The 72,089-nt window shown below is 40.7% G+C and overlaps 1 protein-coding gene and 1 pseudogene across 1 annotated transcript; one reads left to right on the top strand and one right to left on the bottom strand.

The window, feature by feature from the left end:
- Positions 1-37,256: 37,256 nt before the first annotated feature.
- Positions 37,257-39,440, bottom strand: LOC130097658 (uncharacterized). Its single transcript, XM_056264604.1, has 2 exons — positions 39,252-39,440; positions 37,257-37,746 (listed from the first exon to the last, which is right to left on the bottom strand). The coding sequence occupies exons 1-2, from the start codon at positions 39,423-39,425 to the stop codon at positions 37,285-37,287; spliced, it is 636 nt and encodes a 211-aa protein (XP_056120579.1). The 5' UTR covers positions 39,426-39,440; the 3' UTR covers positions 37,257-37,284.
- Positions 39,441-61,023: 21,583 nt separating this feature from the next.
- LOC130097684 (piggyBac transposable element-derived protein 3-like) lies at positions 61,024-63,342 on the top strand (annotated as a pseudogene).
- Positions 63,343-72,089: the final 8,747 nt, after the last annotated feature.

Raw genomic sequence — 72,089 nt, 5'->3', positions numbered from 1 at the left:
ATGAAATATAATCTATTGATTCGTGTTCGTGAACACAAATTTCCCCTTTTTTTCGTGTCACTCAGCACGACTTTCAATCTAATGTTTTGTTTCTGCACCACGTTTTTCTTTCTGCCACTCGGGAACATTGTTTTTTTCTCATTTTAAATTGTCATTAATTTATTTTTTTTACTTACATTTTTTTTTTTTAAGTATTACCCGTGATCCCAAGCATCCGTTGCTGTGGAGACGGAGCCAGTCCGCTTTGCGATTGGGTGATTTCTTTAAATTTCTCATTGCGCTCAAACCACTGTCCAGGTAAGTTACGAGGTTCATAAGTACTTTTTTTTTCTTAAATGTTATAATTGATGCATTTCTTTGTCATTAGAATCACATGGTTTACATGTTAGGGCAACGAATTAAAGTCCGACCAATGGTTTCCTCATTATAAGTGAAATAAATAAAGTCCTCTTTTGAAATAAGGCTTGCTAAATTGTTAGCTAACTTCAACATAGGCCTAAGCTAACTCTAGTTATCTAGACGATGTCATCTCGAACGTCATTGTAATGTGTCAGTAATAACAATATCACTTGGCCTAACGTTACTGGACATAAATCTGAGATGAGAAACGCCTTTTAACATTCGGAAATAGGAAAAACATGACTTTACATGTGCTTGCAACATTGCTGCTGTTGCTGTTGTATCAGTCAGTGGTTGAATCAGCATAGCAGTCAATAAACGGGACAAATCAATTAGGCCCAATACGGGATGTCCCGGCTAATACGTGACAGTTGGCAACCCTAGTGGCTAGGCTAGCCAGTAGTACTACCTGCCTTTATAGTAACAACATAGTTTTAAAACAATTGTAACGTTATAATTGTGCCTCTTGTTACTGGATCTCTTACATTGCCGGGAGTTTCTATGATTTATATAGTAATATGGTTACAGTTCCCTTGCTAAAATATGCTGTGTTGATTTGGTTTCAGATTGTAACTGCATTTTCTTATAAATGTGTTGTTTTTACAAATTAATTATAAACTTTCTTTGAAAAGATTTGAAGATCATCTGTAATCTCACTATCTCTCTGCCTTTTGCAGTATAATGCAGATAGTTGAGTTCATTAAAGGGACTATATGTAACTTTTTAGGTCATTTTTTTTATCTAAAATCAGTATTTTTATTCATAAATATGTCCCCAATGGTGTACAAATACCTCTGCCAATTATCTGATTTATCCTCATAAACGAAGAATTTATTAAATTTATATACATGGGACGGGTAAGTCCACGGAGGCGTCCATGTAGTTCCGCCATCTTGAAAAACTATAATAGCAGAGAGGGACAAAAAGTACGCCAACGCGTTTCCACAACACGTTTTCGTTCAGAGTAACTGAAAGCAGCAGAAACGGAGGAGCAGAGCAGTGAGAGGCGCTTGTCACTTTTATTTTTAATGGCGGACCATGCCTATGCCGAGCCACTGGATAAGAAATCCTTTTCCCCAAAACAGACCAAAAATTATCATAAAAGGAAACGTGACCGGAGGATACAAAAAACACGAGTGAATGTCGCGATTGCTTTTTCCCGGTGGAAAGAGCTAATGCAGGAGAAAGAATTCAAAAGAGACGCAGAAGTCCTGCTTTCTCCTCGACAGTTAAGTCAATCTTACAGTCTTAATTACAAGCTTTTTTTTCATTGCTTGGTTGTTTACTTTATTATATAGACAGAAGAATATTTACAGTTAAAAGTTAAACAGGCTCTTTGATGAATAGCAGCTGTTGAGTAAAGTAGAGAAGGCGCTAAAAAAGTTTGTAAGTTTACTTTTGTAAGCTAGAAATTCGATAAGAATATATTTTAAAAGAGCATATGATTGTTCTTGCATTGTTTGCACAGCTAAGGCTACTTCAAGGTTTTGTCATGATCCTGGTTCTCTTCTCCTTACTCTGCCTCCCCCTTCTGGACACACACATGTACACTCGCTGATTATCACACCATTCATCACGCACGCACGCATCTCTCATCACTTCCAGCTGTCTCCACTCTCTACTCGTTAGCATGTCATCCTTACCACACCTGTTCTCTCTTTCTCTAATTATCTCTGCTTCTTTTACCCCTGCTTTCCCCTGTCTCGTTGCCAGATTATTTCGTGAGTAATGCGTATGAACTTTCTGTACACTTACCCATCGTTCCTGTCCTGTCTTGTCCTGTCCTGTCCAGTGCTCTGCGGAGTTTGTTCAGCCACACTGTGTTTGCGACTAAGCTGTGCTTGTTACAGAGTTCCTGCCCTGTACCTGTCCTACATTGTCTGGTGATACCTGACCTTCTGTGAGTACCTGGGTTGGCTGGAACCGCTTCAGTGTTGTCCACCACAGAGATCGCTCTGCTGTCAGTACGGAGGACTCGTACTACTTTCTGTCATCCCTGCTCCATTGGAGGACTCTCAGTTACATTTATTGACTTTCTGTTCTATTTCCTCTGGACAGCATTTTCTGTTTATTAAAGACTGTACTGCTGCATATCGCTTTTGGGTCGTCCTTCTCTCGACACCACAGAATAATCTGACCACACTATGGACCCAGCGAGCGGCAATCACTTTCAGTCAGCCGTCGAACTTCAGGGTCCGATGCTGGGCCGGCATGAGGAGGAGCTTACTGCCGCGAGACAAGCCGTCGAGTCCCTATCCGCCCAGGTATCAAGTCTCTCCACTCAACTTCGCCACCTGCATCATGGGGCACCTGTTTCACTAGATCATCGCGAGACACCGGAACCACGGGTCAACAATCCTCCGTGCTTCTCGGGTGAGCCCACTCAATGTCGTGCCTTCTTGACTCAGTGCGAGGTTGTCTTTTCCCTCCAGCCCTCGACCTATGCTTCGGACAGATGTCTTTTCCCTCCAGCCCTCGACCTATGCTTCGGACAGAGCCAGAGTCGCCTTCGTTGTATCTCTCCTTGCTGGACGAGCCCGTGAATGGGGAGCTGCCAACTGGGAGGCTGAGGCGGACTGTGTGTTTAACTTTTCCCAGTTCAAAGCCGAGATGATCCGTGTTTTTGACCGCTCTGCTTATGGGGAAGAGGCTCCTCGTTTACTCTCCTCTCTTCGCCAAGGTAGACGCTCTGCTGCGGATTTCTCTATCGAGTTTCGCACTCTAGCTACCACTAGTGGCTGGAATGAGCCGGCCTTGGTGGCTCGTTTCCAGGAGGGGCTTAATTCCGAGCTTAAGGATGAGATCTTCGCTCGAGGGGTGCCGACTCATCTGGACGCCCTAATCGACCTGGCTATCTGTATTGAGAGGCGCTTCGATCTTCGCCGCCGGGCACGCAGTCTGGAGTATTTTCTGCTCTCTTCTCCACCTGTCGCTTCTTCTTCGCCTCCTACTGGTCCGGAGCCTGAGGCAATGCAGCTCGGAGGATTACGCATCTCCGCAAAGGAACGGGAGCGGAGAGTAACCAACCGTCTTTGCATGTATTGCGCGTCACCCAGTCACTTTGTCAAGACATGCCCGGTAAAAGCCAGGGCTCGCCAGTAAACGGAGGGCTACTGGCGAGCGCTTCATCCAGGGACCTTCCATCGAGGTCATATACCACTCTGCCTATTTCTCTCCACTGGCCGGGCTCCTCTGTCACCAGCTCTGCCCTGGTAGACTCCGGGGCGGAGGGGAATTTCATCGACGAAGCGTGGGCTCAAGAGCAAGGTATTCCCCTCATAGACTTAAGAGACTCCACCCCCCTTTTTGCCCTAGATGGTAGTTCCCTTCCTAGGATTCGGAGGAGGACCGTTCCTCTCTCCCTTACTGTCTCGGGGAACCACAGAGAGACTATTTCTTTTTTTCTTTTTTGTTCGCCCTATTGTCCTGTGGTTTTAGGTCACCCTTGGTTGGTTCAACATAATCCTCAAATCAATTGGGCTAACAATTCTGTTTTGTCTTGGAAATTGTCTTGTCATGTCGAGTGTTTAACCTCTGCCATCCCTCCTGTTTCCTCTGTCTCTGTTTCTCAGGAAGAACCAGGTGATTTGTCGGGAGTGCCGGAGGAGTATCACGACCTGCGCGAGGTGTCCAGTCGCTCCCGAGCCACTTCTCTCCCTCCTCATCGGCCGTATGATTGTAGCATCGACCTCCTCCCGGGTACAGTGCCTCCACGGGGTAGACTTTATTCTTTGTCAGCCCCCGAACGCAAGGCACTCGAAAACTATCTTTCCGAGTCCCTAGATGCGGGTACCATTGTACCGTCTTCGTCATCGGCCGGCGCGGGCTTCTTTTTTGTTAAAAAGAAGGACGGATCTTTGCGTCCTTGCATAGACTATAGAGGGCTGAATGAGATCACTGTCAAGAATCGTTTACCTGGCCACTGATGTCTTCAGCTTTTGAACTACTGCAGGGAGCAAAGTTTTTTACTAATCTCGACCTCCGTAACGCTTACCATCTCGTGCGCATTAAGGAAGGCGACGAATGGAAGACCGCCTTTAACACACCCCTCAGTCACTTTGAATACCGGGTTTTACCGTTCGGACTGGTCAATGCTCCTGCCGTGTTTCAAGCCCTTGTCAATGATGTCCTCCGGGACATGCTAAATATTTTCGTCTTTGTCTATCTTGACGACATTTTGATTTTTTCACCCTCTCTCGAAGTGCACGTCCAGCACGTTCGTCGGGTCCTTCAGCGATTGCTGGAGAATCGACTCTTTGTTAAAGCCGAGAAGTGCTCTTTTCACGCTCCCTCTGTTACGTTTCTCGGTTCGGTCATTTCTGCGGAGGGGATCAGTATGGATCCTACTAAGGTTCAAGCTGTTATCGATTGGCCCGTTCCTGACTCTTGTGTCGCGCTTCAACGATTTCTCGGTTTTGCACATTTTTATCGCCGTTTTATTCGTAACTTTAGTCAGGTGGCCGCTCCTCTCACCGCCTTGACTTCAGTTAAGTCTAAATTTCTGTGGTCAGTTCCTGCTCAGCGCGCTTTCGATTTTCTTAAATCCCTTTTCACGTCCGCTCCTATTCTGCTCACTCCCGACGTCACGAGGCAATTTATCGTCGAAGTCGACGCTTCCGAGGTGGGGGTAGGGGCTGTTCTTTCCCAGCGCTCGTCAGTAGATGAGAAAGTACATCCCTGTGCCTTCTTTTCTCATCGCCTTTCGCCCGCGGAACGCAACTATGACGTCGGGAACCGCGAATTACTCGCAATACGCTTGGCATTGGGAGAATGGCGTCATTGGTTAGAGGGGGCCCCGGTTTCTTTTATGGTTTGGACGGACCACAGGAACCTCGAGTATATTCGTTCCGCCAAGAGGTTAAATCATCCTGATTTGCTTAACTGTTATATACTTGATAATAATCTTAGAAACCCTACAGGTTGTAGTAGTAGAGCTGTATCTCTTTATGATTGATACTATTATTTTGTTGTGACTTTGTTATTGCTTTACATATGACTTTATATTCTTCCAAAACAAAAAAGGTTAGGTAAAGTGGACTGTGGTCTTTCTGTGTTCCTATCTGTGTAGTCAACCCGCCTCCTTTTTTTTCCCTTTTGCCCCACCACCCCAGCCGGATGCTGATTACATAATGAGTACCCTAGTCCCTGAGCTGAGTGAGAAGGGAAGTCTAAGGCAAGCAAGAGAAAATACCATCATCAACTTCCTCCAGGACTTTCTACAAGACCTGGAAATCACAGGTTTGACTTAAACTGTCTTTATCACATGTTGAAGTACTATACAAATTTGTTCTCAGTCTTTGATTAGGGAGCTGAATATTAGCACTCCACCAAAAAGGACCATCAATATATTTCCTTTTAGAAACATTAATGTTGTGGTTAGTGGTGGGTGGGCAATGCTTATGGCAAAATGGTCCAGGTTTTGAACTTAACTAGAGACTTTCTGGACTTTGCCCTCCACAGCCCAAAGACATAAGTCATAGATCAAAATACATGTTTCTTAAGAAAAAGACATTTCCACCATAAAATACCAGAATACAGGAATATTGTTTAAGCTTAATGTGTCCCCTCCAATGTTGAATGGAAACATATGCCTGTAGTGACAACATAGTATACTACAAATGTAGTCAAAAGATTTCATACTGTATATCTGGTATTCTTTTGGATAACATTATTCTAGGACTATTCCTATCATTGTTTTTTTTTTTTATCTTTCAGTGTTCAGTGTATATTAAATAGAAATGAATGCAGCAAGGTTAGTTGAAATAGGCCTTTGGGATAAATCATGTAGATAGGTAAATAGGATTGGCTTCTTGCAGTGTTGGATTTTTACACCATTGTACTCAACTACTCTGATTTGTTTTATCATGCAGGTCAGAATGAAGACAATGTGTGAGCCTCTGACCCAAGAGGAGCTGCTAAGTCAAGAAGGGCACTGGAATCAACATACACACGTGAGCCTGTCTGTCCCGACAGTAATGCAGAGGTTAACTGGACAGAGGCACAAGCCCCTTCTTCCATCAGAGAGGGCAGATTTTAAAATAAGTCTAAGATTTGAACACCACTGTACTGAAAAAATGCCAGGTCACCAAATTTGTTTCCCACTTGTAAGTGCCTGCACAAATACAATAACTATTCCTGTTGAACATATGAAAACATACAAGGAGTTCAGAGATACAATGACAGTAGCAATCAGAATGGACAGAGACTTCGGGCGAGTTTAGAGGTCATGTTTTTTGACCACTGATGTCCATTTCCCCAAATCGGGCAGTATTGTGAATTTTTGGCATTTTTGTTAAATCTGTTCAGTGAGCTATTCTGTGAGTCTTAACAAAAAAAGACAGCTAGCACAAGTCAAACCATAAAAATAGCTCAACATTAGTGTTTGGTTCTCCCATTGCATTGTTTTTTTTTAAGTTGGGACCACTGCTAACCATTTATTTCAAAAAGGTAATTTTAAGAACTCTGTATTTGCATTTTGTTTAGAGAGCACTGACAAATGTAATATAAACCTTGAAATGTGATGCTGTTGCTCAATTCAGTGTTACTTGTACTATTGAAAAGTTGCAATTGTTCAGTTTTCCACATACACATAAATTTCAACACGTGTATGGCAAATTCATGTCATTCAAGTGGAATCAACTTTGTGGTGGTTTACATTTACTAAATCGTCAGCAAAAATTAACTTGGTTGATGTCAAAACAATAAATGGACATAATGCTTATGGCCTTTATCATTTTTAACTGAAGTGTTTTACTTGAGTCAAGCTTTACTTGAGTCAATATACTGTAAATGGGGACTGATGTGTTTTCCACTTTAAATGTATTTCACTGAAGATCAAAGTGTACAAATCCAGTTATATTTTAAATTCTTCATTACCAAGACATCAAACATGGCATGTTGAGTTTGAACTGTCTAATGATATTTAAGACGGCAGTTTAGAAATATCTGCATACACTAGATTTAAGTTTAGCCAATAAAAACGGTTGAAAGTTGTGGGTTGTTTATTGGTCATTTGGTTGTTTAAAACAAGTAACGGCAGAATAAAACTGGATATTTTCACCATGGCAGACTGAGTTGTTTATATACTGCATAGTAAAACATATCCTAAACCATCCCCACAATAGGTCTGCACAAATTCCTATTCATGCAAGCAATTACAACTTCATTTGTAAGAATTAGATAAAACATTTTTCAAAAAACATTGAACATGTATATTGCAGACTGCATGTTATCCTGCCAAGTTTGAGTGATGTGTTACATAGTCAAGTGCAGCCCTGTAAATGTCTTTTCCATTGTCCTGGGAGGGACTGATAGGATTGATGGCTGTCCTCAGTCCAGCCATAGCCTGTGGCCCCAGAGGGCACCGGACGGGTGGCAGAACTACAGCAGCATCTTCTCTGTCAGGGTTGAAATCCAAGAAATGATCTTGCAAATCCTATAAATGGCAAGTAATTTTGTTAACACTTTGCAATTACCTTGTGTACTTCACAAATTTGATCTTCAAATACTTCATTCTAATTTGTTGAGAGTACGAAAATATTGAATATACATTGCTGTTGAAATCTATTTAGACTTCTGATTTGATCTATTTTTGCATTATTTGTCACAATTGTTTCAGATCTTAAAATATAGCCCCTTTCACACAGAGATTCCGGAAAATACACGGATAATGTGACCCGGCATTTGTCCCGGGATTGTTTGATTTTGGTTAATTCACACTGCCAGTGATTTTCCGGGACCTGTGAGTGCGTTCACACACATCCCGTAATGATCCCGTAAAGACACATGATGTCGGGATGAGACGTGTCGAAAACATGTACATGCGCCACAAAGCTGGCGAACGATCTCAGCTTCAGCGCGGATAGTAAGGAGCTCATGGTCTCTGCTTCGTTACAGTTTGCAGACATTTTTTCGTTCTTTCTTCTAAGAGCAACAGAGTCGCGCGATGGCACGTGCGTCTTCACTATGACACACCCCTTACGGCATTGGTCCTGGCTTTTGTTCACACAGGGCGCGTTCCGGGACTGATCCCGGCAATGTTACTAGGTCCTCAACCCGGCATTTGGATTCAACATTTTTGAGGTCTACCTCTAGATTCTCTGGAGCAGCCACAGGATACTGGAGCAATCCAATGGTCCAAAGTTGATTGGGAGTCAGGTTTTGTTCCGTTCGGCTGTAAAAGTGTCGAGGTCCATTTGGAGGCGTGGTACAAATATGTACTGGGCACAGAGTAGCTGAAGGCTGTAGGAGGGATCAAGCAGGCACTCATCTTCAAGACCATGAAGTAGCTCATAATATACCCTTGTTACTGCCATCCACACATCACGCCATAAGCGCTCCATCCTTTGAGATCAAAAATACAAAAAGTGCACCGTATTAATATTAGAATCACAGCCAGAGGTTCACTGCCATCCATTTCCTAGGTAACCAAAGGTTTAAATAATTTATATTTTGTTTCATTACAGATAGACTCTCTGTAGAAAGTTTTGAATGTATTGTAACGTAATAGGATGTTTCTCTGCAAAATGTTGAATGGGTTGCCAAATATACCCAGGCTACCTGGGTGGCCCGCCCAAGTAAAGTCCATGTGTGGGAAACATTTACTCAGGTTACCTTAGGTAAGCACTCATTTTCAGTCAATGTTCTTGATTTGAACAAATATACAAGACTCTCCCCACATGTATAGAGTCGTGAACAATAACCTACTTTGGACACAGTGCATCTCTGTAGACCTAGGAAGGATTAATGCTTCCTGTCAGGATGTATCCTTAAGATTTGGTACTACACAGTGTTCACTGTATTGCTGTTGCCAGTCTCCCTGGCTGGGCATCAATAAGAATGAGAGACAAATAATTTTTACTTAGATCCTTTTTAATGAAATAATTTCTGGTGAAGACTGATTACGGATTATCCAAATTTACTAGGACAGATGTTGGTGTTACGGTCTTCACAATGCAATTCTTTAATGCTTTGAGCATCAAAAAATAAATCACATTCACCATTGTATGGTGCAATATTTTGTGAGAACAAAAGTGTTAGTGACAGACGGAAATTTCAATAAATAAAAACACTGATGGGTGGAAAAATGCTTTTTTTTCTGATTTGGGTTAGGGTTACCTAAAAGAAACATAACTTTGATATTTACCTTTGATTATGCACACTTTTTCCCGACATGTAGCTTGCTCTGCCACAGCCACGAACAGTGAACATTCATTGAGCAATGCTGACATTTTCGACCCCTTGGTCTCCTCTAACTCTAGATAGTCACATAAGAAACAGAGACAAAGTCAAATGTTTTCAGTCAATGAATTTTGATAAAAAGACAACCATGTTCTTGCTGTTTTCTTACCTTAATGGAAAGCCAAACTTTTCAACTGAGCTCATGAAGAAGCCAAGTGCTGTTGATGCCTTGTTATTATTTGCAGAACCCAGGTACATTATCTGGAGCATAGTAACAAAATACTTATGTGAATGTGCCATACTAAATAGAATATAGTAATACTAGGCTCAGCCACATTGTTTTGAAAAAGTGTCAAATGTTTACCTTTCGTGAATACCCATCAATCCCAGCGAAGACAACAATACCATATCTGAAAGGAAAAATACATTTTCAGAAAGTGTATCACCTCTGAAAATTATAATAGCTCTACAATGTGTACACAAATTATTAAGGTGGTCAATTCAGATTTTATTTACCATGAACCCATGTAACCTTTAGAATCTTTTCACTACAGAATTGCATGTTTCTTTTCTTACTACTTACGGTTATACTTAAAAAAAAAAAGAAGTTATTTTCATGATTCTGCTTTAACCAAATTACAATAAAAAAATAGGGTATTCAAAAAGTTTAATCAGCAAAGATGGGAAGCATCCTCAGGTATACATCACTGGAGAAAACACTGCAAAGACCTTAAAGAAAAACTGTCAGTATTCAAGATGATGTTCTTGAGATAGTCTCAAAGAGTGAAGTCCAATTATTTGTAAAAGCTGCACTTTAGATGGGACATCCTCCTATAATATGAGAAATTAAGCTAGCCTCAGTATGTAAATTATTGTTTCTTTCCTCTTCTTTATTTCATGTAACAGTTAAACCAATGTTGTACACATAGCCATTATGTGTAGCAACAGCAGACTTTTTCCTGACTGTATGTCATCCTCATCCTGTTTTTACTGCCTTTTTAAATGCCATTTACTGCCTAACGCTAAAGAACCATGCTAAAATAAATCAAGCCTTCTTGAGGAATGTTTTTAATTTACAGCATGCACGATTGCACGCTGATCCACAGTGTGGAATGGATTAAGAGTCACAAAGCACCAATCATTAAATAGCTACCCATTCACATGTTGAAATTTTATAGAATGGCGGCACAAACTAACTCTATGTACAGCTTCATTAACCCTTTAATCACTGTTAATAAAGGATAACACTTAATATCTTTGGGGTCAAAATGACCCCAAACATTTAAAGAGCGATTGGATAAGGAAATATAAATTTTTTATATGGAAAACTATATATCATTTTTTTTATTTACTTCTCAACTATACATTTATGCTGTGTTTTTGTGGAAATTGTGAAGTTTTTTACCTATTTACTGCACAAATACATAACTAGGCCATAAATTGGCACATGAAAAATGATTTTTTAAAGAAAAAATCCTTTAAATGATGATCTTAATTCAATCTAAATAGTTTTTGGACATTGCTCTGTGTTAGGGATAGAATACTGCCATCTGGAGGTTAGTCGAAAAACTGTTTTTCTCAGAGTTAAGGAATTAAAGTGCAATGACCACATGTATCCAATAGAGGTCCATAGAGACTCATTCATTTTCATTTGATGTTTCAACTTCTCCGTACAACTTTGATATATATTTTGTGAATATATATATTTAAACATTTTGAAATACATAAAAAATCTGTATTTTCAGACGAATTTTAAAAAGTAAATAAACCAATATAATACAAAACAACAGCACCAATAAACTGCAATGACCAGGATAGCACAGGCTCTTAGTCTTCCAGTAGGCTCAAGGCTGAGGAAGACGTTGGTTGAGCAACTTCGTAACAGGGGAAATTTTATGCATAACTGTAACGTAATGAAACAAGGCAGCGGTTCACTTAAAGTAAAGCGAAAGGGCAAAAGTTGCGATAAAAACTATGAATACTGCATCCACTGTAAAGGAATGTTCTTGAGAACAGAGCTATGTAGACATATAAGAAGGTGCTCCTCAAAGCCAGCAGACGATGAACACCAAGGCAGAAAAAGAGTGCTTGGCTTAGCCTCAGTAGTCAAGTCAGCATGTTCAGGCTTGATTGGTGATGGGTTGCTAAAGCTGTTAAGTCGCATACATGATGATGGAATTGCAAGTGTAGTTCGCAATGACTTTTCTCTTTTAATATATGCTGAATCCCTTTACAGCAAACATGGAAATGACCCTGGAAACCATGACTATATCCGCCAGAAGGTTCGTCAGCTCGGAAGATTCCTTTTGGCCCTTCGCAAAATCTCTCCAATCCAAACCTTAGAGGATGCCATAAAACCTCAACATTTCATGCATGTTATAAGGGCAGTAAAAGAGACAGCTGGATTTGATATGAATCAGAATGCCTACAAAACACCAAGCCTTGCATTAAAAATTGGACATTCCCTGTTAAAAGTTAGTGACATCATTCATTGCCATGCTCTCATGGCTGGAGACGAGGAACTTGTCAAAACCTCTAAGGCATTCCAGACTCTTTACCAGGCAAAGTGGTCAGAGTTCATATCGCACAGTGCTTTAAGCAACATCAGTGAACTAAAATACAACAAACCAACCAAATTACCACTCACAGAGGACATCACAAAACTCCACAAGCATCTTGATCAAAATGCAAAGTCAGTAACCACATCATTGAAAGAACAGGCAACAGCACAGAACTATTCCCATCTTGCAAGAATAACACTAACTAAAATAGTCTTATTCAACAGAAGACGTTTTGGGGAAGTCTCGAAGATGAAATTGCAAAATTTTGTAGAACGAGATCGCTCCAAACCCCATGAAGAAATTGGGCTTTCAGAATATGAGCAGAAGCTGTGCCGGTATTTTGAACGGGTTGAACTGAAGGGGAAAAGTGGGAGAAAAGTTGCCGTGTTGCTAACTCCTGAAATGGCGAATGCGCTCAATCTGATTGTTGAGAAGAGAACGGAATGTGGTGTGCCAGACGGAAATGAGTACTTGTTTGCAGTGCCAAAATGTCTGTCGTATTACAGAGGACATCAAAATCTCAAAAGATTTGCAGATGAATGTGGGGCAAAGAAGCCGGATTATTTACGATCTACTCAGTTGCGCAAGGAAATGGCTACCACTTCACAAATCCTTAACTTAAGGAACAATGAACTCGATCAACTCGCCGATTTCTTAGGTCATGACATTTCAGTGCATAGACAATTCTACCGGCTGTCTGAGCCCACCATTCAAAGTGCAAAGATTTCAAAGTTGCTTCTTGCACTAGAAAGGGGAAAGTTGCATGAGCTACAAGGGAAATCTCTTGATGAAATTGGAGGTATTCATATTCTAATGTTTATTTTTAAATATTGCATGTTACAGTTGTGTGACATCATTTGTCCATATATCACAGATGATGAAGACGACGAGGAGGACGACAAGGAGTAGTTAGTGTTACAGTTATGTCTGTCTTGTGTCTGTATTCCTGTGTTTTCCCCGTCATTGTGATTTGGTTTAGTCCTGTGTTAGTTTTCCCGCTCCTCGTTTGTGTTCAGTTCCTTCACCTGTGTCTAGTTAATTTGCCCCAGCTGTGTCTTGTTCCCATGATCCGGTCTCTGTGTATGTAAACCCTGTGTTCTCCCTCACTCCTTGTCCGTTCTCGTTGATGTGTAACGTGTGTTTGTGGTCCCAAAGACTTGTATCTGTTTTAGTTTGGTTTTCTTAGTAAAGATTATTGAATTTGATCTGCTGACTGCTGCCTCTCCTTCAACCTGCACCACACCCGTAACAGTTAGAAAGTGAAAAGGAAGAACACCCAGCTGCAGGCAGAGCACTGGGTAATGATGCTTCTAATGAAGGTAATTCTATTTAGTTGGAATGTGAAAAAAAAAAAATACAGCACCTATAACCAAACACAAAAGTGGGATTGCATGCATCATATTAATTGACAGAAAGGCACAGTAGCTGACATGAAGACAAACACAGACAGTCTGATCTTCATATTTTTCAGATGACAATATGGACACATGTGAGAGACCATCTTCTGACAGACGTCTCTCTAGACTCAATGGTATGGTCAAGTTGAGTTTCCTTCAGTATATTTTCCAGGTTTTAAATGTAGCAACTTTTTGCCTTTGTTACTTCATTTTCCTTGGCGCCAGTAGTGCAGTGCTAGCCTGGATGCCAGCCCGAACCCCGCCCACAACATTTTTTGGTCGGGAAGTTCAGTCTGGACTCGCTCCATTGAGGAGTAATTATGATCAGTCAAAATATGTTCGGGCCAATCAAATTTCCTTTATACGATGCTTTATACGATGATGGACAGATGATCTGCAGGGACGTAATCATCACGTTATCAAAGAGTGCTTAACTGGTTTCCCTCAGAGATGACTGCCGCTGGAGAACTGAGATGTACAGATTCCACTATCGCGTTTGTTGTAAAAGAAATCGACAGCACATTCATTTTAATAGACGAACAGAGAACTGCAATCAAGGCATTTGTCGATCGGAAAGATGTGTTTGCCGTCCTTACTACTGGATTCGGCAAAAATCAGCTGGCTCCGATGGTCACTAAGAAGATGGGACGCAATGAAAACCCTGTGGTCGTTGTGGTTTCTCCTTTGGTCGCACTCATAGAGGACCAAGTAAAAGAAGCAACACTCGTTATTTTACTTCTTCCAGCGTGCGTGCATTTGAGTTCTGTAGTTGACAACTGTGCTATGCAAAGTAGTTGACTTACTGCGTTGCTCTCATTGGTTGTAGGTCTATCCAATTGAGTGCAGAGTTTTTTTTTTTCCTGGTTCGGTTAAGACACGCCTCATAATCAAAGCCGTATGGAGCAGTATCAGACTCACATTCTGACTAGAATATGAGTATGACGAAGTCAGGCTAGTGCAGTGCCCCTGCCTTTAAAAATTGTGCATGCCTTACTAATAGGGGTGAGACGAGACGCTTATCTCACGAGACGAGACACGAGAACGAGACGAGACGAGATTTTTGCACAATTTTTCAGAAATCCTCAATGACAAAATTCATGACTGGAAAAATAGTATGCAGGTGCATTTTGCAATGTTTAACTACTAATCTTCTAATGCATGTCATTTCAGGTCTACTTTATGAGTATGATTATCAAATGCATTGAAAGAAAACAATATACAAGCACTGTAAAAGGTTTTTATTGACTGGCTTTTCTCCTGTATGATTTCACATTAGTCTCTTCAGACCTTACTGTACATTTAAGAGCTTTCAGAACTTCTGATTGAGGCTGTGTGTGACCTCCTAACTGAACTCCTTGAAGTCTTATTAAGTGCAAACAATAAGTGCAAGTGCAACCATCATCAAAGTTAGCACACAGACTCTTTATAATTGTTTTCAAATTGCGGTTTTATTTTGCACCGGCAGTTATAGGGTTAATGCGGTGAGTTCGGAAAAGGCTGGGTAAGTTAGAGAGAAACGAGGCTGGTGTGTTTGTCTCTACAGTTGTTCTTGCGTTCCGATTATAAGTTCAGAAACGGAGCCTCCCTTGTCTGTGGTCCTTAAGACATTACAGTACTCTGTACTCAGATCGCATGGGGACGCTGACACCTCGGTGCCCTGAACGGCAAACCGGCAGGGAACAACCGAACTGGCAGCGCTGCAACCCTCCTCAGAGAGTTGCACCCCAGAGGGCGCAGAGGAAAAACGATTTCTCAAAACCGTCCCTTGGTTGAACAGTCACTACGGTGCCCTGAAGCGGCGAACCGGCAGGGAACAACCGAACTGACCGTTCTACGATCCTCCTCGGAGGATCGCTTGGGGACGCTGACACCTCTGTGCCCTGAACGGCAAACCGGCAGGGAACAACCGAACTGGCAGCGCTGCGACCCTCCTCAGAGAGTCGCATCCCAGAGGTCGCCGAGGAGAAACGATTTCTCAAAACCATCCCTGCCCCGGAGGAGCCCTCAGAAGCCTGATAGTCTAGTTTTTTGCGACAGGACTTCTTGTCTAAGCTTTATTAGAGATGATGACAGTCCTCAGATCTTGCCTACCTCGAAAAAGCAGGCACTTCGGCGCCCTGAAACGGCGAACCGGCAGGGAAACCGAACTGACTGCTCTTCTTTTTTCTAATTTGAAGGCTCGTTTGGGGACACTGACACCTTGGTGCCCTGAAACGGCGAACCGGCAGGGAAACCGAACTAGCAGTGCTGCGACCCTCCTCAGAGAGTCGCACCCCAAAGGGCGCTGAGGAGAAACGATTTCTCAAAACCGTCCCTACCCCAGAGGGGACCACCCTTAGAAGCCTGATCGCCTCGGCGTCAGGGCTTCTTCTTTGTCCAAGCTATTTTAGAGATAAAACAGTCCTCAGATCTTGCATGTCTCTAACTGGCTAGACTGCGACCGCCACCCAGGTACCCCTCAATTGCGGAGGAGCCCGAATGGCGACGCTCTGTCTTGCACTTTGTGCTGAGAGGAGCTTATAGTCAGGGAGCCAGAGTCTCAAAATCTCAATAAAATGGGTTGAACCTGACATGGTCTGCCATACTTTTTATTTGTGTTTTTCTGTTAACTTTGACCCTAAGAACCAATAATTGGAGGGTCTGCTCTGCCGAAAATATCGCGAAAAACAATTGTGGCCATTTTAGTGTATGCACCCTTTATTTTTTTATCTGAAAAATGTGAAAAATGATTTTTTTTAATAAAATCCTTAATGGGTTGGGTAGGCTGTCAATAAATGCATTCCAGATACACAGAACACATGTGCTGACAACATCCACTGAAAAAATAACTCTTAAAACACATTTCTACATGATTTTGCATCAATTTAATGCAAAAAATTAGGCGTTTTCTAACTTTTTTCCAATATTTTCATCTTTACTTTATTGGCAATCAACTATTCCCCTAAGTTATGACATCAGTCAATATGCCATTCTTTTCACCAAACACTATACTTATTCCACAGAAAACATTATAAAAATCCAACCAAAATCAATGGATCTGTGATGATTTCACTACTAGTTGGCGATCAATAGGCTCAGAACTTCAATAGAATTATAGACTACTCTCAAAATTCTTAAAAAACATGCTGGATATTTAGCATCATGGCACACTTACACACACACACACACACACACACACACACACACACACACACACACACACACACACATGATCTTAGTAATTTTAATGAGTTTGGAACAACCAACCAACGGTTACCAATGGACTTCGAAGCTGCTCATCATTGTCTGTGGTAAGTGACAGTGACTTTAGTGAATACCGGTAGGACTGCCCCAGCGTTTTGGGAAAAGAATGGTAATATGGATATTGTTATGGTAATTAACTGAAAGGACCACGCCAGTCTTCAAACAAGTATATTTCTGATGATTCTCATCCCAAACGTATCCCTGTAGCAGCAGCATTTATTCTCTACTAGTTTACTTAGCTAGCTTTAGCCGTTTTAGCTCATTTCGGTGGTTTCTTTAAACGGCCATAACTCCTCACAGGTATGGAGTAGAGACTTACTTTTTTTTTTTTTTATAAATGCTCAGAATCTTATGCTATAAGAGAGGTATGTGTCCTATATGTAGTGATGGGCAGATCGAGGCTTCGTGAAGCAATGAAACAGTTGAACCAAATGGGCCGTATTGTTTCGAGGCTTCGAATCAATCCGACACCCGTCTCCACTGTGACACCTAGTGGTCACTTGCAGGTGTTGATCTGAAACAACCTTGACGAGCCATTAAAAAATGTGTTGTTTTTTTATTATTGTATTTTTCTAATATGTGAAGCTTGTAACCTATAGGCTCCTCACTGTGCATAATGTTATTTTGGTCCTGCAAAATTCATATTAATAAAAGAAATCAAGCCACAATGTCTCACTTTTTTCGAGATTTTTATTCAAAAATATGAATTCCTCTGCTGTGGAAAGACTTAGCCTACTTCTTTTTTTACAGATAATTTCACCAGCCTTTGAAAAAATCCCCTCACAAGGGACATTTGTTGCTGCTGGCATGCAAAGATATTTTTTAGCTAGGACATACAAATGAGGAAAGATTACTGCTCTCTCTTTCCAGTAAGTTAGTGGATCATGAGTTCTGGGCAAATCTATCTATTAATCTAGCTGTCTATATATTTATATCTATGCATTTATGGATCTATGCATCTATTAATGTGTCACTATGTATAGGCTACTCTGTCTGTCTCTAGCCTATCAGTCAATGTGTTGTGTAAATTTAAATGTAAGCCTAAATAGCCTATAACTAATCAAATCGCACTATGTCACTACAACATATATCAAAATCAAACTCCTCTCACAAAAACCCACAAGGTCAATATGTGTTGATTTCACTTTTATACAGATGTGCGATTGTGTGGTCTGTTCCCGACTGTGTCAATCAAACGCTGATTCGGCGGATCACACCCGATGAAACACTTAGTGAAACATTTCGAGGCTTCGTTTGCCCATAGTCACGTGACATGGGTGTTTTGAATCACGCTTCGGATCAGTGTTTCGAAACATCTGCGTTTCGGGATCTCGCAAAGCTTCGGAACGACTGTTTCGTGTCAGCCATCCCTACCTATATGTCCATTTTGCTTCGACCAGAAGTTGAGAAATTGTGAATAAATGCTGCTACAGGGATAGGTTTGGAGCGAGGAATCATTGGAAATACACTTGTATGAAGGCTGGTGTGGACCTTGAAGTGTTTTTCATGTCAGACAGATAGGTTAGTAAGGATAACTAAAGGCTACACTAAATGTTAGCTGCCGTTAGCAATTAGCTACATGGCTAGTTGTTACGTTCAGGTTTAGAAAAGTTTTAGCTAGTTAGCTTGTGGCATGAATGGCCACACACACAAAAAAAATGATATATAGCTATATTGGATATCAGACTGTACACAATACTGAACAATACAAATGTTCTGTAATATGTAAACATATTATATATTATGCATAGTTTGTTTTTGTATATAGTACTGTACAGTATATAGAGTGAGTGATTTGTCAAAAGCTAGTTAGCTAGTAGTGTCAAACATTTAGATTTCTTTCACCCGAATGCACAATATTTCCCATTGGCAGATTTGGTTCTGATCTTATTGGGTTTGCTGTGGATGAAAAGTTAACGAGAAGAGAAGGCAGCAGAGGATTGGAAAGGACTGTAAAGAGGAGTGGAGTGGAGGACTGAACAGAAGAAAAGAATGGAATGAGGAGAGAAGAGTGAAGAGGACAGGGGTGGACTGAACAAGAGAGAAGAATAGTGGATGAAAAAAGAGTGAATTGATCAGATGTGGTTTGTTGGTGACTTGGGGAAGAAGGGACTATAGCTGATCACAGTTGCAGGGATGGTATCTGGGATGAGAAATGCTTGGAATTAACTCCATTTTGGAGCAGCGCAACTTGGTTTCAGGTCCTTCAATAGTACAGTAGGGCAGCTCTGCCCTACAAAGGCAAAAGACCTTAACTCGCTAGGCAAGGCAAGGCAAGGCAAGTTTATTTATATAGCACATTTCATACACAATGGTAATTCAAAGTGCTTTACATAAAAAAATCAAAAGAAATAGGAATAATTAAAACAGTTAAGAATAAAGAGATTAAAATAGTCAAAAGAAATAAGAATAATTAAAACAGTTTAGAATAAAAAATAAAATACAGTACAAACAGTCGGACACAGTGGCACAGTGCTCATTCAGTAAATGCATAGCTAAACAGATGTGTCTTGAGTCTGGATTTGAATGTGACTACTGTAGGAGCACATCTGATCTCCTCTGGAAGCTGGTTCCAGCTACGGCTGGCATAGTAGCTAAAAGCGGACTCTCCTTGCTTAGAGTGAACCCTTGGTATTTCTAGCTGATGTGATCCTAATGATCTGAGTGATCTGTTGGGTTTATATTCAGTGAGCATATCTGCAATGTATTTAGGTCCTAGGCCATTAAATGATTTATATACCAGTAATAATACTTTAAAATCAATCCTAACTGTAACTGGGAGCCAGTGTAAAGCCCTGAGGACTGGTGTGATGTGTTCATATTTTCTGGTTCTGCTCAGCATCCTGGCAGCAGCGTTCTGTATGAGCTGCAACTGTCTTATGGTCTTTTTGGGAAGGCCAGTGAGGAGTCCATTACAATAATCCACCCTGCTGGTGATGAAAGCATGCACAAGTTTCTCTAAGACTTGACTGGAAACAAAGCATCTAATTCTTGCAATATTTTTCAGATGATAGTATGCTGATTTAGTTATTGATTTGACATGACTACTGAAACTAAGGTCTGATTCTAGAGACACACCCAGATTCCTCACTTGATTTTTAGTTGTTAGACCCCTAGCGTCAAGGTATGCGCTCACCTTGAGAACTTCATCTTTGTTGCCAAACGCAATGACTTCAGTTTTGTCTTTGTTTAACTGAAGAAAGTTTTGGCACATCCAATTGTTTACTTCCTCAATGCAATGGCACAGGGAGTCAATGGGGCTGTAGTCGTTAGGCGATAGGGCTAAGTAGAGCTGTGTGTCGTCTGCATAGCTGTGGTAAGCAATTGTGTTCTTTCTCATTATTTGGCTCATTGGGAGCATATATAGGTTGAATAGGAGTGGTGCAAGAATTGAGCCTTGAGGGACTCCGCAAGTCATGGATGTCCACTCAGACTTATGGTCTCCTATACTCACATAATAACCTCTCCCTTCTAAGTATGACCTGAACCATTTTAGGACTATCCCAGAAAGCCCCACCCAGTTTTCCAGCCTGTCAAGAAGTATGTCGTGATCGACAGTGTCAAATGCAGCACTGAGGTCAAGTAGTACCAGCACTGATAATTTGCCTTTATCAGTATTTAAGCGAATGAAACCAGATTGATCTGAAACCAGATTGAAAATTGTCAAAGTATCCATTTGAGCTTAAGAATTTGTTCAGCTGATTAAAGACAACTTTTTCAATGATCTTGCCTATGAAAGGAAGATTTGAGATCGGTCTATAGTTGCTTAATATGGTCTTATCCAGATTGATCTTTTTCAGGAGGGGCTTGACAACTGCAGTTTTCAGGGAGTTTGGAAAATTCCCAGAGAGAAGTGAGGCATTTACCACTTCTAGGAGATCTGCTTCTAAACAGTTTAACACACTTTTGAAGAAAGATGTGGGAAGTGCGTCAAGGGCGCAGGTTGATGTTTTAAGGTGCTGTACGGTTTCTTCTAAAATTTTGCCATCAATTTCTTCAAAATCAGCCATAGTAGCTGCTTTCTCAGGTAGTGGTCTGATCTGTGTGACCCCAGCGCAACTCAATGATGTTCTGATCACCTTTCTGATATTATTGATTTTCTCAGAGAAGAAAGAAGCAAACTCACTGCACTTGCCGTCTGAGAGCATTTCAGTGGGAATCTGGCTTGGGGGGTTTGTCAGTCTCTCTACAGTAGCAAAAAGAGTGCGTGTGTTGTTTAAGTTGCTGTTTATAATATTTGAGAAGAAAGTCTGTCTAGCTTTGCCTAGTTCCATATTGAAAGCATGGATGGTGTCTTTGTAGATGTTATAATGGACTACAAGTTTTGTCTTCCGCCACATGCGCTCTGTTTTTCTGCATTGTCTTTTCATATTTTGCACTGCTGTTGAGTTTCTCCAAGGTGCTTTTTGTCTACCACTCTTCCTGACTTTCACAGGAGCAATATAATCTATTACACCTTTAACCTTTGAGTTAAAAGAATCAAGGAGAAAGTCAACAGAGTCAGCAGATAAGCTTGGTGTTGAAGATATAGCCTTCATAAATAGTACACTAGTGTTCTCATTTATGCATCTCTTCTTGACAGACACAGATCTAGCTTCAATGGCAGGAGAGATCAATATATCAAAGAAAATACAGAAATGATCAGACAGTGCTACATCCTTAATAACAATCGATGAAATGTTTAGACCCTTACTGATAAGTAAATCTAGAGTGTGTCCACGAGTGTGTGTCGGTCCATGTACATGCTGAATCAGGTCAAAAGTTTTTAAAACAGTTTTGATTTCTTTTGCCATATTGGTTTCTGTATTATCTATGTGGATGTTAAAATCTCCAGCAATAGCAAAACAGTCAAACTCTGAGGAAATTGTTGATAACAGTTCTGTAAAGTCCTCAGCAAAGGCTGAAGAGTATTTTGGAGGCCTGTAAAGAATAATAAGTAAAATGCGTGGAATGCCTTTTAACACAATACCCAGATATTCGAAAGATGGGTAATTACCAAATGATATTTGCTTACATTGATAGACATCCTTAAAAAGAGCAGCTACTCCTCCACCTCTCCTTACAGCTCTGCAGACACTCATAAAAGTAAAGTTAGGAGGGGATGTTTCATTGAGGACTGTTGCACTGCAGCTGTCTTCTAGCCAGGTTTCATTTAGAAACATAAAATCCAGGTTGTATGTGGTTATTAAGTCATTGACTAGAAGTGATTTATTTTTAAGTGAGCGGATGTTTAAAAATGCTAACTTAACAGTGTAAAGTATTTGGGCCATTGGGGAATATGTATTCAATATTTAGTAATCACAAATTAATAACTATTAATACGGGTTTGACCCAGATAACAATACAGGTTAAAAATCACCCGGCAAAGGGGTTACGTTGCCAATCTGTTATGAACGACCGAATATAATGGATGTATAATCAATTATTCATACAGATCGGCAAGATAGATCAATTGTATTTATCAATAATCAAATCATAACGAATTATAATTCAATATTCGTATACAAATTGTCTGGAATATATAGATTCTCAGGATACTCCTCAATGGAATTAATTATTATCGAATAATCTGTTTGTCCAGCAAACTGGTCATGGATCTTCATCAATTTCCACAGAGAAATTACCTTTAAGAGACTCGCAGGAAGAGACGATCTTTACGGCCGTAAAAGATAGCTCTCCTGTTTTGTCACAATACTATTTAAAGTATTATACCATTTCAAAGCTTGTAGCTGATCGAAACATTTAAGTGATTTGAAGTATGAGCACAGGCAGAATCAATCAATGAATATATGTATTTAATAAAGGTGATTACGTATACGGTTAATAAACGTTACAAGGAATAAATGTATTTACAAACACAATAAAACATCGAGGAAGGAGAATGCATATAGAAAGAGAGAGAGAGAGAGAGAGAGAGAGAGAGAGAGAGAGAGAGAGAGCTGGTGAGTTTGGCAAAATTCATCAGACACAGAACCGTTAAGAGAGACACTTAGAGTCAAATCGTACCCTAATTAGGGCAGGCAATCTTAGCAGTATTTAGATCTCGATAGGAAACGAATACTTGCTGATCATGTTCTCTCGTATACGTGTGTGTGTGTTCCGAACCCGGTCAGAGGTCCTTTCCGGCGCGCCCGTGTGGCGGGATGTTCAAATCGTCCGTTGAAGGTGTTGCCAAAGAAATGATTCAAACTAAGTTCATTTCACTCGCCGGTGAGAATGAACAAAGGAGAATACAAAAAGGAAAATAAAACTGAACTAGACAAACAAAGGAAAGATGGGTCATCGCATGAACACGAGGTCCCGATGGACCAAGGAGTCACATGATGAAGGAAGGGAGAGTCCAGAGTACGAGCGAGCGAGAGAGTCAAGCGCGCGTCACATGTTGGAGGAAGAGCAGTCCAGGGTACCAGCCAGAGAGGGAAGACAGAGAAGGAAGAGCGAGTCCAGTTCTCTTTAAAGGAACTGGAGTCCACACCTCTGAGGTGCGAACTGGCCAATGACATTCAACGAAACTCTTGGCGGCAAAATTCTCTTTGTCTTGTCAAAGCTAAATTATGGCCGCATTCACAGGTTTTACGATCAGTCAGAATTTGTTCAGAATCATTCCAAAGATGGTAAAACATAGTAAAATACATTTTATGGCTTGTTCAATTACATAAATGACCTTGTCAGGTCACAAGCATTCTGAACATAGGAAGAAAGACATTTAAGGAGAGTTATATTGCAAAGTTACATTAAAAGCATAATTAACTGCCCTTGCAGTTTGTTTTAAACTAACACACACTCATAGATCCCTTCATAGGACCTGGGCAATCGACAAACATAACAACATATCAAATATACCTCAGTAAATGTCTTTAAATGAGGAGAGTAGTAAAAGTTCATATATGTGTGTGTGTTGGTTTGTGTGTGTGTGTGTGTTAGAGTTCTGTTATCTCTCTTGCAGAGATGGGGGGGGAGGGCATGGAATGTTCTAAAGCATTTTATGACTCTGGCCATTCCTCTGAAGCTTGCGGGCTACAGTCCGGGTGAATCTCGCAGGACATCTGAATATGTCAGTTAATTTGGTGTTTAAGAGAAAGAACCTTCAAGATTTCTTATAACACCCCTGCATCACAAAGTTAGCAAGATGTAATGTAAATCAACAAATGGGAACGAAGGTTGGAGTTTATCGAGACTAAACATGCTACACAGTGATTTCTGTTTCTCATAGTATGCAAGTCACGTCTCAACATTAACCCATTAGAGTTTACAAGGCCACACAGACCAAACAACATAAAGGAAAATCATGAGATGGAACATTAGATGCATGTATCACATGGTTATATGTATATACATAGGACATATAGGTTTAAACCCGGGTTCGTTACTTCTTCTCAGCAAGAATAAGGAGGAATCCCACTCTCTGGGACATTCCAAGGGTAAAGCTCAGTCTTGTAACAGAACCCCCGTTCTTTGTGTGTGTGTGAGAGAGAGAGTGTGTGTGTGTGTTGTACACTCGTTCTTGCTTGAGGAAAGGAGGAAGTCAACTGACAGTCCATACCTTACAACAGTCTTACTTTTTGTTCCCACAGCAGTCTTAGTTTGGCGTGTAATAGGCACCAGATTAGATGGGTTTGCTGTACGGATTTTGAAGGCCTTAGACTTTCTATCATGCAATCGAACAGCAATAGAGAAAGATACAGGGACACTGGGTTCCCGCTTGTTATGTAAACATTTAAGAAAGTTACTGTTGTCATAGCGGAGACCCGACACATATCACTGAGAGCTGGTATCAGTTGTTTTTGGTTGACCTCGGGCCGATGGAGGAGGGTGTGTGGCTTGGCGCTGTGGCAGAGGCCGAAGAGCTCTCACAGGAGGAGGGGGAGGGCGAGCTGGGCCTGCAGGCTTTGGTGGATGTGGGGCCTGCCGCTTTTTGGTTGACATCTGGGGGCTTGCAGCAAAAGAGTGGGATAGTTTGGTTCCAGCAAACACCAGTTCTTCCATTTGCTCTGAGAAGCACAGAAGTGGAGATGCTGGAGATAGAGAAAATGTGTCTGGTGAGACGGGCTGTTGCTCTGGTGTTATCGGCTGTAATATGCTGTCCTGGTTTCCCTGGCTGTTTTCCAGAAAGTCGTCCTTGGGTGCTGAATCTTGGAGCAGTTCTAGTATGTCACATTCTGTCTGTGGTGAGCGCTGTGGGCAGGGCTCAGCTGAGATTGTGTCCGTGAGCAGAAGTTGTTGTGGCTGAGTGGTGTTATCATTGTCCTTGTGTGACGTGTCAACTGCATGTCCATTCAGGTGCTGAAGTGAAGTCCTGTGGTAATTCATACTGTGTCCAGGTGTGTGTGTGCCATTCAGGTTGAGTGGATTGGCACACACTGCAGAAGGATGATTGAGGGAGAAGCAGATATTGTCCTTTAGCACTCTTGAACCAAGTTTGTTTGGGTGGAGCCCATCCTGTTGAAATAGTTGCCTCTGACTCCAGAAAAGATTGAAGTTGTCAATGAAGTTTACTCCTTTTAAATAGCAGGTTTTTTGGAGCCATGTATTAAGCCCAAGCAACCGTGAAAACCTGTTTGTTCCTCTTGCTGGGAGTGGTCCACTGATGAATGTTTGAACTTTCAGTCTTTTAAGTGTTTCAAAAAGTTCATTGAAATCCTTCTTAAGGAGTTCTGACTGCTCTTTATGAATATCATTTTTCCCCACATGAATGATGAGTCGATTTGCAGTTTTATGTTTCATCAGAATGTTCTGAAGTTCCCTATTTACATCAGAAGTTGTTGCTTGTGGAAGGCAGCATGTAGTTGTGTCCCTGCTACTAATGTTTCTGATTATGGAGTCACCCACTATCAGAGTCCTGTGCTCCGCTGCGCTCTGAGCTGAGTGCCGCTGTCTGCTCGACCTTGAGCGCCAGTTAGCAGTGTTAGCTACTGGCTGATTCAGTCTGTGTTCGATCACATTCATCACGTTTGGGGATTTCTCATTTACATTCATTAATACTTCAAATCTGTTCTCAAGATGTATAGGCGGTGGTAGGAGACCAGTGTTTGCAATCCTTGTCAGAGCCGTGTCTGGGGTAGAGGATGCTACTGCGGCAATATGTGATACTCGTGACAGTCTGATGTCTCGAGTGCCTTTGGGTCTTGCTCCCTGTTTGTGCCACCGATTTGTAAGTCGATCGGTTTGTTTCTCTACACTCAGTATGGCCTGTCGAGGAATACTAGATGCATGGGACTCACCGGCTGTATGCTGAGGGCATCCATGGCTGATCTCTGTTGTGTGTTCCGTCTGGTTTGGTGGTCCCACAAATAACTTTGTTTCAAGAACTACAATCCTTTGTAAAAGTCTCTGGCAGTTAATGCAGCAAGTAGATTCCAGAAGAGGCATTTTCTCTTATCCTTTATGAGTGTAGACAGTTGTGTTTTCTCTTCCCCGGAATGTAAGCTTTCAGTGGGAGGCTGGTCGAGTAAAAATAATTCTGCTTTTTTGTAGTAATCCAAGCGTTTGAGCACTGTGCTGATTAGCTGAAGTTAAAATGATTAGCTGTGCTGATTAGCTGAAGTTAAAATTAGGTGATAAAAGGAGATAAAATATAAAAATATAAAAGCGATAGAGCAAAGCACGGAGCAGTAAGCAAGAGCGTCCGAACAGTAGCAGAGCAGGAAGTGCAAAAAAACTAGAGTGTGAGTGTGGAACTGACACTCACACTCTAGTTAGAGTGTGAGTTAAGCTAGAGTGTGGCTCTAGCTTAAGTGTGGTAAGCTAGAGTGTGGAACTGAGAAAAATGACTTTAAAGATTTTTAGTAGTCCCGACAAATTAATTATAGGGAGGACACTGAAAATCTGGCAATTAGATGTTTAAGTAATGAAAATGATCTACATAACAAAATTTTGAGCTCAAACTTGACTTCTGACCACTATTTTAAAGTTACTGTACTCTGCCTTTGTATTGTCAGCAAAAAGTGAGAAGTCATGCTAAGGCAAAAGGCAGTAACATCCACATTATCAATATTTGATTGCTGACCACCATTAACAAAATCATTATAGTAACACCTGTATAAAATCTAGTGATCATGGCATTTATTTTGTATGATTTATAATTACCTAGCCTTCTAGTTATTGTGCTTTGGTTGCATTCTGGTGGCCCTATTAATACATTAGACATGACAAAATACCTCCATAGCGGTAAAGACTAAAGAGTATCTTCAAGTGGTACCGAGTGGCATAAGACTTGCTAAACACGCGTTATAATGTAATGTAATGATCACGATAAAACAGATCCTCGCGCACATTCGACCCGGAGACTGGTTTATAGCGGTGGATCTGAAAGACGCATACTTTCACAGGCGTTTACCGAGATTCGTGTTCGAAGTTGTCACGCTCCGTTCACGAAAAGTAGCCTATGCAGTGCTTTACCCCTTAGGACTCAGTAGGGAACGCGTTCTGGAGTACTTAGACGACTAATGCATTTATAGCACAACCTTCTGTGTTCTGCGTCTTTTCAGTATGCGTTGGTTTCAGCTGTCTGCCCTATTATTGTGCGTGCACTTCGCTCGTCCCGCGGATTTATTCCGGACGCTGTGTTTTGTATGCATGCTTTTAACAGCTGTTCTGATGTTGTATGCACCAGCACTTCTTGCTTCATTATGTTTTACAGTATGCACCAATATAGGCTACCCTTGTTGCTTCATTATTATCACTCTGTGATATATTAGTCCCGCGTCGGCTCGACCGTGTTCAGGGCGGAGCTGAAGGCGCCGGCGAAGTTTTGGCACTCTGCCAGCTAGATGCATGATTGTTTCAACTAGGTCCGGTACCCGAACTGGGTGAGGCGGGGCTGTAGTTCTTTGTTGTATTGACCTGCTTCGGCATGTGTAACATTTTTCTGTCAACTCTGCACTGCCTTCGCGATCGATATCGCAAGTTTGTCGATGGAGCAGGTTAAGAGCATACTAAATGTTCTGACCGCATTAGTGCAGGACAAAGCTCTGAGGACATCAGAAGTTACAGGGACGGATGGTAGCTGTACAAAGTACACGCTACATCGTAATTTCAATTTAAATGGAGAGTAAAACAAAGGCAGAACACTGTATAATCTCATTATTTGATAGAACGCCAGCACAGTAACTTCATATTAACGCGCGGCTAAACAAAGCCAGAGTGCCGTAACTCAATATGAGCGTTCCAAAACTAAGCCAAAGAGCCGTAACTGGTGTTACGGTGTTCTGCCTTGGTTTCTCATGGGCTTTTGGAAGTTACGGTTAAGACAAACCATTATTTTCTCGAAAAAACAACGGAATTGACTCAAGATACTTATCCACATGATAAAGGAGGTCTTGAATGTGCCAAAAATATCAATAACTCATTTTCGACCAAAAACGAAGTTACGGTCTTTTGCCTTTGCACGGCAGAGCTATGCACCAAATGCCAGGGGATGCTCAGGTGGTCAAGAGGTTCTGCTAGACACACAGGAAGCTTAGGCTCTGTTTCAACTCCAACCAGGGAGCAACTCTTTTGACGATCTTTTAGACTGAGGTGGCTTTCCTTGGTTTGAAAAGGCTGAGAATATTCCAGGGCTGGTTGGCGGGTTTTCAGTAGAGGTAAACTAACCGTTGGTGTTGGTCATCTGGATTCTTGTACTGGAATATGACGTGTGTTGTGTCATGCAGTGTTCGTCAATCCTTTGTGTACTCTGGGAAGTGAAGGTTATCAAATGCAAACTGTGTGAATCATCCAACCATCAGGTTCGTTAGTATGAAGGCACCATCCCTAGTTGTCTGCTCTTCAACTGCCATTGCCATTGTTGTAATAGATCTCTGTGCTTCTTTGTAGCTGATGCTGCTCCCAAATCTATTTAGGAGTGACACAGTTGACTTGCTTCTGGTTTCCTTAACGGCTGTCCCAACGTGTTTCGGTGTTGGGATCTTGGCAACTGCTTGGCAGACATCCTGGGCAAGGTTGAGAACTTGTTCTTGCTGCTTAGGACTGACTTTCACCCGGCCGTCCTCACCTAACTCTGGAGATGCATCTGTTATCATCCATGCCAGGTGGTTATACAAGTTAGAGCTCACTCTTCGGGATACCTCCAGGTATGATATCTCTAGCTGACGGGTCTTCAGTCATACTTCCAGGCATCTGGTGACTTCATCTGGCTTGAGCTGTTCTGGCTTCTCTTGCTTCCTTCAGGGCCTGCTTACGTTGGTCCTGGAGCTCCTTCCGTATTGTAGGAAGAGACTATGGTGTCATCTGGTGTCAACTCATCATCATTTTCTTCTTCATACTCTGCCTCTTCAGTTTTCTCCTTAAGTTCCTTCAACTTTGAGAGCATGCAGCCAACATTCATTTCCACTGAGCAAATCAGGGTAGAACATACTTTCTGTGGCACAACCATTATTTTACAATTGCCACCAACTTCATAGTGCCTTCTAAGGCGGGCAATCAAGGACTGACATCTGTATGAGGTAACATTGTGAACTCCATGGCTTTCCAAGTATTTACGGAATTCATCCCTCAAAGCTGTAACGAAGAATATGGCATTCAGGTCTGGACGCGGGTGCCATAGGGTGCCCCGTCTCTGAGAGAGCAGGTCCTCTCTCAGAGGAATGGGCCAGGGAGGGGCTGTCGCGAGGAGCACCAGTTCCGGGAACCAGGTCCGGTTGAGCCAATACGGCGCAACTAACAAGACCTGCTCCTCGTCCTCCCTGACCTTGCACAAGGTCTGTGCAAGAAGGCTCACTGGGGGAAACGCATACTTGCGTAGGCCCGGGGGCCAGCTGTGTGCCAGAGCATCTGTGCCGAGGGTCCCCTCGGTCAGGGAATAGAACAACTGGCAGTGAGACGTGTCCGGGGATCTACCTGTGCGGTCCACGCTGAGGTTTGGATGGTGGCTGCCGCTAGGGCTTCGCGGGAGCGGAGAATTCCGCAGGAGGTCTACCTCAGTGACGAGCAGATGGAGGGTCTGCGGCCGGTGGACAGGTGGGGCAAAGCTCTCGACCGCGTCGCCGAATAATCCAACCTGGGACAGAGGGGCATCCAGAAACCGATTCTTATCGGTGTCCCTCATATCCTGGACCACCAAGGTGGACATCGCCTGACCAACGGAACGTGCGGTTTCCTTCGAAGGGGGCAACACAGCCGAATCCTCATCTCCAGAGGACTGAAGCTCCCCCTCCAATGCTGTGATCGACATCTAATCATCAGCCCCAAAGGACATGGCTGGTCGTCCATGAGAAGGACCAGCGCGTTCCTGTGGGGGCTCCAATGGCGGCAGCGTTTGTGAGGTGTGAGGGACCCAAGGAGATTGCCTCGGCGGTGAAGCTCTCATCTCAATCCTCAGATCACCCTGACCATGCAGAGAAGTAGGTTTATTCTGAGGTCCAAAATAAACGCTAGATCGGGGCATAGGCGAGGGGACTGCACCTCCCTTGAGGTAAGCAAGTCTCGATCTCAGCACTGTCATAGTCATATTCCCACAATGGGAACATAAACTATTCACAAAAGCTGCCTCAGTGTGCTGAATGTCCAAACACGAGAAGCAACTATTGTGGCCGTCTGCTGGCGCCAGGGAATGACCGCATTCAGAAACGCATGAACGGAAAGACATCCTGAAAAGGGCGCAAGGTCATGCTTGTGTTGCTCTTTTAGTGAAAACAAAAAACAGAAATAGAAACTCTTTCAGTGCTGAAGCACCCAGGGATAGCCGCGGTATAATCGGGGTATACACTCAAAGAGAAACGCCCACCGAGACCGACACACACACACACACAAGCAATGGTGTGAAAACAGCAGTTGTGAGCTGTAAAATGCTCGAGGCCACCGCTGATCGCGCAGTCACACCAGCACTGGATACAGAGTCTTGCTTTTCTGGAGTCTTCAACGTTGCAGCAGTCTGCAGAACTCAGAGTCAAATGAAAGCTCGGCTCCGAAGTGAAAGACAACGGCTGCGTTCCAAACCGCATACTCAATGAGTAGGTACTTAGTTTCAATGAGTACTTACTTAACGAGCGCTAAAAGAGTAGGTACTTTATAGCCAAATCTCGTTGAGTGTGAATGCGATCCGGACACCATCCGCCATGTTGACGTTATCACGTGACCTACGACGCGTTATCACAAGCGCAACAACTTAAAAGATGAACGACACCTTTAATTAATCTATCTGTAAATATCTTGATATTGATGAAACTTGCTCATTTTGTGGTATTGTTGAAGAAACAGCTGCCAATTTATTTTGTGAATACATTTAGGGTTGATTTAAGTTGTTATATTTTAAACCCTACTAATGTGAACCACAGTATTATAACAATTTTTTTTAAGAAACCCCAAAATCGTCATCTCTTGAATATGTTGTTAATTTCTTTATTTTATACCCAAAAAGTTTCTCCTTTAAGTTTTCCTCTTTTCTTGATGAATTTACCTCTCGTTTCATCCCTCAGACTTATAACAACAAAACAATTTTTTAATGTAGGGCCTATTATGAAGAACTATTTAAATATATTTAGCCTTGTTATTGTTCTTTTTTCCTGTGTATAAATATCATATTATGATGTACACAAACCAATAATCTTTATGTTTTCCGTTTTGTCATTATGATTGTTCATTGTTAGATACAACTATGGTATCTTTCCATGATCTTTATGTAACAAGTTTAAATTATATGACCGACAGGTGCATTAACACTTCATAACATCAGTAACCCGACAGCACAACCTAGAACAGTTTTCCTCTGCGTTTGTAATGTCTGCACAAGGAGAAGGGCCGCTGCTCGAAGACCTCCTTTGGAGAAAACCGTTGACTTTATACTCGAAAAATGTAAGTATCACTCCTTAAAAATTAATATTACCTCAGAATGAATTGCATTGTTAGCCCACCCCAAAACTTAAACAAAATAATATTAAATGCTGACCAATACTTAATTATATATATTTTTATATATATACTAAAAATGATATAATTTAATAAAACAAGCAAAATGTAATTTGTTTTGTCATATGAGTTATGCATGAATACACGTGAACATCTCAATTGTCAGTCAAGCAATGAATTAATGCATACATTAAATAATTATATTTTATATACTGACAACAATAAGAAACATGAATAAATGAGTAAAAGAACAAATAAAAGAAACCATTACACAATAAACAAATGCATATACAATTCAACAACACATGAAACAAATCTTTATTCAAACTACAAGCATGTATTTACAGGCGCTGAGCCCCACATCTACTGCCATCTCAACACAGCGGCTCCCATTCTGCGGCTTTACTCTGATGAATTCACCAGAGGTGACCGTGCCTTCGTGCCGGAGCTTGTTGCTGCGCTTCACAATCTGAGGCGATAAGGGCCGGTGGAGAGATGGAGCGTCTCATCCATGGCACCGTTTCCAGGATTCAGCTCTGGGCTCCTCATCCTCAGTGCTCACACCAGTCTGAATAAAAACATGTTTAGTTACTTTATAGATTTGTTTATTTACCTTATTTACAGCACATTTGACTAATGTCAACAGTGTTGACAACAGTGAATTAACGTTATCCTATAATAATGCCACACATACATCACTCAGATGTCTTTTTCATGTTGTGATGTGCTCATCTGCAATATGTCAATACTTACAATATTTTCCTTTCAGATGTAAATAGACATTTTAAATAAGCGTGTTTAAGATGTAGATGGTTATGTAAATCCACTTTAGAGACGTTAACGTTACGTGTGCTTAGAGCTCCCCTGTTAGCTAGCTATACAAAACATGTTTTTACAGCAAAATCACAACTATACTATACTGTCTAACTACTTTACACTTTCAACAGTTAAAACGTCTACTCTAGTAGTTTAACACATAAGGAACCGTGTTTACTCACATTTGAAAACCCCGGCGTCGCTGATCTCCGTGATGTTTAATAATGCCGTATACTCTCGCGTGGCCTCCTGGGATAGAAGAGTATCCATCGGTTAAGCACTCAAAAATCGGGCCGGAAGCAGTAAGCCATCCGGGAACTTCTCCCCTACTCTTTTATGAATACTGATCTTTCAAACGTACTGCTTCCTTCACGCACTGTTTTCGCCTACTATATAGTAGAAAAGTAGGCATATTCGAACGCACTTAAGTCCGAATCTCGCGATAATTAGTACGTCACCCAGGTAATTCTCGCCTACTCTTTTGGATTCATACATACTTTTTCGCTCGCCAACTCTTTTTCCCATACTAAATAGTAGGGAAGTATGCGGTTTGGAACGCAGCACTAGCCTTTATTATGGATATCTATGATCTCAGTCCCTTCTTCTTCTTCTTCTTTGGCTGCTTAACGGCGGATGCGGACTAACTTAGCGCACTACCGCCACCCTCCAAATAAATTGTGCTCTATGATCACTATGGCTTACATTAAAAAAATAAATAAAATAAAAATACACTCTGTCAATGATTCCAGTGTTCTTTAAAAATTAAAACATATATTTTATTACTCTATGATCGGAAGCCACTTTTAGTTAGACAAAATATCTCTAAAGATAAACCTTTCCCCACTGCCCTCTATTTTCCTTTTAATTACAACCCTTTCTCTATTAAATTTCTTACACATCATAAAGACATGTTCCACTGTTTCTGGCACATTACAAATCTCGCAATTACCTGACTTATGTTTTCCTATTAGCTGTAATGTTTTGTTTAGTCCAGTGTGCCCTAATCTCATTCTTGTAAAAATTTCCTCTTCTCTTCGACATCTTATAACCAGACTCCATAGTTTTTTTAGTTTTTTAATCATTGACTTAGCTTCTGATTTTGATATTTTACATAGAATAGACACATTTGTCGCTTTCAAAGCCTGTTTAGCAAACTTGTCTGCCAACTCATTACCAACCATACCTACATGGGCCGGAACCCAAACAACCTTAACATGCGTCCCCCCATTTTGAATACTATGAAGCAAAGTCAATATCTCACACACAATATCATGCCTCTCACTCGAATTACCTAATTTAAAATTTTCTAAGGCTGACAACGAATCTGAACATACAACTACTCTCAGTGGTTTAATTTGTTCTACCCACTGCAACGCATCACAATTGCTATCAGCTCTGCTGAGTACACTGACAAATGATCCGAAACTCTTGCAGAAAACTTAATATCAAACTCTGGTATCACATATGCAATTGCCACTTTCCCTGTTTCTGGTTGCTTTGACCCATCAGTAAAGATTTGCACATACCCATAATAGTTATCCACATACCTCATAGCCATTTGTCCACTATCCCCCTTATAATTTTTAATCTTTTCATGCAAAGTTATATCAACGTCTGGAAGCATTCTCATCCACGGTGGGTGTGGTGGAGAGACTACAGATGGACTAAATTCAAACTTTTCTACAGCCGCTTCTTTTCCCTTTTCATGTATACTTGCACTAAACGACTCTCTTTTACTTTTTGCCTGCTCCCATGTTGAAATGAGGACACTTTTAGTTGGATGGTCTTCCATATGCCCCTTTAAATGAACATAATATGACAATGACATTTGCAGTCGCCTCAACTCAAATGGCATTTCACCTACTTCAACCTGAAGCGCTGATATAGGGGAGGTTCTCATTGCTCCTGAACATATCCTGAGGCAACATGACATCATGACTTCGCGTAAACATACACGCCACTTTCAAGTCAAGTGGCATGTTATCTATACGCATTTTGAGCTATCCGCGTGTATGTCCACGCCGAAATCTTTTGCGTGTATGTCTACGCCATTAAATGTCCGAGTGATTCCGCGTGTATGTGTACGCCGTTAAATGTCCGAGCGAAACGAAGCAAAATCTATATCTACATCTGTGGAGCGATATTTCTTTTCCTAGGATGGTAGGAGAACACTCATAAATGGTATTAACCCCAGTGACGGGTAGGTTTAGGGACGGGGTTGGGGTAGGTCATATATCTATATATACATAATACAGTAATGTAACGTTAAGTCAACGGCGTTGATAAACACGCTGAAAAGCGATTATGCGTGTTGATAGCACGCCAAAAATGGAAATACGAATTGGCGTGTCATACATACGCCATTTCATGAGATCAGTCTGCCTGAGGGCCAAACCCTGAATAATCTCAAGCTTCTTTAATTCAGACTTTGCAGCAGACCCATAAGCCATGCACCCGAAGTCAACAATAGACCTAATTAATCCAACATATAATCTTTTCATTGAAGTCATATCTGCTCCCCACTCCTTATTGCACAAGCACCTAATTATGTTAATGACTTTTTTTTACATTTGTCAACTACCTTTTCAATATGATTATGCCAGGTAAGCTTAGAATCAAAATGCATACCTAAAAATCTCATACAATTTACTCTTTCTAAATCTCTACCATACAATTGAAATTTAAACCTTTCTTCAATTTTTTTAAACGGGAAAAATACTACCTTGGTTTTCTCAACAGAAACCTGAATCCCCATTTTCCAGCCCATTCTTCAACAGAGTCGATAGCTTTTTGCAAATTTTTAACAATGAATTGAACATTTTTACCCCTTTTCCAGAGAGCGCCGTCGTCTGCAAACAATGATTTGCCTATACTATAATCAAGTGTATCATATATATCATTTATCATAATAGAGAACAGAATTGGTGAAATAACACTTCCTTGGGGTACACCATTTTCCACAAATACGCAATCAGAGAAGCTACTGTTTATCCTCACCTGAATTTGTCTATTGCTTAAAAAGTCCTTAATCCAATAATACATTTTCCCGTCTATTCCAAGCCTTCGGATTGTAATTAACACACCATCCTTCCAAAGCATATCATACGCTTTTTCCATATCAAAAAATATAGCAGCAACTACTTCTTTACACACTTGGGCCTTCCTTATATCACTCTCCAATTTAATAACTGGGTCCATAATTGACCTTCCTTTCCTGAAGCCGCTTTGGAACGGCGTTATCAAATTCCTAGACTCAACATAAAAAGTCATTCTCTCCATTACCTTACCTAGATGAGATGACAAAGCAATTGGCCTATAATTAGAAGCCATAGTAGGATCTTTCCCCGGCTTTCTAAGTGGAATAATAACAGGCATTTTCCAACTCTTTTTCCCAACAAGGGAATTTTCCCTTGTTCCCACACCTTATTAAATAACTTCAATACAGTATTAAGAGCCTCGCTACTAAGATGTTTCGGTAACACTTTAGAATACGGTTCCTTCGTTAATGAATAACTACACAAGAACCAATGAGTAACACAATATTAACAATCTAGTAACTACTATTAACTAACAAGAAACTCTGATTAACGAATTAGTAAGTAATAGCGCACAGATGAAAGTGGTAGTTCACTATTAACTAATCAATAACTACTATTTTTTTAATGCTTCCCAGAGAACTACTGAATTTTTTTATTAACAATCTATTAACTATTATTAACTAACAAGAAACTCTGATTAACGAACTAGTAAGTAATAGCGCACAGATGAGAGTGGTAGTTCACTATTAACTAATCAATAACTACTATTTTTGTAATGCTTCCCAGAGAACTACTGAAATTTTTTATTAACAATCTAGTAACTATATTAACTAAAAATAAAATATGATTAACGAATTAGTAAGTAATAGCGCACAGATGAAAGTGGTAGTTCGCTATTAACTAATCAATAACTAAAAAATGCTTCCCAGAGAACTACTGAAAAAGTTTAATAATTCTTGCAAAACTAATCAATAACCAATGCATGACAAATGACTAGCACTACATTAACATTTTAACTGCTACTGTAAACGAATACACAAGGTTGTTTACATTATCAATATGTAATAGCATAGCAGACTTATGATTTGGGAAAGCTGTTAATAATTGGCCTATGCTGTCTATTTATCAACTGAATAATTTTTAAAGAAATGGATTTTTAAATGCAGTTGTCGCGACCTTACTTGTCCTGTGGCCAATTTTCCGGCATTCCTCTGGACTGGCATTGAATCACTAGTCACGGCGACTGGAACATATTGAGTTATCAGCCATCCGAATACCATACAGTGATTTTATTATTTAACATACCACTCAAAAAATGTTTTTATGTATGTCTCCTAGCTCATATATGTGTGTTTGCATATCTTGTATGAGTGATTAGAAGATTCTACACTTTATTGGCTTTTCATTAGTAACTACTGTAAGAATCATGGGAACTAACTAGTAATGACTCAAGTGTTACTACATACTTCTATGGGAATTACTAATTATTTGGATCCGTATTCTAAAGTGAAGATCATTGGAACTAACTAGTAATGACTCAAGTGTTACTACATACTTATAAAGAAATTTTCTAAAAGTATACTATTTAAAAGTTCACCAAAAATCTCAAACGCTTGAAATGACTTTTGTGTTTGGTTGCACAAATCATGAAAAATTGCTTTAAACATGAGGCATGAAACAAGTAACTTTTATTAACATTTATGCTTTTTCTACTATTTCCATTTAAAGTAACAGCTTCACATAAGCATAAAACCATGTGATGCCTGAAGTGGAAAAAACAATTTATTGCCTTCTAGCATACAGTATTTATTTGCTGTAATGCCTTCCAATGTCTTTCAGAAGTCGACCTAGAGGACCATCTGTGTGCTTGTATCCCAGCCAGTAAGTCCACTCAATAAAAGACAAATGTTCTTTTAGAAGCTGCTCTGTCCTATTTCCTCTCAGTCGCCAAATTTGGCTTTTGTAGGTTAACCAAGCTCTTTCAATATTTTGTGTGTGTCCACCATGGTTTGGATCAACAAACCATCTGCTGTGGTTTACTGAGTAGTGAGTGTAACCAAGACTTGATAGAGCTCTGTAGGGTCTCCACTCGTCGCTTAAAATGGTTGACCCTTGGCGAACATGTCTTCTAATGATGGGAAGCAGGTGATTTCTGGAGCGCCGTTCTACAAGTCGCAAAATTGGCAGTCTTCTTTGACCCTTTATGGCAAGCATGCCAAAGACCCACTTCTTTCTCCTCCATGTCTGACCAGCTCTTCCTTGTCGATACTACAATTTAAAAAACAACTTCAATAATTTCACATCAAATCAATGGCATTGACATATATTAAGATATGCCAGTGCAAGTTGCTTTCAGTTAAAACAGCTCAAACATGCATTTTAGTAGAACTAGGATTAAGCCTTGTCTGTGAAATCAGGGGTAAAAGTGCAAAAAACAAGTAAATGACTAGTATTTCCAATAATCTCGCACATCCCTAGAAGTATTAGTCTATGTCAACCAATGTAGTTAACTAATGTTTATGCCTTTTTTCTCTATTTGTGGCTCTACAGTTCGGTTTGTTTACCAAAAGCATCATTAACCAACTATGGTTTTCTTCTCAGTTTTTAGTGTTTATCTAAAATGAGACAAATCTGCTATCATTTAAATCTCCAATCTGTTATTTAGCCGTTTAGAATACACAGGCCTCGTTTAAATCCCAGTTGTGAGATAAGATAACATTTTAAGCTGTCATATGGTCATTACAACGAATCTTATAGTTTTCATTTTATTCAAATTTAAAAAACGTCCCAACTTTTCCGGAATTTGGGTTGTATTTCTGTGATGGCAAAGCTGAATTTTCAGCATACTCCAGTTTTCAGTGTCACATGATGCTTCAGAAATCAGTATAATATGATGATGTGATTATCAATGTTGAAAACAGTTTTTTTTCAGGATTATTATGAATAGAAAGTTCAAAAGAATACCATTTATCTGAAATATACATCTTTTGCAACATTGTAAATGTCTTTACGGTCACTTTTGATAAATTTTGATCAATCCTTGCTGAATAAAAGTATTAATTTCTTTAATTTCTTTCCCCCAAAAAATAAAAAAATGTTTATATTTTCGAACTGACCAAAATTTTTTGAACGGTAGTGATAATGTTACAAAAGCTTTCTATTTCAGATAAATACTGTTCTTTTGAACGGTCTTCTATTCATCAAATAATCATGATTTTTTTTTTTTTTTTTTTTTTTTTTTTACACAATTGTTTTCAACACTGATAACAATCTGAAATGTTTCTTGATCATCAAATCATCATATTATACTGATTTCTGAAGGATCATGTGACACTGAAGACTGGAGTAATGATGCTGAAAATTCAGCTTTGATCACAGGAATAAATCATTTTTAATTGTAAAAATATGTCACAATATAACTGTTGTTGCTGTATTTTGGATCAAATATCAAAATGGATCAAAATGCCTTGCTGAGCAGAAAATAATAATTTTAAAACATTAAAAAATCTCACCGTTCTAATAATTTTGTCCACCATATACATATTTTTACAATTAAAAATGATTTATTCCTGTGATCAAAGCTGAAATATATATACATACACACACACACACATACATATATATATATATATATATATGTATATACAGTATATATATATATATATATATATAGTATATATATATATATATATATATATATATATATATATATATATAAGTTGTTCGACCTTTATTTGTTTTCACTTTAAAAAATAATTAAAAGGATATCCCACCTTCCTTTTATGGCGGAAGTTGCTTTCATCTATCATTACAAATTCCGTTCTTCCCCCTATGTGTTGTCCTGTCTTCCTTTTGAACTTCTTCAAGGCTTTCCTGCAGACTAATCTCAGTTTACAGGTCATTTTAGTAAGGGTGGCGGAGCTTCCAGCAATGCCATCCTGGACCATGTCGACCTGCCGTAAACGTAATCCTTGACAGAATCTGTCAGCAAAAGTTAAATATTTGTGTGCAAAAAAAAGAGATTAATGTTTTAACTTTAAAAGGCAAAAATAGGTTATTTAGCATGTTGTTACACCTACCGATATATATAAGTCATCCAATTTTGTAAACTCAACTTGGTCTTGTCAAAAATGTATCCTGATCTGCATGATTTTGTCACTTTTTCATTGTGTACTCCTCGTTTACATACCCTTAAAATACAAAAGTACAGTAACACTTAGCTTTTAGATTTAAATTAGGCTACCAACCTGACAAAAAAGGATCTATATTTACCATAGGTATCCATCTTTGTTGTGTGTCTTCCTCAATTTCATATTTCTTTTACATACTCTGCATTTCTTTGTAGAATCCATTAGCTTGTTTTTTTGAAGCCATTTAGTTAATTTTCTGTTTCCTTTTATGTCCTTGTGCTGACAGAGCGATAAAATCTTTCTCGAAAGTCCCATTGTTGGACTATAGCTAGCCAACTCTCAGTCCTTATACATAACGATGTAACCGCGAAGGCGCATTTTCCCACGTGATTGTCCGTGAAAAAAAATCTGTTGTATGTCATCTGTCGTAAAATGTACACTTATTGTTACAAACGTTTTTTTTTTTCATCTTAAAACGGTCAGGAAGCATATTAAATAATTGAACTGAAAAATATTGAATTAGTTCTTAATAAGTAAATACATATGTAATTCAAATTTGACCGGATGTGCTTAACCTACTAGATAGTCTCAGCCTCAGACGTCACGCCCACGGAACGTTGGCTAAACGTCTGATGCATATGGTACACTTAACTGGAAACACTTCAGGAATGTCGAAGTCGTCGTCTGATTGGTTGAATTTTATCGGATTTCCGGGGGGCGCGAGTGTCGCGTTTATTTTCGGTCCGCCGGGAAACAAAGCGCAGACGTGTGATTGCGGAAGAAAAACTGTTGTGTTTACATGAGTGACAATGAGCATTTATCAAGATCAGCTAAACGTAGGATTCACAAAAGTATGCGAGGTTCACGGCATAGACTCTTGAAGTTTTCTTCTCCTTCTTTGATTTTCTATGCTGACTGACTTGTTGCACGCTGGTCTGTTGTTGTGGGGACATTTCCACGCCCCGAAACGTGACGCTGAACGAAACGAACTGTAATTGGTTGTTTGACATGTCGGTCAAACGGCCTTATGGGCGGGCCTTGGCCAAAGAAAGCTGCTATGAATTCCAGACCTTCAGCCGTCAGTCTGAAGGTCTGGCTACGCGAGACTACCTACTAGATAACCAACCACAATCGAGTGTCTTGTTTAAGCAAAAACATAAAGATGGATTTTATAACTGGTAATAAAAATAAGGGAAAATCTAAAAATATAACTAAAATGTTAAATGATTTGAGAATGAGTGGTGTAAGGCCAGTGATTAATTTTATAACATATTGGGACAACATAACTGAAGGGGAAGAATCACTTACGGCGGTCGAGTTCGTCTGTAGGGACGGAAATTGCTTTTACAAGACGTTGGATCAACGGCGACCTGATTCGGCAGAAAGTTCAGCAGGAGTAGACATGGCTGATCGAAGAATTCCGCGTAAAAGGGTACCACCCAATCGCCTAGTAGAGGAAAATGATGATGATACTGCCGGTAAGTTATGTATTTTAAGTTCTATACATACGATTAGCAGCATGTGTGTAGTAACAGTTAGCCTAGGCCTAATTAGCAAATGCTCGTTGACAAGCTCGGTCAAATAAGTTAGTGATTGGCGAGGCAATTTAAAGTTTATTAGTAAAACTGGGTCAATATTTCATTCAGCAATATACAAATTCGTTATTTAAGTAATGAAGGTAGGCCTAACTGTTAATGAAATGTTTGAAATCAAGGAAAGGTCTGAATTGCACATTTGATTTTATTCTCCTTTAAACCGAAAAACCATGCTGCTGCAGCATCTGTGTTTCACGATGCAGGTGAAAATTTGATATTTTGAGTCAAAGGCTTGTTAATATTTTGAAGTTAATTAAAAATTAGGCTAATTTCCATTTGTTGGCATGTCTAGATTCAGATGTTTAATATAGGCCTAATTTAAGTTGGGTGTCCATCATAGAGATAATCACCATATTTATAATGAAACCATCATATTTAAAAATATGATATTAATCATGAATATTAGGGGGTGTGACGGGACAGCTTTTAACCCCTAATATTTATTGTTACTACATTAATGGGATCTCCTTAATCAAAGCTTTCATATTCTTCAATTAAATATGTTTCTGTGTTATTTAACAAAAATACGTTTCCTGTAATTCCTTCTAAACACTTGAGTCATTACTGTATTACCATATTCTTGACTTAATTAATTAATTATGCATCATGCATTATCTCACACCTTGGCATTAGCATCGCCATTGGCTAGTAAATGTTCTAGTTTACTCACAAGACTAATATAGATATAATATAGCTATTTAGATAGAGTGTTAAAGTGCAACAGTGTTTACAGTGTTTTGTATTATTATATATTCCATCAGGAGCATCAGCAACAGCACCAACAGCACCAACTCAGCAGGTGTCCCTACAAAAAATGAAGGAAGAAAATGCTTTATTAAAAGCTAAAATCAAGTTCCTTGAGGATAAGTGCAAGGATATCGAATGTGAGAGAGATTTCCTACGTAGCAGTCTGACCAATGGTAAATTGCTGAATCTCTAAAAGCAACTATACCTTACAACCTGTTATAAGTTGTATTTAGTAATGTGTACTAAATTCTGTTGGCTCTTATCAGAAATTGTTTGATGTTCCTAATTTTTAATTTGCTTTGAATAAATGTGTCTGCTAATAATTGATACTGTACAGCATTATATGGTAATAACACTTTCGCCTTTTGCACATTAAGAATAGCTTAACATGTCAACCCACTGGCATGAAGAATCTTCATCTCATACAAGTGTTTAAAAAGTGATATTAATTAACTTTTAACTGTGGAAAGCTTACCGAGTCTACATTATAACATATCCTGGCATAAAAGGGTACAGTGTACTGTAGTCTGAGGCCTTTCTGTTCTTGTTGTTGTTTTAAAGTTAGATCTTGTGGTTTTCGTTAACAAAGGTAGCAGAATATTTACATTTAACAATGCAATCAAAGCTGGTAAAGGTGGAAGAAATTAAATGTAATCTTAATATGATGTATTCCTTATCAGCCTTGTCAGCAAAGGAAGACATGATGGGAGCTACCTGCAAATCCAAATTGGATGATGCTGTATCACAGTCTTCCAGTACGGAGGATGACCTTCATACAGAAAGGGGAAAAAAGGCAAAGAGAAGAGGAAAAGCGCTGAGGAAAAAAAAACATTGCAAAGTTGACTCCTCGTCCTCCTGTGTATCTTCAACCTCATCCTCATCTCAATCCTCTTCATCCCCTGCACCCCGTAAATCCAGCAAAAACAAGGATAAAACCAAGAAAAGGAATGCAAACAAAAAGCAGAAATTCACAAGAGGTATGTATTTTAAATGTCCTTACAGTAATCGTTGTGTACAGTAGGGGTGTAATGGTTCAGATTATTCACGGTTCTGGTTTTTATTACCGTTTTAGGGTCACAGTTTCGGTACAGTTCGGTATGTGCTACGCTGAGTAAAACATAGGAGAATTTAGGCTTTTTATTCATTTCAATAACTAAATTAAATTAGTTATTAAAGGTGCTGTATGTATTTTTTAGCGGCCTCTAGCGGTGATGTTTCAGATTGCAACAAGAGCGCTCGTGTGCGATCTCAAGAGCGAGCATTCACTACCGGCCACACGGAGACTTTCAACGCAACGGCGAAAGCATCACACAACATGCTGGAAACTCATGTAAACTCCCACTGCAACGTTACAATAATAGGCTACTTTTATCAGCTTGACGTTGAACTAATGCTCCATGCTCGTACAATGATAACGCTACATTGACTGCATTTAGCCGACATGTGGTGTTATCTAGCATAACAAGGCATTTCACTAACTATTCGTGTATCTTTCACAATTAGCAATGCCAACATAGGTGAATGTATAATATGATAACGAAAACGGTGAACTAGACTGAACAATTTCAGTGTAACAGTAAGATCGTAGGAAGTAACATTACTGAACTGAACGTGTCTGGAAATGTGTATTATAAACAATATGATAGTAGTGGGATGAGTGACGTTAGACAGTATCTAGTACATAAAATAAAAGTTACATCCTAAAGCACCTACTTTTTGTTATCCTGGAACAGTCTTTTGTATTCATTTCATGTCTCATGTAGTTTACCTTGCTATTTCATTACAGTTTACTAATTCAAAAGCTCTGCCGATGTTGATCTGTGTTTTCGTCCTGAGTCGATCAGAATCACGTTTGGCCTGATGAGCTTCAGCAGATAAAACTTTTTTTGTTTTTTTATATTTTTGTGGAGTTTGTGTTGGAGTCTGTGTTGTGCTGGAGGCAGGAGTGTTTGGTGTTATCAGACTCCATGTTGTTAGCTGAAGTGCCGTCACATAGACTGTATATAAGGAGAGAGGCTCGGGAGCGCGCAAGCACGTCACATCCGATGGATTTCATGGTAAATCCGACCCGGAGACTTCACATAGAAATATGAATATTGGCCTTCAGAGGTAATAGCAAAACCCGACAAGTGGATCATTGTAATGTGTGATTACAACTCCTTCACACACAGGCAATAAAAAAGGATTCATTTTAGAAGAAAAGCTACAGAGAGCACCTTTAAAATAAATTAATGGTCTGACTATTTAAGTGACTATATTCTGCTTATAAACTAAGTATTACACTATTGATGCTATTAAAGCTACCTCAGAACATTGAAGATACCAACACACCAACAAGTGACATTTCACCAGAAGTTTTCTGGCTGGCTTATATTAGTATTCCGGCTGGCTTACTTATGAACTTTACGTGCATATGGTCAGTTGTCAAATAAATACAATAGAACAAAGATACAAATAAAATAAGCAATGCTTTTCAGGTTGATCAGGTGTCTAACTGTAGTTTTCAGGTACAGAAATGTCATAAAGTAATCAAATATGAAAAACAACACTGCATATAAACTTCATTGTATAAAGTAAATAACATCATTGAAGTTACAAAAGTTCAGTCAAGGGCAGTGAGTGAGTGATTTCTTTATCTTTTTGTTGTTAGATTAACATTAAAAACACAGAAAGCAGGAATTAGGCTGTTGTCATTTTAAAACATAATTCACAGAACCAGTACACTGATACTGTACACATGTGTTCGTTGTCTTTCTCACTTAAGACATAACCTTCTATGTTTGCTAGGATACTCGCTAAGACGTGCATGTTGAATTTTTGTGTGAATTTGTCCATTCAGGTGCAAGACTTAAAAGAGAATTTGCACGCTTCGGATGAGTACACGCAGACAAATCTCCTCAACGCGAGTTCTCTTTCTCGTCTTACGGTTGAATGTTTAAATTGGCAAGGTTAAAATTATTTTAAACACAGATAGCAACGTGTGCTGACCATACACATCACAACAATATAGTTATATTTAATTTAAACTTACTATTATGTTTAGAAAGCCAACATACTGTTCTACTAGACTATATAAAGTGTTCCTATTAAGCTTTTTTGAATATTTCAGTAATTCCAGTCTCACTTCCTGCTCGACCCTACGTAGGTTTGTAACAAATTTGTATATTGGCTGCCTGCGAACAATGTCTACTTTTACCTGCCCTCAAACCACAGCTACAGTATTTGACAAACTTAAAGGCCCCCTGACATGGGGTTATTTTATTATTTTATAATGTTTCCTGGGTTGCCCTTTTAATGTTAGTATGTTTTTTAGATCAAAAATAGTCATAATTTAGAAACAAAAGGCATTTTTCCTTGCCTGATTTTAGCCTCTGATTTGAACGCTCTGTTTGAAGGGGCGTGTCTTCTGTGAGACTTCAGTGTAACCGCCCACTGCTGTGATTGGCTGTGGGATTCAGTGTAACCGGCCACTGCTGTGATTGGCTGTGGGATTCAATGTAACCGGCCACTGCTGTGATTGGCTGTGGGATTCAGTGTAACCGGCCACTGCTGTGATTGGCTGCTGTGGGATTCAGTGTAACCGGCCACTGCTGTGATTGGCTGACATAGCTACGTATTACATGTGAAACTCTCTCGAATACTTTTACTACAGCTATTATACGTTTTTACTAGGGCCGGGACTCGATTAAAAAAATTAATCTAATTAATTAGAGGCTTTGTAATTAATTAATCGAAATTAATCGCATTTTAAATGCATAAATATTTGACCTGAGAACAGTGAGAAGTATTTTTTTTCACATGGATTTTTAGTATACCATTGAATAATGACAATACATAAGCTTAATCAACAACATATTGTTTATTTTTGTTCAACCAAGTCCAGCAGACCAGTGCAATTTTTGCCATTAAGTGTAGCAATAGCTACACTAATAATAGCAATAGCGAATTCCTTGTTGCATAACTTGCATACAACCATGCTCTTATCGACGCTTCCATCCGTTCGTTTTTTATAACAAAATTTCCCATCCACGGGGCCAACCAAAGCGATCTAGGCGATCTATGAAGCAAGCGATCTCGTCAGCTTCTTCATCATGAACGCTAGTTGGTGCTCCAGTATAATCGGTCCGCCGAAACTCATCCAGTGAGAAACGTTCCGCGGTGCAAAAATAAGTGCGATTAAAATGATTTTTTGTGTAAATTAACACGTTAAAGTCTGTAATTAATTAATCTTAATTAACGCGTTAAAGTCCCGGCCCTAGTTTTTACTAATACAGCTATCGATATTAATGAATCGTGAGAAGTTTTTAAAGTATTTAGATCTATTCCCATCACATAAAATGTCGCTGTGATGAGCATTGAGCAAGCAGATGACAGTCTGTTGATCGCGAGAATGAAGATCTTATCTTTGCAACGCAGTTTCTGCACTCTCTCTAATGCTTTCACCAATGCAAACACGATGATGTACAAACAGTAAGAGCTTCGTTGTGCAGTGTAACGTGCGTCATTGATTTCATAACGAGTTGTCCAGGGCTGCGTTTCCCAAAAGCATTGTAAGCCTAAGTTGATCGTAAAAACGATCGTACGACTGATCTTAATATTATGGTCTGTTTCCCAAAAGCATCGTAACTTAAGTAGCACTTGAAAACCTTCGTAGAACTACGAGTGCTCTGGAGTAATCATAAATCCCCAAGTGCATCGTAAGAAGACAGAGTTATAAGGTCACCTGCAAGACAACCGGCAAATTACACTTTTATCTAGATTTAACAGATTACACTGCAACGTAAGTATAATATAAGGTTTTGATTGTACTTTATTGTACACTTTGTTGTACTCGTGTTTTGTTTAAATGAAATAATTAAAAGGAAGGAAAAAATAGAAATACACATCTAAATTAAACGAATGAACAAAGAAACAAAAAATTATAAAATAAGTAATCTGGGAAATATGCTTTAAAGACCGGGCAAAATAGGGATGAATTCAAAAAAATCTGTCAATGACTTGCTGACGTGCACGAAAATCAGCCATGTATTGGGCATTTCTTGCGGACCTCCTTCCCTGATCTTTGAACACGGTTGCAGTTAGTTTGCAATGTGACAATGTCCTTCCAGATGTTTTGTTTTTCCTTATTTGTATGGTGTCCTTTAAATCTGTTAAAAATAAAATCTTTGTTTCCCTCTATCTCCTCTAAAAGGACATTAATTTTATCTTTTTGAAAGGTCTCTTCTCGTTTTGTTTTTTTGTTCAGCCATTTTATCAGCCTGTATATGTGCTTTATATCCATATAGACTTGTCTTGATTTCTAATCGACAACAAATGACTATTATTAGGTTAAACCTTAAAATACTATTCCATATAAGGTTATATTTCAGCACTTACTGAATGGACAGTGACGCTTAAGTAGCACGTAGAACGCGTTCTCGCGCGTTCATGTTAAGTGCATTTTTGAGAAACGCGCGTGGAATTGCGGCGAGCGTTCGTAACTTTTCACGTAGAGAGCGCTCTTAAGAGCTAATATACATCGTTATCGGGAAACCCGGCCCAGATAAACTCGCGCTGTGTGGAAAGATTGTTCTTTGATCGCTTTCTGTATATAATTTGTTCAGAATTTAAATACGATTATTTTCATCCTACTAAAAGAAACGATGTGAAGTTGATATTTTAGTCACTGGGTTTACTTACTGATGCATAAACAGTATTGAACGATTTTGAGAGAAAGATTGTCTGAACTTCAACAATTAGGCTACACATCAGAAATTGTTGCTTGGTATCTCGATCGATTTATTTTCAGACGTTCATCGAGGCCAGCTCTGTATTGGCCCAAGTTGAGGAAACAGTCGTCGGTGAAATGTTTGGACCATACAAAACTTTGGGAAGTTGTGTCGGCACATTTCCAGAGAAAATAAAATTAACCCATTGTTTCTTCAGAGGATCGGATGAAGGAACTAAAAAATACTTTTGTGTTCATTTGTACATCCGAACATTGATCAACTGCCTGTAACGTAAGAACTACGGAAGCAATTGCAAGTAACAATATTTATTGGAAAACTCAGAACACAGTCCACAGACAGGCAAGGTAGAAAACTCAGTACACGATCCACAGACAGGCAGGTAAGTGGCGCAGGGACTCGATGGTCAGATGGATACAGTGCAGGTGAAGTGAGGTGACGATCAACAAGACGAATCCAGAACATCCACAGGGAACAGACAGGAACAACGAAGGATACTGGAACGTAGAGGGATCAAACACCGGACATCACAAACAACGATCTGACAATGGAGATGAGAAATGGGTGAGATTAAATAGACCGGGATGATAGACTGCAGCTGGTGATGAGTGATTACTGAATGAGCTCTGATGAGCAGCCACGCCCCTCTAATCAGCACACACACACACATGTAACAACAGAAACACGAGACATGAATGAGACATAGGATTTACCCACCGTGACAGTACCCCCTTCCCTAGGAACGCCTCCTGGCGTTCCCAGACTCCCTTACCTGTCGATTGTAATCATCGATAAGGGAGTGATCCAGAATGTCTCTAGCTGGCACCCAACTTCTCTCCTCCGGACCGTAACCTTCCCAGTCCACCAAGTACTGTAATCCGCGTCCCCTCCGTCTCGAGTCCAGAATACGATTAACCGACTTTGCGTAAACATACACGCCACTTTCAAGTCAAGTGGCGTGTTATTTATACGCATTTTGAGCTATCCGCGTGTATGTCCACGCCGAAATCTTTTGCGTGTATGTCTACGCCATTAAATGTCCGAGTGATTCCGCGTGTATGTGTACGCCGTTAAATGTCCGAGCGAAACGAAGCAAAATCTATATCTACATCTGTGGAGCGATATTTCTTTTCCTAGGATGGTAGGAGAAGACTCATAAATGGTATTAACCCCAGTGACGGGTAGGTTTAGGGACGGGGTTGAGGTAGGTCATATATTTATATATACATAATACAGTAATATAACGTTAAGTCAAAGGCGTTGATAAACACGCTGAAAAGCGATTATGCGTGTTGATAGCACGCCAAAAATGGAAATACGAATTGGCGTGTCATACATACGCCATTTCATGAGATCAGTCTGGGATTCCCCATCTACGAGGCGCGGCAGTGGGGGAACCGGGACTGGCGGATTAATGCGAGCATAAAAGACGGGCTTAATTTTGGAAACATGAAAGACGGGATGGATTCTCCCGCACACTGGAGAAAGATTCAGGCGGACTGTCACCGGGCTAATGATTTTGGTGACAGCAAACGGGCCAATGAATTTAGGTGCAAGTTTATTCGAAACGGAACGGAGAGGAATATCCTTGGTAGAAAGCCACACTTTAAAACCGACGACGTACACGGGAGGCTTCCGCCGGTGGCGATCGGCTTTGGCCTTGGTGCGCGCCCCCACTTGGAGTAGAGTCTCACGGGCTCTCGTCCAAGTGCGATGACACCTCTGGACGAAGGCGTGGGCGGAGGGGACCGCGACTTCGGATTCCAGACTAGGAAAAATTGGTGGCTGGTAACCTACACTACACTCAAATGGTGATAGGCCCGTGGATGACACTGGCAACGTATTGTGGGCGTACTCCACCATAGAAAGTTGCTGACTCCACGAGGAAGGATTCTTGGACACTAAACATCGCAACGTTCGTTCCAAATCCTGGTTGGCTCGCTCAGTTTGACCATTGCTCTGGGGATGGAACCCAGAGGACAGACTCACAGTCGCCCCCAGAAGTTTACAAAACTCTCTCCAAAATTTGGATACAAATTGGGGTCCTCTGTCAGAAACCACGTCTGTCGGGAGGCCATGAATCCGAAAGACGTGGTCAACGACAATGACCGCTGTCTCCTTGGCTGAGGGTAATTTGGGCAAGGGAATGAAATGGGCCGCCTTCGAGAACCGGTCCACCACGGTCAAAACTACCGTGTGACCCTGGGAGGGTGGGAGGGAGGTAATAAAATCTAGTGTGATATGGGAGCAGGGTCTCGAAGGCACCGGCAGCGGTTGGAGTAACCCGTCCGGAGATCGATTGGAAGTTTTACCTGTGGCACAAACTGAGCAAGCCAATACAAAACTGCGAACATCACAAGCCATGAGAGGCCACCAGAATCGTTGCTTGACTAAAAACATAGTACGATTGACTCCTGGGTGACAATCCACATTGGAACAGTGACCCCACTGAATAACGCTGGACCGTAAACTCTCCGGCACAAACAACCGGTTCGGTGGGCAACGAGTCGAAGGCGTTACCCCTTCTAAGGCCTTCTTGACCTTCGATTCGACCTCCCATGTGAGTGTAGAGATGAATAGATTCTCAGGTAAAATGCACTCGGGAGTAGACGGGCGATCGGAACGGTCAAAAATGCGCGATAAAGAATCGGGTTTGATGTTTTTGGAACCCGGGCGGTACGAGAGAGTAAAGTCAAAACGTCCGGAAAAAAGAGCCCACCGAGCCTGCCTGGAATTGAGTCTTTTAGCCGTACGAATGTATTCCAAATTCTTGTGATCGGTCCAGACGATAAAAGGTACCCCCGACCCTTCTAACCAGTGGCGCCACTCTTCCAATGCTAACTTGACTGCCAACAACTCTCTGTTGCCAATGTCATAATTGCTTTCGGCAGGGGACAAACGATGGGAAAAAAACGCGCAAGGGTGCATCTTGTCGTCTGAAGGAGAGCGCTGGGATAACACTGCACCTACCCCCACCTCTGACGCATCGACCTCCACCACGAACTGACGTGATGGATCAGGGGTTATCAGGATGGGAGCTGAAACGAAGCAGCTCTTCAGTTGGGTAAACGCAGCTTCTGCTGCGTCTGACCACCTGAACGTCGTTCTGGGGGAGGTCAAGGCAGTCAGAGGCGCGGGTAGTCGGCTGAAATTGCGAATAAAACGCCGGTAAAAATTGGCGAACCCCAGAAACCTCAGTAGGGCCTTACGGGAATCAGGACTTGGCCAATTTACCACAGCCTTAACCTTGTCAGGATCCATGCGCATTCCCTCAACCGAGATGATGTGACCTAGGAAAGTAACAGACTGTGCATGAAACACGCATTTCTCCGCCTTGACAAAAAGCCCATTCTCTAACAACCTCTGAAGCACCTGTCGTACGTGTTGCACGTGTTCCTGGAGAGACGATGAAAAAATCAATATATCATCCAGGTAGACATATATGAATTGATCGATCATGTCTCGCAACACGTCATTGACAAGTGCTTGGAAGACCGCTGGGCTATTGGACAAGCCGAAAGGCATGACCAAATATTCAAAGTGCCCCCTAGTGGTGTTAAATGCGGTCTTCCATTCATCCCCCTCCCTAATGCGGACCAAATGATAAGCATTTCTTAAATCCAATTTCGTGAAGACGGATGCTCCTTGCAACCTCTCGAAAGCTGAAGACATCAATGGCAAAGGATATGTATTCTTTACCGTGATGTTGTTCAGCCCCCGGTAATCAATACAAGGTCGCAACGATCCATCCTTCTTCCCCACAAAAAAGAACCCCGCCCCCGCAGGAGAAGAGGAAGGGCGGATGAACCCTGTTGCTAGAGAATCAGAAATGTATTTCTCCATGACCTCTCTCTCTGGGACAGAGAGTCAATATAATTTGCCCTTAGGCGGAGACGTACCTGGCAATAATTCAATAGCACAGTCATAGGGACGATGTGGAGGGAGAGAATCAGCCCGAGACTTACTGAACACCTCCTTCAGATCCCGATACTCCGTGGGCACGTTAGATAAATCCACTGTCTCCTCCTGTAACACATGAACAGAAACAGACGGACAAGCAGAGACAAGACAGGACTTATGACAAAAGCTGCTCCAAGCCGCTACGGATTTGAGTTGCCAGTCTATTTTGGGATTGTGACGAGTGAGCCATGGGTGACCAAGAACTATGGGTGCAAGCTGAGTGTCCAGGATGTAGAATGAGATGGTTTCTGAGTGATTGCCTGATGTGGTGAGGATGATATCTTCAGTAACCAGAGATATGGTGGGGAGTTTCTGACCGTTGAGGGCGTGCACTGCAATCTGATGGGTGAGTGGTTTGAGGGGAACTTGGTGCTTGAGTGCAAAGTTGTGATCCATGAAGTTACCTTCGGCGCCCGAGTCCAGAAGTGCATGACAATCGTGACGGTGGTTGGACCATCGGAGTCTAACCGGAAGGAGAGTCGATGTCGATGAGGTCTTCTCGGCGGAGATCCCACCCGATTGTAGCCTCATACTTACTACCGGGCTGGGCCTTTTAACGGGCAGTTGTAGGCAAAGTGTCCCGCTCCTCCACAGTACAAGCAAAGGCCCTGGGATCTCCGCCTTTCCCTCTCCTCCCGGGAAAGCCGGGCTCGACCTACCTGCATGGGCTCGGGATCGTAGACGGGGCTGACCGCGTCCCCACCTCCAGCACGGTGACCCTCCGATTCCGCCGAAGAACGGTAGTTGGGTCCTCTTCGCTCCACACGAGACAGTCTGGCGTCCACTCTCAGTGCTAGCGCGATTAAATCGTTGAGTTTCGGTGGTAAGTCCATGGCATAAATCTCCTTTTGGACGCGGTCAGCCAACCCATGCAGGAACATATCCCACTGCGCCTCCTCGTTCCATTGGCTCTCCGCCGCCAGGGTCCGAAACTCGATCGAGTAGTCCGACACGGATCGATGTCCTTGACGTAACTCGGCCAGCAATCTGGCCGCTTCTCTGCCTCCCAAGGCACGGTCGAAGACCCGTTTCATTTCGTCGGAGAGCGCTTGGAACGAGGTGCAGCAGTCTTCCTGGTTTTCCCACACCGCCGTTCCCCATAGTGCCGCTCTCCCAGTCAGCAGCGTTAGCACGAAAGCCACTTTAGTTCTTTCCTCTCGGAAGGTTCTGGGCTGGAGAGAGAAATGCATGGAGCATCTAGTTAGGAAAGCTCGACAAAAATTGGGTTCACCTGAGTATGTCTCTGGGGCTGGTAATCGTGGTTCCGACTGGGAGGGGTCCACTGGTGGTATTTGGGGAATCGGCGGTGGGACCGGCGCAGCGGGAATACGCAGCTGTTGGACTTGCTGGGTGAGCCCGGACACCTGCGCCACTAACGCCTGAACAGCACGAGCGGTGTCGTTGATATTTCTCTCTTGATTCTCCATCCGCCGTCTGCTGTTATTGACGAAATCCTCCAACGTCTCAGGATTGTCACTCGCTGCTTCCATTTCTGGTCAGATCGTTCTGTAACGTAAGAACTACGGAAGCAATTGCAAGTAACAATATTTATTGGAAAACTCAGAACACAGTCCACAGACAGGCAAGGTAGAAAACTCAGTACACGGTCCACAGACAGGCAGGTAAGTGGCGCAGGGACTCGATGGTCAGATGGATACAGTGCAGGTGAAGTGAGGTGACGATCAACAAGACGAATCCAGAACATCCACAGGGAACAGACAGGAACAACGAAGGATACTGGAACGTAGAGGGATCAAACACCGGACATCACAAACAACGATCTGACAATGGAGATGAGAAATGGGTGAGATTAAATAGACCGGGATGATAGACTGCAGCTGGTGATGAGTGATTACTGAATGAGCTCTGATGAGCAGCCACGCCCCTCTAATCAGCACACACACACACATGTAACAACAGAAACACGAGACATGAATGAGACATAGGATTTACCCACCGTGACACTGCCATGCTTCGCTCGTTTGCAAGCCATTATATCTCTCGAGGAAAAACTCAAATCGCGTTCGTACTTCCTAGCTCATTTTCTCTTGGGCGAGCCAAATTCTCTGGGCGGGCAAAGCAGAGAAAGGGGAGTTAACCTTTCCTCCTTATGACGTCATATAGGGGAGATTCAAGATCAGCCCATCTGAGCTCTCATTTTCTCACAGGCAGAGAAAGATAGCCAAAGCTCGGTTTACACCGATTAAAAATTCTAGACACGAGGGGACCAAATACAGGCTAGGGGAACTCATATTAATGGTAAAAAAAAACTCAGAAAGTGAAAATTTCATGTCAGGAGACCTTTAATAAAAACTTAAAACTTAGTAACATGCTCAAGGTGCTTGCGAAAGTGGTTGATCAGCTTCTTCCTGCAAAGGACATGAATTGAAACGGTTAAACTGATGCCATTGTTACTGTGTAATGTAATGGAATTTAATTTCTGATCTGCGCTGTTGATCACAACAGACTGGGCCATCTGACCAATTAGAGCAGAGTAGGCTCTCAGAAAGGATCATTTATGAGAAGAGAGATAATACTGCAATAAAAATTACAGTGTTTTTTGAACTTGGATGCTGTGGCGAGCAGGACGAGGCCGAAGGACGTGAGAGAACGGCGCAAGGCTGGTGGCGTGAGTGTTAATGAACGTCACCTGTGAGACGCACCGGTCTCGCATCGTCCCTCTGCCTCATCCTGCTCGCCACAGATGCATGTAAACCTAACCTCCAAAACTTTAAAATAGCATAATAGGGGCACTTTAAAATTGTTATTATTATTATTATGGTTCTTCTTCTTCTGAGACTAATTTTCCTAGAGAAACTCCTATACAGCCTTCAACCTACAACCACCAAACACAGCAAAGACCTTTAGGCTGTAATTCCCTGCAGACTTCCGACTTCCATTCATTTATAAAATATACATAACATTTGCATAACACACTAATGGTTTATTCTCTGTTCTTTGTCAGTCTTTCTTCCAGAGCAAGCCATCAAGAGGTACAACAAGGTCTTGGGCTATTTGAAAGGTGGGACAACAAAAACGCAGTTATTCTTCAAATGTGGCGTGGATAGAAAGACCATTGCTGATACTGCTGCAATTGCGGAGCTCGAAGCTTGTGACATAGAGGCCTACAAAAATTTGCGAGGCACCTTTCAAAGAGGACAGAATTTTGCAGAGCGGTGCAGAGAATTATGCAGGCAGGAGCCACTGCAAAGCACCATTGAAAACAGAAAGAAAGTTGGCTTGCTTATAGACTTTTGTGAGAGACAAAAATAAGCTGTTTATGCATGTGTATGTGTTCTTTCTTTGTATGACAAATACCATTTCATGCATGTTCTAGCTCAGTGGCTATACACAGTCACTTTAACTGTTTCTTGTTTCGTGTTCCATGACTCCTGTTTAAAGTCAGCCATCATAAATATGGTCAAGTGGCTATACACACTGCCACTTTAGCTGTTGCTTGTTCCATGCATCAGCAATTTTTTCAGTCATGATGAATAAATATCATGTGCAACCAAACTGAAGTCATTTTAAGCTTTAGATAGTAATTGCCATAGAAGTATGTAGTAACACTTGAGTCATTACTAGTTAGTTCCCATGATTCTTACAGTAGTTACTAATGAAAAGCCAATAAAGTGTAGAATCTTCTAACCACTCATACAAGATATGCAAACACACATATATGAGCTAGGAGACATACATAAAAACATTTTTTGAGTGGTATGTTAAATAATAAAATCACTGTATGGTATTCGGATGGCTGATAACTCAATATGTTCCAGTCGCCGTGACTAGTGGTTCAATGCCAGTCCAGAGGAATGCCGGAAAATTGGCCACAGGACAAGTAAGGTCGCGACAACTGCATTTAAAAATCCATTTCTTTAAAAATTATTCAGTTGATAAATAGACAGCATAGGCCAATTATTAACAGCTTTCCCAAATCATAAGTCTGCTATGCTATTACATATTGATAATGTAAACAACCTTGTGTATTCGTTTACAGTAGCAGTTAAAATGTTAATGTAGTGCTAGTCATTTGTCATGCATTGGTTATTGATTAGTTTTGCAAGAATTATTAAACTTTTTCAGTAGTTCTCTGGGAAGCATTTTTTAGTTATTGATTAGTTAATAGCGAACTACCACTTTCATCTGTGCGCTATTACTTACTAATTCGTTAATCATATTTTATTTTTAGTTAATATAGTTACTAGATTGTTAATAAAAAAATTCAGTAGTTCTCTGGGAAGCATTACAAAAATAGTAGTTATTGATTAGTTAATAGTGAACTACCACTTTCATCTGTGCGCCATTACTTACTAATTCGTTAATCAGAGTTTCTTGTTAGTTAATAGTAGTTACTAGATTGTTAATATTGTGTTACTCATCGGTTCTTGTGTAGTTATTCATTAACGAAGGAACCGTATTCTAAAGTGTTACCGATGTTTCAACATTGCTTAACTTATTCTATCTTTTCCCGTAGCTGTTACCTTCGCCTTGCTTATAGCCTTTTTTAGTTCACTTACTGAAAAACTTGCGTTCATGCTATCATCTCAAACCTCTACATTTTCTAAAAGATATTGATACTGTCTTTTTGTTGCCGCTCTTTCATCATCAGTTAAGTTGAGACTACTATGAACATTGGCTATGTCTTTGACCATTAACGCTGCTTTATCTTCATCCTTCACTGCCATAGTTTCACTGTTCTTAAGGACTGGATAACTCCAAGATTGTCGCACCCCACTCATTTTTTTAACAACTCTCCATACATCATTTACAGAGGTTTGCCTTCCTATAGTGTTACAATACTTTAATCTCAGTCCCTCTTTCTGTGTCGTGGCTTGATTCCACTGTGTTATTAACTTAAATGTGTTGTTGTTTTTGTTGCATTTACACTTTTGTTGCATTTCAGCTTGACATCAAAGCTCTGAGGCGTGTGTCAAAAAAATTAAACAATTTGTATCAATGCTTGATTTGTTCTATCAAAATCACGTGACCAATGACGTCCGAAGCTTCGTTTCACACACACCCACGTGACTGCTTTGTGCTCTTTTTTAGTTTGTTGTGGTTATACGCTGATTTCAAGCAGCCGCCATTTTGAAATGGCTCCCGTGGGAAGAAAACCGGAAGTGTCGCCTTTAATCATAGGAGAGTCGCGAATGCGATGGCATATTGTTGTGTTTAATGTAGAAATTAGTTATTCTAAAAATGTACATACATTTCTTTCATACTTTAGACTATATGCAGTGAAATTCATTTATAAATAAAATTATTTTTATATACATATAATTCAGAACATAAAAAAAAGAAGCAGGAACGAACTATATACATATCCTATATTGGATATTAACACCCAATAGTGTAAATCGCGGCAGGAGCTTCAGGTTGGTAGTCCAAGGCATTGTTGTCTATCTGTACTTCCGGGGTTCTTCCCACCGGAGCCTCGCTTTCGATTTCAAAATGGCGGCTGTGTGAAATCAGCGTATTACTTCGTACTCTGATTCCGCGCGACACGGGGGGCGCGCGCCCTCGTAGGGTGTTAAAGTGTATTGCGTGCAAACACTTTAAAACACTTTAAGCGCCGCCCTCTCCCCAAGCACCAGTTTCTCTAAAGTACACTTCTTACAATACATTATATGGCAAGGCGTTTTAACATTTAATCATTTAAACCGATGTGAAACATCCCCGTTTGCTCATCGCCTGTAGGGTTCATTTGCAAAACGTAATCTGTATCTGATAAATCCAAGATGATTATGACGATGATTACTACAGAAGTTATTATTACAAATGTCTTTATTTGAATATTTGAATGTATTTTTATACGCCAGGATGATAGAATTGACGTCATTACGTGAGGATGTAAAAGAACTGGTGAAACTTTTTTTTTTTAAACCGGTTCATTGAAACGAACTGTCCAAAAGAACCGGTTTGCGGAAAAGAACCAAACTTCCCATCACTAATGGGGAACAAATTTATATCTGGATACTTTAGATCGGTCGTGGGCAACTTTTTGAGATCCTCCAATCAGAATGCTAGCAGCCGATCATGTGACCGGCTTGGAGAATAGGCCTATTTCACAAAAATGGCCGCCAAGGCCGGAAGTAGGGTAAACTCTTTTCCGGTGAAAAAATTTTCAAACAAGATGGCGGCCTCTCAGCGGCAGTGGAGCGAAGAAAAGGAGCGTCAACTTATATCTTTTTTTGCTAGTAAGTTGTTATGTGTCAACCCAATATATGTACCAATAGATGTACAATTTAATGTGCCCAGTCTGTAATTTACACATCAAATATTTTTTGTTTTGATAACTTCCGTTAGCTAACCACCGCTCCATAGACTTTCCATGGGATTTAGCTAACTTGAAGTGAATTTGCTACATAGTTACCTGAAAATTAACCAACCATCTCCATTGACTTTGCATTGAGAGAGGCTGCCTCCTCGTCATTTATGACTTATAACAAAAAACAAAACAATGTCTAAAAGCTGCTATGTGACAAGGTGTACAGCAAACAAGCTAAATAACCCAGAAATAAATTTTTATAAGCTGTCGACCCCAAAAAAACGGTTGTTTCAGGACATAAAAGTGGATCAATTGAGACAGAGCGCAACTAGTTCTCGAACTACTCTAAGAACTACGCCCACTGGAACGAGACATAATATTGTAAAAAAAAAAAAAAAAAAACATTCATAATTTTAACCATGTCTATTGCTTATGTCACCACCCTGTGTGAACCTGAAAGGAGGAGACATATTGAGAAGTTAAATTTTATTGGTCTATGTCAGTGCCCCTTTTCTTTGCAATTGCGAGATATAAAGACAGAATTGCGACTTTTCATCTCACAATTCTGACATCTTTTCTCAGAATTGTGAGATATAAACTCGCAATTGCGAGTTATCAGGCCAATTCTAAGGGAAAAAAAAGACTGACTTTTTTCCCCTCAGAATAGTTTATGATCTGTGTAACGCTTCACAATTCAGTTTTCAGACCATACAATGCAAATGCAAAAATGAAAAATTGAAACCAGGCGTTAATTTTTCCATTTTTTCCAGTTATATTATCGATGGATAATTACATTTTCTCCGCTCTTCTTTGCTTTTTTTACGTCTTCTAAATTGTAAATGTAAATTCGTTTTTTTAAATAAATAAAAAATTTAGTTTCATTCTGGTCATTCTTTTCAATTTGCAAGGTAGATGGGCGAGTCTATTATCATTGAGGGGGGGCGGACACCGGGGCAGAACGGAAGAGGATGGTGTACTGTAGGTAATCGCGAGACCATTAGTGTTCTTCTTAACCAAGTCCTTTGAAGATATGGATGACCTGTTGCAGTTCAGCTTGCATCATGGTGCTAAACGGCTGACTATGATGGCCAGAGATATTTCTCGGGATCGGCTGGAATCTATTTTTAAGGTAATGTTAACGTTATTACTACACATTTTTAGTAAACCTTGCCAGCTAGAATAGCTATCAGGCTAATAGTCAGTCGCTAAGATTGTACCATTATTTTTAGATGGAGCCGGAGAGCATATATCTGGAGGATGACATAACAAGGGAAACCTATTTCCCACACCGTGTTTCAGAACAATGTAATGCGTCACCGAGGATGATTTGCTGTATGTGGCACTACTAAAGAACACACCACCACGGCCGCCATGACACCAAGCGCTGGCCCAGGTCCTGGGATTTCTCCTCAATGCCACAGTGCACCTTTTAGGCCAAGAGGGCACGTTAGCAATCCAGGTAACACTTTCCAGAACCCGCTGAAGCGCACAAGATCAGCAAGGAAACAGATTTATGTCGCCGACATTGAAGACAGTGGGAAGAGGTCACCATACAGTAAGTGTATTATTTTCTGGGAAATAAAATCTTGTAATGTTTGAATTTCAATGTCCTTTAAGGTCCTTGGGGTCTATATGACCCCAATCGACTTTTCCTTAATAAAAAAAAAAGGTTCCCTTGATCTCAGTGGAATAAGATTTTGTGACTTTACCTACATTATCTCTATACACACACAAAAAAAGAACACGTGTGAGTGAGACCTAATGCATGCACATGCACACTAAGGCCCCGTCCACACTACTGCGTTTTCGTTTAAAAACGGAGACCTTTTGCTACGTTTGCACCTCCCGTCCACACTAAAACGGCAAAAACGGAGACCCAAAACGGAGAAGTTTAGAAACGCTGCCGATCCGTTTTTTGTTTTGAATCTCCAGAGGGCGTTTTAGTGTAGACGGGTCAAAACGGAGGACTTTAGAAACGATGACGTAGTAGAGGCTCACGCTTGGCTCACGCTTGGCTCTATGATTGGGTGTCATCAGTCATGGCGTATATCTTTGCTAGCAGCTGTTGTACAAGTAAATTCTGCATTTTACAACGCTATAACTGCCTACATGCGCGGAGTCAAGCTATTATCCGAGCGATCTGTGACAATTCCCGTATGCGTTGACCATACATGGAGCGTCGGTTTGGGGTTATGCATGGTGGGATCATTTTATCAATGAAGTTGTGTTTACACCGGCACGCGCATGCCCAGTGTTGGTGAATGGTCACGTGATCCGCGTTTTCAGTCGTTTTAATGTGGACGGAGACCAATTCTAATACGCAGCTAAAACGCTGGTGTGGACGGAGATCGTATTCGTTTTAATTATCCGTTTCTAAACTAAAACGAAGTAGTGTGGATGGGCCCTCACATGCAGAGAGAGCAAGAGAGAGATGAGACAGAGATCAAATACAAGTGACCTTTTCAACTTTAGAAAATTTGCATTGAGATGGAACTGTGTTTTGAAAACAAAGAAATTGTTCCCACGCAAAAGCTATAAAAGAGGGTCTTTGGTGCCCTGCACACAGTTCATTCTGTGCTGGCATTATGGCAAAGAGGTACACTCTCCTCGAGACACTGGACTATGTGCTGGATTCTAGCGAAACTGAATCATGCCAGGAAGACACTGAGCCAGAAGACTCTGAGCCAGAGGACTGCAATCCACCTGAAGACAACACAGGGTTGGAAGATGAGTTACAGGAATCAGAGGAGGACTGTGAGGAGGAAGAGGCAGACCAAGCCTTCAGTTCCAAAAATGGGCAAATAACCTGGTCTACTACCCCACCTCTACAGGGGCCAGGGAGAGCTTCAGCTGCCCGAGTTACAAAGCTGACACCTGGACCAACCAGGTACGCATGTTCTCGTGTAGAGGACATAAAGTCATCTTTTGTATAATTTTTTCCACCAAGCATCCAAAACATCGTGGTGGAGATGACAAATTTGGAAGGAAAGCGTGTATATGGTGCTGACTGGAGGGATGTGGACTGGACAGATATGGAGGCAGAGCCGGCTCTCCCTATAAGCGAACTAAGCGGCTGCTTAGGGCCCCGCCGCCACTAGGGGGCCCCCTAACTACAGATGGTAGTCGCCGCTCAAAGTGTGGGGCGCGCCCCACTGGTGGGGAATAGAGACGTGACAGGTGGGGTGCGCCAACGGGATGAAATTTTCCTTTTTATGCCTTTATATCTTTATTTGTTCATGGCGAGTCCGCATCGTCAACTTAATCTTTGCAACGACGCAGAAAACACCAGTTTATTAATAAACAATTAAATGTCTCCTTACTATTTTTTACACATTCATAATCATTAGCCTACTTTTGCCGGTTCGTGCGCTTGAGTGCGGCTTTTATAACACTCGTGTATAGCCTATTTAAGTTATTAAATCAATATAAAGGGGCGATTTGTCCACTAATGGCCTAAATAAACAACTACTAGTCGACTAGAAAAAAACTTAAGTCGGAGGCAGCTCTTATTCCACATATTCTCGAACCAGCAGGGTTGAGCGCGCGACCCTGAGCGCCGGAATGAGCGAGCCGAGGAATATTCAGAAATGCGCTCTCCGCTCATGCTCTGATCGGAACAAAGGAATATAAAAATAATTAATCATTAGTTTATATCTCATACACTGCCCATCATTTTAATCCCATATCAAACACAGTAGCCTATGTTATGTCTATTTTAATTTTTTTAAATAGACCTGTCTTGCCAAATGGATTTCTCTTCATTTCTTTTTTTAACAGATTGCAAAGTGGCACTTTTATTTATTTTCTATTTTTGAACTTGATACACATTTTGACACAGCTGCACTTTTATTTTCTCTATTTTTGAATTCCATGCCAGTTATGACACAGCTGCACTTTAATTTTCTTTATTTTTGAACTTGCTGTTATGTTATTTGATGTAGATAGTTAGTTTGTATTTAGATACTTGTTACTTCAATAAATTGGAACATTTTAAGCTTGTTGCGTATTTCATTAGCATTTGGGGCGATGGGGGCAGTGGGGCTTGAAAATTCCCCCTTGTTTAAAGTGGGGAATGACCGAAAAAGTTTGAGAACCACTGCGTTAAGTCAACCAACCGTGTCAGATCGTTGTCTTCCCTGGACTTGGAAATTTGACCGCAAAAATGAAACGAGTCTATCCATCGGGTGCAGAAAAAAGAAGAATATGTTTAAATCACTTTAGAAGGAAGCAAAGAAATTACTGGTCCAACTTCGCCCTCTTTTTAAAGTGTGGAAAAGGGAAAAGTTCAAAGATCGAGACTCTAGCAACACCTGTAGCCTATATGCAACAACTTTATTGAAGATTTGTTAGATTGGGGTTAGATTGTATTTGCTGGTTTGCGGTGGCAATACTCCATTATTTACTGCAAGGCAGGGCCCCAAAATTTTCCTGCTTAGGGCCCCCAGATTTACAGAGCCGGCCCTGTATGGAGGCATTTATTGGTCTGCTCATTCTTGCCGGAGTGTATCGCTCCAATAATTAGGCCCTTTCCAGTTTGTGGGAGGCTGAAACTGGGCGTGCTATTTTTTGTGCTGTCATGACTCTGAAAAGATTTAAAATTTTGTCAAGAATCATTCGATTCGATGACAGGGCCGTGAAGATGACAAGCTGGCACCAATTCGGGATCTGTGGGATTTATGGGTTGAGCGTCTCCCACTAATGTTCAACCCTGGATCAGACATAACGGTGGATGAGTGCCTGGTGCCATTTCGAGGTCGATGCCCATTCAAACAGTACATGCCTAGTAAGCCGGCGAAATATGGTGTGAAAATCTGGGCAGCATGTGACGCCAGGACGAGTGACGCCAGGACGAGTTACGCATGAAACATGCAAGTGTACACCGGCAAGCCTCGAGATGGACAGCCAGAGAGAAATCAGAGCATGCGTGTGGTCCTTGATTTGACCACTGGTCTCCAGGGACACACAGTAACATGTGATAATTTCTTCACTTCGTATGCCCTTGGCCAGGAGCTCCTGAAAAGGAAGTTGACCATGGTTGGCACAGTTCGCAAAAACAAAACCAGAACTCCCACCTGCTCTTCTGACAATGAGAGACAGAGCTGTGTTTTCCTCTCTTTTTGTTTTCACTGCGACACACAGTCTTGTGTCGTATTGCCCTAAAAGGCATAAAAATGTGCTGCTCATGAGCACATGTCACAAGGATGCCAAAATCAGTGACAGGGAGGACAAGAAGCCAGAGGTCATCTTGGACTACAACCGCTGCAAAGGCGGAGTTGACAACCTTGACAAGGTATTTACAAATTTTATGATTTGATGAATGCATCAATTTTTGCTAATTTTCAAAGTTGGTGAGTTAGTGATTGGTATTTCTTTTTCTAGCAGATCTACTAATTTGTTTGTGTGTGTGTGTGTTTGAAATATTGCAGATGGTTGCATGCTACGGTGGCCAATGGTTGTCTTCTCCACAATCCTTGATGTTTCCTCCATAAATGCCTTTGTGGTGTGGAGAGAAGTCAATCCATCATGGGAGAGAGGGAAGAGTATGAAAAGGAGGCTCTTTCTAGAGCAGCTAGGGAAAGCTCTGGTGTCCCCTCACATGGAGCGACGACAACACGTGCTTCGTACACCAGCCTCTGCAGCAATATTGAAGAGACAACAGGATTCGTCCAACGAGCCAGGGCCCTCCACTGAACCTCCACCACTACAGCGAAAAAGGTGTCAGGTGTGTCCACGGGCCAAGGATACGAAAACTGACAAGCAGTGTGCAAACTGCAAAAGAGCCATTTGTGCTACTCACACAGTCTTCTTGTGCCAGATGTGTGTGGACTGATTATTGTTTTACTATGTGTTTTACATATAATTTTTTGTTGCTTGTTATTGCTTTTATGTTCAGTGTTACGAATGTGATTGTAAATTGTTTTTATTGTTATTCGATGTTCACTCTTCACTCTTGTTCATTTTTTTTTATATTGCTGCTGGTTTTATTTACATAATATTTATTTTGTTTCTTTTGCATTCTAAATTTAATTATTAATTTTTTTTTATATGATTGTAGTTGCAATAATATGCAACTACAATCTGACTCCAAGTCTTGTCCTTTTGGTGTGTCTTATGTGGCATTTTTCTGTCAAATTTCTGTGGCATTTTGTAAAAAAAAAAAGGCATTTCAAAATGCATCAAAAACTTTAAAAAAAATCTACCATTTGAAAGAATATTTATTTTAAATGTCTTTTCTAATGTTATACATATATATAAATTCACAAAATGTATCACAAACGTTGTGATACAAGCAGTTGGCCACATCCAGTAAAAAGAATGGCTCTCTATGGCCTCTGCTGGTCAAAACTATTTCTTTCTTAAAGGGATACTCTACTGGTTTTTCATATTAAACTATGTTATTCCCTTAACTAAGACGAGTTGATACATACCTATCTCGTCTCAGTGCATGCACTAAATCGCTGTCTTGCGGCGAAACTTTGTTAGATCTTATCTTAGCCCTGTTCATTCAATACGTGCCCAGAAGAGAAGCGACCAAACACCTCCACGTTTTCCCTATTTAAATACAGTTACACGAGTAGTATAACTCGATCTAGGACGGTGACACAAAATAAAACGTTGCGCTTTTCTAAGTGTGTAAAATGGATGACTATATTGTATGGCAGAATACCATAGCAAGTGCTTGGGAGCACTTCGACTCGGCGCAGTAATATCATCACTCGTGAAAAGTCCTCTCCCCCCGCTCCCTCTCCTCCTCCCTCTCATTTCAACGGGAGCGGACTTTTCACGAGAGATGATATTACTACGCAATTGATATTACTGCGACTATCAATTGTTATTACTGCGACTATCAATTGTTGGGGTCATATTGACCCCAAAGACCAGAAGTGTAAACAGGAAACGAAGACCCTTTGAGGGTTAAGAAGTTGCAATGATTGATAGTGTGTTGTTGTTGCTGTTGTTGTTTCTCACAGCCAGCAGGGTCAGGGTGTGCAACTCGTGGGGCAAACTGTACAAGAATACTTGAATTCTACTGACTGTTACACCATCTGTGACGTCAAGGGTCTTGCAACAGCAGATACCTCTGAGACAAAAGATAATACAACATTATTATTGTTATTGCTGTAATAGTAACATGGCCGATACTGATTACAGTAAAAAAATAAAATAAAATGGTGTCAGAACTACACAACTGTGGTATAACTGAGCCCCTGGTGTGATATAAGGTTTAGTGACTGCATCTACTTTTGATAGTTTGATAGTAAAATCCTTTTATTTTTTGTTTTAGATTTGGAGTTTTGGAAATCATCCAGTCGCAAGTTCTTCGCTATTAAAAGCAGTGACTTGGTGAAACTTAATAGACAGGAAAACGTGTCTAAAAAGAAAAGGTGGGTTTTATATATTATATATATATATATATTAGTCCTCCCCAAAATGAAAATTATCTCATTTACTCATGCTATCCCAGGTGTATATGACTTTTATTTCTTCAGATAAACAACATTTTTTAGGTAACTAACCTTTCTCTGTGAGTCCATATAATGCAAGTTAATGGGGATTGAAAGTTGACAATTCAAAAATAAGTGAATATGACTGTAATCTATGTGACCCTGGATGAATCAATGTCTTCTGAGGCTGAACAATAGGTGCGTCAAAGTAAATGCTAATAATTTAAACTAAAAAAAAAAACTATATCACTTCTGGCCAACTGTCATATTGCACACTCATGAGAGAGATGTTGTGAAGCGTGATGCACGTAACCATTACTGTGTGTGGTTTTTGAATCATAAACTATCTAATTGCCTTTCACTTGCATTACATGGACTCAGAGTTGGTCTTTTTCCCTACAAATCTAGGATGACACGTGGGTGAGTAAAGGACTAGAGAATGTTCATTTTTGGGGGCTATCCCTGTAATAACCAGGGTATGAATATTTTTGGACAGGATATTTTGTGTAAGTTCAGATTTTGTTGAGTAGAATATAACTATGTAATCCTACAAGTTTTAAATTGTAAGCTTTACAGCGACCTACATCAACTGTTATTTTACATATTGTTGGATATGTCGCATATAATGTCATAGAAAGACTAACGCCCGTTTCACACAAACACATATAGCCTACTCACTATTTTTATTTCAAATCCAGAAGTTATCATCAACTTTTATTTAAAAAAGTTTGGTCAGCATTGGGATTCTCTTTGTACACGTATACACTCTTTAATAGATGCATTCACGTTTGAACACAATTTAAAAACGTATTATTCAATGCATTATGTTTATATAGATTATATATTAAGTTGCTCAAGCAAGTGGTAAAATATTGAACCATGTAGCTACTTATATTAAAATTGCAGACATTTTTAATTAAAACTTAAAATTGACAAAAACAGCAGATTCCTACCCTTTCTTTTACATAATTTAAATCGTTGCATGTCACAAACAACTTGTTTTTCCACCTCCACGAATGAGATGAGTGTCGTTATGTTGCCTTGTTGAAGTAAATTGTAGTTTCCTTTCAAGGGAACTCAAGCTGCGTCGAGACGCGGTGAGAACGCCCCTGCGTCATTGCGTCGTGAAGCACGTGTATAATCAGTCCAATGGAGAGACGAGACGTCATAGGCGGGTGACGTCATCGACCAGGAAACTATAAAGCACACCTGACAACAGACCGCGTTAGCTTCTGTGCCTTCAGCAAGCGCTCTGTGTGACCTTGTCTCTGTCTATTTATTGTTGTTTGTCCACAAGCATATATATATATATATATATATATATATATATATTAGACAGGAGTATGGAGAGCAAAGAGCCTTGGATCTTGTGTTCGTCCCTGCCCTCGCTTCATTACGAGTGGGGACACACGCGATTCATGTGTTGTCTGTTTGGGAGTGGAGCATGCACGTCAGCTCTAGTAAATTGGGTCTGACTGTGTTCGTTCATAAATTCCCGACGTGTAACATATGCACTATCGAGAGTTTTAGCTCTGCTCTTGTTGGCTTTCTTCTCGAGGGAAGAAAGTCAATAAAGATTTGGCTCAGATCTACGCGTTTGCCGAGGCAGCGCGTAGATTACGGGCTGCATAAGAGTCGTGGCTCGGATCTCGCATTTGCCGAGGCAGTGCTTAGATTACAGGTTTGCAATAAGAATCTATTGGCTCAGATCTCGCGTTTGCCGAGGCAGCGCGTAGATAATGGGTCTGCATCTCTACAATAAGAATCTATGGCTCAGATCGCGCGCTTGCCGAGGCAGCGCGTGATTATAATTTATGGGTCTGCATATCTGCATAATAAAGTAGCTCTTCTCACGTTTGCCGAGGCAACATGTAGATAAATGGTAGCCAATATGCACAGGGAACTGAGTAGACGGGAAATTTCCCTTTCTCTCGTTCTCTTATGATTGTTTGAAAACTAATTTTGTATTCTTTATTGTTTGAGATTATAATATGAGGTCTATATTAATACACTATATTCAGCCTTTAAACTAGACCGTTTCTACTTGTCTGGTTAATATTTGGCTGCATTTAATTTAAGAAAATTAAATATGTAGGCCTACTCATCTAATCTTTGAGTTAAATGTCTGTATTTATAGGCTACTATTCAGCTTTTTTATTCAGACTGTTTCTACTTGTCTGGTTGATATTTGGCTTCATTTAATTTTTGAGAAAATTAAATATATAGCTACTCATCTTATCCTTGGAGTTAGATGTCTATATTAATATACTATTCAGCTTTAAGCTTTTTCATCCAGACCGTTTCTACTTGTCTGGTTGATATTTGGCTCCATTTAATTTGTGAGAAAATTAAATATGTATTCATCTTATCCTGGAGTTAAATGTCTGTATTAATATACTATTCAGCTTTTTCATCCAGACTGTGTTTACTTATCTGGATGATATTTGGCTGTATTTAATTGAGAAAATTAAATATGTACTCATCTGATCTTTGAGGAGGCGTGCGGTGTTTGTTTGTGTTTGAGCTCCGTCGAATTGATTCATTAATCCTTGATTTTCTTCTTTACCACTCATTTATTAACAAGCACTTTCTATTTTTATATCGTGTGAACCTATCCTCGATACTATTCCCTATAAAAAACAATCGGATTGCTTTGATATCGCTACTTAGATCCAACTTTGCGAATCTCGGCTACTAGCCTTTAGCCCGCTAGCATTTCACGCGTGGGCTCGCGCCTATCGAGCGTCTGATTTTACACCCGTTTCACTGAAAGGATACAGGTTATATCCAGCATTCCAGTCCTAAATTAGTAGTGATATTGGTAGTATCACTGCTAATTTACTGTTCATCTGTTATAATGGCGAACATATCGGATGTGTGTCTAACGTTACCTCTGAGTGCAGGTGAGGACACATTCGAGCTGATTTCGGTACGATTGGAGCAGGAATCGGTGGAGAAACAGATCCGTGGTCTGCTGGAGAGGCAAGCCGAGCTGCGGGATCGGCGATCAGCGCTTGAAACGTCACGCGCCGATGCTCACAAGTCAGTGGTTGGTAACTTTTTGACTCCGACTTCGTCTACTCCGTGCGTTTCTCTGCCCAGGAGGACGCGATCATCTCTGGCTTCATTCACTCCGGCACCGACACAGCACCATGGACCCTGGGTGATCCCACAGCGGAAGACACGAGCCAGGACCAGAGCAAGAACCTCTCCGCCCCTCCCGGTCTTCGAGATCTCCACCCGGAACCGCTTCTCCCCCCTTCGCGAGTCGGAACGTGACGACGCCGTGATCATCGGCACTTCCATGGTCCGTCATGTCCGCGCTACCTCAGGTAAGGGTAAGGTGCGCACTCACTGTTTTCCTGGTGCTCGAGTTCTTGATGTCGCCGCACAGGTTCCCGAGATCCTGAACGGTGACGAGCGCGTCGGAGCCGTTGTCCTCCACGCGGGGACGAACGACATCAGGCTGCGGCAGACGGAGGTTCTGAAGAAGGACTACAGGAGCCTGATCGAGACGGTACGCAGCACAGCGCCTGAGGCAACGATCATCGTGCCTGGACCGCTTCCCACGTACCGACTAGGACAAGAAAGGTTCAGTAGACTATTTGCTCTAAATGAATGGTTAATGTCATGGTGTAATGAACAGAAACTGCTCTTTGTAAATAATTGGAATCTGTTCTGGGAGCGACCTAGGCTCTACCGTGCTGATGGCCTGCACCCCAGCAGAATCGGAGCGGCTGTGCTGTCAGACAACATCTCCAAGACGTTGCACACCATCTGACTAGTAAGTCAAAGTCCAATTCACAGTCTTTGCTGTCCCAACTTAATTGATATAAGTAGTGTAGAACATTATATAGAAACTGTGTCTATTCCTCGTCTAGTGAGGCCAAACAATAAATCTAGTGTAGGATCTAGGAAAAATCTTATTGTAATTAAACCAGAAAATCTAAATATCAGTGAACAAAAACAATTTCTAAAACTAGGTCTTCTAAACATTAGATCGCTCACACCTAAGGCGGTTATTGTAAATGAAATGGTCACAGATAATAGCTTCGATGTACTTTGCCTTACTGAAACCTGGCTTAAACCAAATGAGTATTTCGGTCTAAATGAGTCTACTCCGCCAGGATACTGTTATAAGCATGAGCCCCGTCTGATCGGTCGTGGCGGCGGTGTTGCAACAATCTATAGAGATATTCTTAATGTTACTCAGAAAACAGGTCACAGGTTTAATTCGTTTGAAGTACTTGTGCTAAATGTTACGCTCTTAGATGTAAGAAAGAAATCCCTATTATCTCTAGCCTTGGCTACTGTATATAGACCTCCAGGGCCATATGCTGAATTCCTAAAAGAGTTTGCAGACTTTCTCTCAGATCTATTGGTCAATGCCGATAAAGCAATAATTGTTGGAGATTTTAACATACACGTAGATAACACAAATGATGCGTTAGGGACTGCGTTTACAGATTTATTAAACTCCTTTGGGGTCAAGCAAAACGTCAGCGGTCCCACTCATCGTCTAAATCATACACTAGATTTAATTATATCATACGGAACCAATCCAACCGATATAGATATTATACCGCAAAGTGACGATCTCACTGATCATTGCATGGTAACGTGCATAATACGTACTGCTGAAATTTGTCATGTTGCGCCGCGTTATCGACCAGGCAGAACAATCCTTCCAATCACTATAGATAGATTCTCAAATAGCTTACCTGATCTATCTCAGCTGCTCAGTGAACCCAAACAAACAGATGAACTAGAGGAAATGACCAGCAGTTTGAGCACCATTTTCTCTAGTACATTAGATATTGTTGCACCAATTAGATTGAAAAAGGTTAGAGAGAAAACTAAAGCACCATGGTACAATAGTACTACACATGCTATCAAGAGAGAAACTCGTAACTTAGAGCGTAAATGGAAACAAACTAATTTAGAGGTCTTTAGAATCGCGTGGAAAGACAGTGTGTCACGTTATAAAAAGGCTCTAAAAGCAGCCAGGGCTGAGCATCTCCGCAAACTAATAGAAAATAACAAAAATAATCCAAGGTTTTTATTTAACACCGTGGCTAGACTAACAAATAAACAGACATCGCCAGAGCAAAATATTCCGTTACAGTATAGTTGTAATGATTTTATGAATTACTTCAATGAGAAAATAGAAAGCATCCGAAATACAATTGTAAATGTACAATCCTCAATGGTGTCTTGTGATTCAGCCTCAATTATCGCCCCTCAAGAACAACTACACCGCTTTACAACTGTAGGACAGGAAGAGCTAAATAAACTTATCATTGCATCTAAACCAACAACATGTTCATTAGATCCAATACCCACTCAACTACTGAAAGAAGTGTTACATGTAGTGGAAGAGCCTCTTCTCAATATTATTAACTCGTCTTTATTCTTAGGTCATGTTCCAAAAATATTCAAGCTGGCAGTTATAAAACCTCTTATTAAGAAACCACAATTAGATCAAAATAACTTAGCAAATTACAGACCCATTTCAAATCTTTCATTTATGTCTAAAATACTAGAAAAAATTGTGTCCGCTCAATTGTGCTCTTTCTTGCAAGAAAATAAGATATATGAAAAATTTCAGTCAGGATTCAGACCGCATCATAGCACAGAAACTGCGCTAGTTAAAATTAGAAATGATTTACTTTTAGCTTCTGACCAAGGCTGTATCTCAATACTAGTTCTACTCGATCTTAGCGCTGCGTTCGACACTATAGATCCCAAAATACTCTTGGATCGACAACAAAACTACACTGGTGTTCAGGGACAGGCATTAAGCTGGTTCAGATCGTACTTATCAGACCGTTACCATTTTGTCTGTTTAAATGGGGAAAAATCGAAGATAACATCAGTAGACTATGGAGTGCCGCAAGGATCGGTGTTAGGCCCTCTGCTATTCTCAATATATATGCTGCCACTTGGTAATATTATAAGAAAACATGGAATTAATTTCCACTGCTATGCTGATGACACTCAATTATATATTTCATCACGACCAGATGAAAACACTAACCTATCTAAATTGACAGAATGTCTTAAAGATATAAAATGCTGGATGACGTGTAATTTCCTGATATTAAATCCAGATAAAACGGAGGTATTACTTATTGGTCCAAAAAACTACCCACAAAATCTCTTACAATACAACTTTAATTTAGAAGGATGTCCTGTTACCTTATCCACTACAGTAAAAGACCTGGGTGTTATACTAGACCGCAACTTGTCTTTCGAAAATCATATTTCATATGTTACAAGAACTGCCTTTTTCCACCTTAGAAACATTGCTAAATTACGTAACATGCTATCTATTTCTGATGCAGAAAAGTTAGTTCATGCATTCATGACCTCGAGACTAGATTACTGTAATGCTTTATTAGCTGGTTGTCCTGCATCCTCAATAAACAAGCTACAGTTAGTGCAAAATGCAGCCGCTAGAGTTCTTACTAGGTCAAGAAAATATGATCATATAACACCGATTTTATCATCTCTGCACTGGTTACCTATTAAGTTCCGTATCAATTACAAAGTACTACTACTGACCTATAAAGCCCTAAATGGTTTAGCTCCTGTGTATTTAATGGACCTTCTATCGCCCTACAATCCATCGCGTTCTTTAAGATCCCTAAATTCGAGGCTTCTGGTCATTCCTAGGATATCTAAGTCCACTAAAGGAGGGAGGGCGTTCTCACATTTAGCTCCTAAACTCTGGAATT

The sequence above is a fragment of the Rhinichthys klamathensis genome, unplaced genomic scaffold, assembly GCF_029890125.1.
Source record: "Rhinichthys klamathensis goyatoka isolate OS25496 unplaced genomic scaffold, OSU_Roscu_1.1 h1tg000223l_1, whole genome shotgun sequence".
Taxonomy (NCBI): domain Eukaryota; kingdom Metazoa; phylum Chordata; class Actinopteri; order Cypriniformes; family Leuciscidae; genus Rhinichthys; species Rhinichthys klamathensis.
Note: the sequence above shows the minus strand (reverse complement) of the source record. Positions and strands in the feature narration are given on the sequence as shown.

Bases quoted from the DNA above. Each gene is read 5' to 3' on its own strand.
- LOC130097658 (XM_056264604.1), bottom strand. From the start codon at position 39,425: ATGGTCCAGGATGGCATTGCTGGAAGCTCCGCCACCCTTACTAAAATG. The intron at 37,747-39,251 runs GTGGGATATCCT...TTTAAATTGTAG, and splicing joins ACTTCCGCCATAAAAGGAAG to TATCGACAAGGAAGAGCTGG.